The sequence below is a fragment of the Ictidomys tridecemlineatus genome, chromosome 4, assembly GCF_052094955.1.
Source record: "Ictidomys tridecemlineatus isolate mIctTri1 chromosome 4, mIctTri1.hap1, whole genome shotgun sequence".
In the NCBI taxonomy this organism is placed as follows: domain Eukaryota; kingdom Metazoa; phylum Chordata; class Mammalia; order Rodentia; family Sciuridae; genus Ictidomys; species Ictidomys tridecemlineatus.
In genome coordinates this window covers 162,595,978-162,656,925 of record NC_135480.1, presented here as the reverse complement: position 1 = coordinate 162,656,925, position 60,948 = coordinate 162,595,978, and the positions used below count along the sequence as shown (strand labels likewise).

The 60,948-nt window shown below is 38.3% G+C and overlaps 3 protein-coding genes and 1 pseudogene across 3 annotated transcripts; all 4 read right to left on the bottom strand.

Annotated features, from left to right (window-relative positions):
• Positions 1-18,538: 18,538 nt before the first annotated feature.
• Positions 18,539-19,144, bottom strand: LOC101971255 (interferon alpha-5). The gene has a single exon (XM_005335914.2). The coding sequence runs from the start codon at positions 19,142-19,144 to the stop codon at positions 18,539-18,541; it is 606 nt and encodes a 201-aa protein (XP_005335971.2).
• Positions 19,145-24,158: 5,014 nt separating this feature from the next.
• LOC101970958 (interferon alpha-5-like) lies at positions 24,159-24,764 on the bottom strand (annotated as a pseudogene).
• A 3,311-nt stretch (positions 24,765-28,075) lies between these two features.
• Positions 28,076-28,639, bottom strand: LOC101975152 (interferon beta). The gene has a single exon (XM_005335922.2). It carries the CDS (start codon positions 28,637-28,639, stop codon positions 28,076-28,078), a length of 564 nt encoding a protein of 187 aa, XP_005335979.2.
• A 20,911-nt stretch (positions 28,640-49,550) lies between these two features.
• LOC101970683 (interferon alpha-5) lies at positions 49,551-50,123 on the bottom strand. Its single transcript, XM_013363187.1, has one exon. It carries the CDS (start codon positions 50,121-50,123, stop codon positions 49,551-49,553), a length of 573 nt encoding a protein of 190 aa, XP_013218641.1.
• Between the last annotated feature and the right edge of the window lie 10,825 nt (positions 50,124-60,948).

Genomic DNA, 60,948 nt, shown 5'->3' with positions numbered 1-60,948 from the left:
GAGAGAATATACTTTCTTCTCAGCAGCACATGTATACTTCTCTAAAATAGATGATATACTGTGCCACAAAGCAACTCTTAGCAAATATTTTAAAAAGTAGAGATTCTACCCTGCATTCTATCAGACCATAATGGAATGAAATTAGAAATAATTTCATTTAATACCTGGAGACTAAATAATATGCTACTGAGTGAACAATGGGTTACAGAAGACATCAAGGAGGAGATTAAAAAGGTTTTAGAGGTGAAGAGAACACAGATACAACATACCGAAAGCTGTGGGACACTATAAAAGCAGTTCTAAGAGGAAAGTTCATTGCATGAAGTTCACTCCTTAAAAGAAGAAAAGTCAACAAATAAATGACTTAACACTACATCTCAAAGTCCTAGAAAAAAGAACAAATCAACACCAAAAGCAGCAGAAGACAGGAAGCAATTAATATCAGAGCTGAAATCAATGAAATTGAAACAAAAGAAACAATTGTAAAAAATGACAGAACAAAAAGTTGGTTCTTTGAAAAAATAAATAAAATTGACAGTTCTTTAGCCATGCTGAAGAAGAGAAGGAGAGAGGAAACTCAAATCACTAACACATATAATGAAAAAGGAAATATCACAAAAGACACTACAGAAATAAAGAAAATAATTGAAAATTATTTTGAAAACCTGTACTCCAATAAAATAGAAAATATTGAAGGCATTGAAAATTTTCTAGAGTCATATAATTTGCCCAAATTGAATCAGGATGATATACAGAATTTAAACAGATCAATTTCAAGTGATGAAATAGCAGACACCATCAAAAGTCTACCAACCAAGAAAAGCTCAGGAACTGAAAGATACACAGCCACGTTCTACAAGACTTTTAAAAGAAGAACTAATACCAATACTCTACAATTTATTTCATGAAATAGAAAAAGAGGCAGCACTTCCAAATGCATTCTATGAGGCCAATATCACCCTGATTCTAAAACCAGCAAAGACACATCAAAGAAAGAAAACTTCAGATCAATATCTCTAATGAACATAGATGCAAAAATTCTCAATAAAATTCTGGAAAATTGAATACAAAAATATATCAAAATGATTGTGTACCATGACCAAGTGGGATTCATCCCAGGGATGCAAGGTTGGTTCAATATATGGAAATCAATAAATGTAATTCATCACATCAATAGAATTAAAGATAGGAATCATATAATCATCTCAATAGATGTATAAAAAGTATTTGACAAAATACAGCATCCCTTTATGTTTAAAACACTACAAAAACAAGGGATAACAGGAACATATCTCAACATCATAAAGGCTAACTATGCTAAGCCCCAGGCCTACATCATTCTAAATAGAGAAAAATCAAAGGCATTCCATCTAAAAACTAGAACAAGACAGGGATACCCTCTTTCACCTCTTCTATTTAACATAGTTCTTGAAACACTGGCCAGAGCAATTATACAGACAAAAGAAATTAAAGGGATATGTATAGGAAAAGAAGAACTCAAATTGGCACTATTTGCTGATGATATGATTCTATACCTGGAAGAGTTCCACCAGAAAACTTCTAGAACTAGTAAATGAATTCAGCAAAGTAGCAGGGTATAAAATCAACACCCATAAATCAATGACATTTCTGTATATCAGTGACAAATCCTCAGAAAGCGAAATGAGGACAACTACTCGATTTTCAATAGTCTCAAAAAAAAAAAAAAACCTTGGGAATCAACTTAATGAAAGAGGTGAAAGATCTATACAATGAAAACTACAGAACCTTAAAGAAAAAAATTAAAGAAGACCTTAGAAGATGGAAAGATGTATCTTGCTCTTGGATAGTCAGAATTAATATTATCAAAATGATCATACTTCCAAAGCACTATCCAGATTTAATGCAATTCCAATCAAAATTTCAATGGCGTTCCTCATAGAAATAGAAAAAGCAATCATGAAATTCATCTGGAAAAATAAGAGACCCAGAATAGGTAAAGCAATCCTTAGCAGGAGGATTGAAGCAGGTGGCATCACAATACCTGACCTTAAACTATACTACAGAGCAATAGCAACAAAAACAGCATGGTATTGCCACCAAAATAGACTGGTAGACTCATGGTACAAAATAGAGGACACAGAGACTAACCCACAAAACTACAATTACCTTATATTAGACAAAGGTGCCAAGAACATGCATTGGAGAAAAGATAGCCTCTTCAACAAATGGTGCTGGGAAAACTGCAAATCCATATGCAACAAAATGAAATTAAACCCCTTTCTCTCACCTTGCAGAAAACTCAACTCAAAGTGGATCAAGGATCTAGGTATTAAACCAGAGACTTTGCATCTAACAGAAGAAAAAATAGGCCCTAATCTCCATCATGTGGGATTAGGCCCCAACTTCCTTAATAAGAATCCTCTGGCACAAGAATTAAAAATCAAGAATTAATAAATGGGATGGACTCAAACTAAAAGTCTTCTTCTCAGCAAAAGAAACAATCTGTGAGGTTAACAGAGAGCCTACATCTTGGGAGCAAATCTTTACCCCTCACACATCAGATAGAGCATTAATCTCTAGGGTATATAAATAACTCAAAAAGCTAAACACCAAAAAAAAAAAAACTCAAATAACCCAATCAATAAATAGGCTAAGGACCTGAAGAGACACTTCTCAGAAGAGGATATACAATCAATCGACAAATACATGAAAAAGTGTTCATCATCACTAGCAATAAGAGAAATTCAAATCAAAACCACTCTAAGATTTCATCTCACTTCAGTCAAAGTGGCAGCTTTTATGCATACAAAAAACAATAAGTGTTGGTGAAGATGTGGGGGAAAAGGTACATTCATACACTGCTGGTGAGACTGAAAATTGGTGCAGCCAATATGGAAAGCAGTATGGAGATATCTTGGAAAATTGGGAATGAAACCATCATTTAACCCAGCTATACCTCTCCTTGGTCTATACACAAAGGACTTAAAACCATCATACTACAGGGACACAGCCACATCAATGTTTATAGCAGCATAATCATATTAACTAAACTGTGGAACCAACCTATTGTGCAATCAACAATAGATGAATACATTTTAAAAAATGTGGCATGTATACACAATAAAAGGGAACAAATAAAAGAGAATAAAATCATGGCATTTGCATGTAAATGGATGGAGTTAGAGAAGATAATGCTAAGTTAACCAATCCCAATAAACCAAATGCTGAATGTTTTCTTTGGTATAAGGAGGCTGATTCATAGTGGAATAGAGAGAGGGAGCTTGGGAGGAACAGACAAACTCTAGATAGGCAGAGGGGTAGGAGGGGAAGGGAGGGGGAACGGAATAATTAACGACGGTTGAATGTGATTATCATTATTATCCAAGGTACATGTATAAAGACAAGACTTGGTGTGAATACAATATGTATTCAACCAGAGATATGAAAAATTGTGCTCTCTGTATATAATAAGAATTATAATGAATTCCACTATTCATATATATATATATATATATATATATATATATATATACACACATATATATATGTGTGTGTGTGTGTGTGTGTGTGTGTGTGTGTGTGTATACAACACTTTAGACCAATATCCCTGATGAACATTCTGGAAAATTAATGCAGAGAAAGTATTTGACAAAATATAACACCCTTTCATGTGCAAAACACTAGAAAATTTAGGGATAGTAGGAACATATCTCAACATTGTAAATAGTATATATGCTAAACCCAATGCCAACATTATTTTAAATGGAGAAAAAATTGAAAGCATTCCCTCTAAAAACTGGAATAAGATAGGCATGCCCTCTTTCAACACTTCTATTCAACATAGTATTTGAAACTCTATCCAGAGCAACTTGATAGATGAAAGAAATTAAAGATATACAAATAGGAAAAGAAGAACTCAAACTATCATTATTTGCTGATGGCATGATACTATGCTTAAGGGATCCAAAAAATTCCACCAGAAAACTTCTAAAATTAATAAATGAATTCAGCAAAGTAGCAGGATGTAAACTCAATAACCATAAATCAAATGCATTTCTATACATAAGTGATGAACCTTCTGACAGAGAACTTAGGAAAACTGCCCCATTCACAATAGCCTCAAAAAAACCAAAATACTTGGGAATCAGCAAAAGAGGTGAAAGAACTATACAATGAACATTAAAGCAAGAAATTGAAGAAGACCTTAGAAGATAAAAAGATCTCCCATGCTGGTAGATAGGCAAAATCAATATTGCCAAAATGGCCACACTACCCAAAGTGCTCTACAGGTTCAATGAAATTCCAATTAAAATCCCAACATCACTTCTTACAGAAATAGGAAAAGCAATCATGAAATTCATTTGGAAAAATAAAAGACCCAGAATAGCCAAAGCAATCCTTAGCAAGAAGAATAAAGCAGGAGGCATCACAATAGGAGACCTTAAACAATACTACAAAGCCATAGTAACAAAAATGGCATAATAGTCACACCAAAATAGACATGTAGACCAATGGTACACAATAGAAGACACAGAAAAACCCACATAAATACAGTTATCTCATACTAGACAAAGGCATCAAAAACATACATTGGTGAAAAGAAAGCCTCTTCAACAAATGGTCCTGGGAGAACTAAAAATCCATGTGCAGAAAAGTGAAACTAAATCCCTGTCTCTCAATATGCACAAAACTCAACTCAAAGTGGATCAAGGACCTAGGAATTAGATCAGAGACCCTGTACCTAATAGATGAAAAAGTAGGCCCAAATCTACATCACATCAGATTAGGCCCTGATTCCTTAACAAAACTCCTAAAGTGCAAGAAATAAAATCAAGAATTAGTAAATGGGATGGATTCAAACTAATAAGCTTCTTTTCAGCAAAAGACAATCAATGAGGTGAATAGAGCCTACATTTTGGGAGCAAATTTTTTCCACATGCACATTGGATAAAGCACTAATCTCCAGGACATGTAAAGAATTCAAAAAACTTAGCACCAAAAAAAAAAAAAACAACCTAATCAATAAATGGGCTAAGGAGCGGAACAGACATTTCTCAGAAGAAGATATACAATTGATCAACAAATATATGAAAAAATGTTCAACACCTCTAATAATTAGAGACATAAAAATCAAAACTACTCTAAAATTTCATCTCACACCAGTCAGAATGGCAGTAATCAAGAATCCATACAACAATAGTGTTGGAGAGGATGTGGGGAAAAGGCACACTCATACATTGCTGGTGGAACTGCAAATTGGTGCAACCACTTTGGAAAGCAATATGGAAATTCCTTGGAAAACTTGGAATGCAACCACCATTTGACCCAGCTATCCCATTTCTTTATCTATACCTCAAGGACTTAAAATCAGTGTACTATAGTAACTCAGCCACATCAAAGTTTATAGCAGCTCAATTCACAATAGCTAAACTGTAGAAGCAACCTAGATGCCATTCAATAGATGAATGGATAAAGAAACTGTAGTACATATACACAATGCAATATTACTCAGTATTAAAAGAGAATAAAATTATGGAATTTGCAGGAAAATGGATGAAATTGGAGAATATCATATTAAACAAAGTAAGCCAATCCCAAAATACCAAAGGCTGAATGCTCTCTCTGAAAAGTAGATGCTGATTTATAATGGAGATAATGGAGGAGGGGCATGGGGAAATGGAGAAAACATGATTGGCAAAGTGGAGAGTGCGGTGGGAATAGGGAATGGGGGCAGGAAAGATGGTGGAATGAGATTCCTAGTATCCTTAAGTATAGTATATATATGACTACGCATACAGTGCAATGTTACCTTATGTACCATCAGAGAAATGAAAAGCTATGCTGCAATTGTGCACAATGAATCAAAATGAATTCTGCTCTCATATATGCCTAATTAAAATAAATAAATGAATGAACAAAGAAAGAAAGAATAAAAGTAAAAATAAGTGTTGGTGAGTATATGAGGAAAAAATGTTCACTCACACATTGCTGATGGGACTTCAAATTGCTGAAACAACTCTGCAAAGCAGTGTGGAGATTCCTCAAAAATCCTGCAATGGAACTACCATTTGGCCCAGGTATCCTACTCCTCAATATATTTAAGTCCTAAAGGACTTAAAATCAGCATACTTCAGTGACTCAGCCACTTCAATGTTTATATCAGCTCATCTCACAATAGCTAAGCTATGAAACTAACTTATGTGCCCTTCAGTAGATGAATGGATAAAGAAAATGTGGTATATACACACAGTGGAATGTTACTCAGTCATAAAGAAGAATGAATTTATGGCATTTGCCAGTAAATAGATGCAACTGGAGAATAACATGCTAAGTGAAAGAAGCCAATCCTCCAAAATCAATGGCTGAATGTTTTGTCTGATATGCAGATGGCAACTCACAATAAGGGGGGCTATTGGGAAGAATAGAAGTTCATTGGATTAGACAAAGCGAATGAAGAGAAGGAAGGGGGACAAGAATAGTAAAGACAGTAGAATGCATCAAATATCACTTTCTTATTTTCTTATATGAATACATGAAAAATGTAACTCCACATTATGTACAAAAAATGGGAAGTTATATTCCATGTGTGTATGATATGTCCAAATACATTGTACTATCATGTATAACTAGAAGGAACAAATTTAAAAATTTTTTTAAAAAAGAATGAATATCAACTGTAATGGTTACTTTGAATTCTCAATGTGATTGGACTAAGAGATGCTGAAGATTAAGAAGCTTCTGGGAGTGTCAGTGAGGGAAATGTCTAGGAATGATTGGCATGTGGAATAGCGAACCTAAGTGGAGACCCTCCCTAAGCGTGGGCAGCACCAACCAATAGATTGGAGGTTTGGATGAAATAAAAGTTGAAAGAAGAAGGAAGCAAATGAAGATGCAAGCCCTTCTTGCACAGGTTCTTGATTGCAGCTGCAATTGCCATACTCACTTTCTTTCACTCTTCCAAAGCAGTGTCTGCCAGTGATTCTCCAGAGAGTTTCCAGAAGCCTTTGGTCTCAGATTAGGATACCATTATTGATCCCTCTAGTTCTGAGGCTTTAGCATCTTGAACTGAGCACCTACTGGTTTCTCCAGGTCTCAAGCTGCAACCATTGTGGACTATGCAGCTTATGGTTGTGTAAGCCAATCTGATAAATTCCTCTTTTTATAATCATACCTCCCGTTGGTTCTTTTCCTCTAGAGAAACCTGACTAATACACCAACCCTACTTAAATTTTCCTAAATAGTGAAGAGGAGGGAATGCTTCCAAATTCATTTTATGAGACTAATATTACCCTGAGATGAAAACCCTACAACATAGTAAATAAAAACTTATTGGACAATATCCCCCAACGAACACAGGTTAAAAAAAATCCTCAGTGAAAACCTAGCAAACCAAATTCACCAGCATACTAATGGGATCCTAAAAACAATCAAATAAAATTCCCCCATGCTTGCAGGGATGATAAAGCATATATGTACCAATCAATAAATGTGATACCACATTAAGAGAACAAAGGATTAAAAATTATACAACCATTCCAATAAATGCAGAAAAACCATTTGATAAAATTCAACATTCATTCATGACAAAAACTGCCAACAAGGACTAGAGATACAGTTCAGTGGTAGAGCACTTGCCTAGCATGTGCAAAGCCTTGGGTGTGATCCCCACTATTTAAAACAAAAACAAACAAACAGTGCAACAAACAACTGCAACAGAAAACTATCAACACATGAGGTATAGAAGGAATGTACTTCAACATAACAAAGGCCATCGATGACATGGCCATCATACTTAATAGTGCAAAGTAAAATCTTTTCCTGAAGATCAGGAAGAAGACAAGGATGTCCACTTGGGCCACATCTATTCAATATTTGAGTGGAATTTGTAACCAGAGCCATTAGGCAAGAAAACTGAAAAGCCATCCAAATAAGAAACGAAGAAGTAGAATAACGTGTAAATGACATGATCCTATAGAGTACTGAAAACTCTAAACTTCCCACAAGAACACTGCTTGAACAAACAAACTAATGCAGTAAAGTCGTAGGACATGAAATCAGCATAAAAAAAATCAGGAGCATTTCTACATGCTAACAGTGAAATCAAAAGAACAAATTTAACTGAGGAAGCAAAGGCTCTGTACATCAAAAACTAGAAAATACAGATGACAGAATTGGCAGAGGAGATAAATTAATGGAAAGATATCTTACAATAGTAGATTGAAAGAATTAATAATGTTAAAATATTCAAGCGATCCAAAGTCATCTATACATTCTGTGCAATTTCTATCAAAATATGCATGGCATTTTTCACAGAACTAAAACAATATTCCTAACATTCCAATGAAAGCCCAGCAAAGAAGAAAAAAGAAAAACATTTCCCCAGCAATCTTGCCAAGAGGAATGAAGAGGCTGCATCAGTCTACTCATACTGCAAAGTTATCATAGTCTAAACATTCTATAAAATGTAGACACAAACATGCAATATTGACTAAAGTCCTCTTGCTATTATTATTTTGAATAAATTGCATTTTACATCAATTAAAAATAAAAAAATATTTTACCCTCCCTTATTTCTTCCCTAGTATTCTTCATTTTTGAAAAATTCAAATATGAGTTTTTGACATAGACACTATTTTCCTTCTCTTTAAATTTTTTTAACATTTTTTTTACAAAGCAGGTCTACTGGTATTATATTCTTTCAATGTTTATCTGAGAAAGTCACTATTTTCCCTTTTCTTTTTAGAGAATGATGTCACCAGGTAGAGTGTTCTAAGTTAGTGGGGTTTTCTCCCAGTGCTTGACCTTTCAATTCTCTCTGTTCTTGGTTGCACAGCTTTTGGGGAGAAGATAGTTGGATGTTCTTCTCTTTGAACCTCCATAAGGAAGATGTTGATTTTTCTCTGGCTTCTTTCATAATTTTCCCTTCACCTTTGACTTTCTGAAGTTTGAAAAAACATGGAAAGATGTAGCTTTTTCTGGCATTAAACCTGCTTGTACTTGATATTGTGCATCTGAAGAATAATGTCTCACATCAATTTGAGGAAATTATGTCATCATTGTTTCTTGTGTTCCTTTCTTTTTTCTCCTCCTGGGAATTCCAGTGCCTGTATATTATATCTTTTGAAGTTTTCCCTCAGTTCTTGGATATTCTGGTCTGTCCCAAACCGTGTAGTCTGTTAGTCAACTTTATATTGCTGGGACAAAAATACTTAACAAGGAAAATTTAGAGAAGAAAATTTTATTTTGACTCATGGTTTCATAGATTCACTTCATGGTGGGCTGACTCCATTGCTCTGAGCCCAGGTGAGGCAAACATCATGGTGGAAAGGGCTGGTGGAGGAAAACATTTCAGGACAGGGTATCTGGGAAGCAAAGGGAAAGGGGTAACAGCCACAGGGAAGAGGGTCTCTTCTAGGCTGCCGCCCCAGTGACCCTTCTCTAGCCATGCCCCTCCTGACTATAGTTTCCGCCCAGTTTTTCCATTCCAACTAGGATAGATTGAATTGTTTAGAGTTCTCATAATTCCATCACTTTACCTCTGAACAAAACTGTGAGCACTAGAGTAAGGCATGACCTTGCAGAATAGTGTTGACTTAGTTATAGATATTTTGCATTCTTTCTCTGATTTATTCCAATGTATTCCATTATTTACTTTCCAATGTGTTTTTTGGAAATACTGTATTTTATACTTCATTGTTGCTATAGCTATGAATAAAATTATATTTTATTACATTTTCTAATTTTGAAAGTTTTAAATTCATTTCATTTACATGCGTGCTTTATTTTAATGAAAAACGTATTTTAAAAATTGCCATTTAAAATTTTCATATGACTAATATCAACATATAGAAAAACAGAAGCACAACCTATTTGGGTGTCTTCATAATTTTCAAGATGCATCAGTGGGTCCTAAAAACAAAACATCTGAGCACAGTTGATGTTGATAATATTTACAAGTATCTACTTGCAAGTTATGGTTAACTTGTGATGATTAATAAAAACTTATGATATTAACCTAATTTTAATTGATTGTCCTATTCAAATCCAACAAAGATGAATATGGCATTTTTCTAACCAGAAGTAGTGACCATGGGGCAGTTCCAGATTCCACTTAGAGACAAATCCAAGAGAAGCAGCTGGGGATGGGAGGTAAGGAAGGTACAGAAGTGTAGGAAAAACTGGTTGGAAGATAAAACCCTCCACTTGAACACAGGAAGTGAGAATCTCACCAAAACTCTTCATCTCCCTGGAGATTCTTGATCTTCCATAGAGTTTCTATGAAACTTGGGAACCACATGAAAAGCTTATGTATAAGGAAAGGGAGAAGAGCTTGTCTTCCTGTCTCCCCCTACTGCCTCACTCACCCCATTCACTGAGTGACCAAGCTGCTCCTGTCCAGGCTGTGGGTTCTCGGCAACCCCAGGAGCAGCTGGCAGGGCAGAGAATTCTCCATCGGAGCTGTGTGAGGAGGGGGACTGCCAGCCTAGATCTGTGTGCCACTGGGTTCAGACACTTTCTGTTCCTTTGTCCTTTCCCATATTCTGCATGTCTTCTCATAGGCCTTTAGCCAAACTGCTTCTTCAGTTTCAATCTTACTCATCACCAGATCCAGATGTTAATATGCCACTGTTCTGGGGGATGTGCCAAACTGTAACTATTGTCAGGTTCAGAGTATGTTTATCCCCAAATGTGACCCCTTGGAAACTGAGAAAACCACAGAAGTAAGAATGTCATTCTCTTTTGTGTGTGTGCTCTGGCCATAAAGTATTCTCTGAAATTCCTCCCCTAAAGTGGGTCATAAGTCATGCAGTGGGCATCCTGCCCTATGCCCAGAGAACAGGTGTGAAACCCAGAGACTCCCAGAAGAATCTGAGGTCCCCAGTTTTTGACCATTCAATAAGACTCCCATTTGGGCAATCATCCTGTCACAGGGCTGTATCCTCTTCCTCTATCCTAAACGTGAAAGATAGTTTCCCTGGGTCTTCTCAACTTCAATTCTGAAGCCTCCCATGTCTTGTAAACTTTGGCTAAATATATTTGTCCTGTCTCTTGTTGATTTTTTTTTATTACAAGGATGTTAGCCTTGAACCTCACAACTGCTGAGGAAAAGACTTTTCTTCAGACATTCTATATACAAAGATTACCAGAAGGCCCTCCAGTCTGCACCCCCTGCCTCAATGGAAGGCTCCATCAGTGCTCAGTGGCCCTGGGGCCGACAGGGGCTGCCTACCCACATCTCCAACATGTGCCATCAGGGCCCTGCTTCTAGAAACTTCCAAGGAGCCCTCACAGATACAGATGTTGTTTGCCCTGAGCATAGATCTACTTTTCCTTTGAGATTCACCTGTGAATCTCAGATTCAAGCTGGATGAAGTAATACTTAGACAACTAGTAAAGCATTATTTCTGTGTCTATCTGTGAAAGTGTGACTAGAGGAAATCAGCACATGAGTCAGTGAACTGAGTGGGAAGATCATCTAAGCAGCTGGAGGCCCAAACAGAGCAGATGGTAAAGAGAGGGAAACTTCTTCTCTCTCTATCTGTCTCTATCTCCCCTAAAACTAGAACATTCATCTTATCCGGCTTTTGGGGTTTAGAACACAATACTCCTTGGTTCTTTGGACTCCAGTATTTACACTATTATCCTCCCTAGATTCTCAGGCCTTTGGCCTCAGATAGAAATACATCATCAGCTTCTTTGGTTTTGAGGCTGCCATATTTAGATGTAGGCACAATTCTGGCATCTAAGGATCTACAGTTGCAGACAGCCTGTTTTGTGATCTCTTAGCCACAATTACAATATGAATCAATTCTTTAATAAATCCCCTATTTGGCTATCTGATTGTCTATCTATCTATCTACATGAATTGTCTTAAATATTCAGGAGCTCCCGGGGCTGAGAGCATCTAATGACTGGTTTACAAGGTGGTAGAGATGCCCTTCACTCCACCACTGCGAGTTGACACACATAACATGCCTGTGGAGGCAAACTTACCAACTGTGGATGACTGTGGATTCTGAAACAGCCCTGTCATTTGGACTTAGCCTCTCTCAACTGTAGCATATGATCAGTCTCATCTACCCAGAGAATTACTGGGAGACATGCTTTTCTATGTCCGTGAAGGAAAGTCCACCAACCTCAGTCCAGATACAGAACCTAAAGCACAGTGCTCTCAATAATCTGGGGCCAGTCCTGCCCAGGTTCTTGAACCTGCCTAAGTACTAGGAAAAGTCCTTCCCAAGACCCATTGGGAAGTATTTCCATCTATTTAACTGATAAGAGACCCACCTTTTACAGATTCAACTGTGGATCCTAAAGCAAGTCTTGTACCAGTGCCAGCCCTACTGAACAAAGTCCTCGTCTTATCCATCAAATGATCAGGCAGGGCCCATGCCAACTGCCTATCACCTAGAAATGGGCCTGCCAACTTCTTTTCGTAGTACAGATTAAGCAGATGCCCAATGATCTGACTCCATTTCCACCTGACTGTGATGCCTGAAGCAATCCCATCATTCTGGTGAAGCAATGGAGAAGATCTTTACATGATGAAATCAGAGTGGAAAAGCTGCTTGCCCCTTCAAGTGCAGAGCAACCACAGCAAGGTATATGAATCACAAGGTGTTAGTCAAACACATCACTAATAAAGAAATAAAATAAATCACTAGTAACTGAGCCCCCAAGGAAATAGAGAATTACTGGACAAAAGATTTAAAATTAAATATGTTCAAGAAGATTAATGAGGTGCAGAAGAAGACAAGACAGCTATATGAAATCAAGGGAACAATTTATGAACAAAACAAAAAGTTTGATAAAGAAATTGAAGCCCTGAAAAATAACCAAATGGATTCAGGAGCCGAAAAAAATGTATTGACAAAACTAAAAACCTTAATAGTTTCAACAGTAGGCTCAAGCTGTTCAACATCACTCAGAGAAACAAAGAGAGAATTAAAACAAAGGATAAAAGCAGAAGGAAACCAAGATTATACATGGTCAATATAAATATATGATTTAAAGGAATGTGAGAAGTGACACAGAGAGGATTAGACAGCTTATTCAAATAAAAATTATGTGATACCTTACCAAATATGGGGAAAAAATAGTGATATACAATTTAATAAACTGAAAGAACTAATGGCAAGATCAATTCAATTAAGCACAAAACAATGTGCCATACAATGATATTTTGGTCAACATTCAACCACATAATATGATGGTGGTCCTATAAGATTATAATAGAACTGAGAAATTCCGATTCCCTAGAAAAGGAATCCTCTGCAGAAGAAAAAGAAAATTCCCCAGGAAAATACATAATAACTGTTTAGCAGAAGCTTCTCAGCTTCTCTAGCTTCAATATATGGCTTGAAAATTACATTCAGGTCTTTGAATAACTATTGGGAGAGGGACAACCAAGGGGTCATTCTACATGACTTCTCATCTCCTGATACAGGTACCCAGGTATCAAACTCTTGTGATTCTGAGACTAAAGGTTTGTTATGAGTAGGTACCTAGAGGAGTTATCTAATAAAAATCATTTTCATTCAATAGCCAAAGAAGATATTCCTAATTACAGTTTTATTGTTTTATTCTTCTACTTTTTAGAATTCTTGTGTTCCTCAGATTTTCTGAGCTGGGCACAGGGAACTCATGGATGATACTGTCCTTCATGTAAAACTAATCTTACAGAAACACATGGCCTTCAGCTGGTCATAATCAGTGTGGTTCCATTGAGAATCATCACTCCTTGGTCTATGTCTCACACTGACAGTGAAGGGTGGTGAGATCCAGGCTATCATGCCAGGGAGAAAGAGACTTCTTTCCTCTCCTTCTCTTTGTGGTTTTGTCACCTTAATTTTTTGTACAATCTTTTTAATAGCGGTTCACCAGGAAAACTTTGTGTTTCTGCTCATGCATTAGGCTCTTATAATGAAGTCAGACAAATAATGGAAAGTATAAGAAAGGTGAAAGGCTGCACTGCTTTTCTGTATCAGATTTCATTTCTTATTTCAACTTTCCTAAAAAGCAAAATCACACAGTTGGTGGGTAAAAGGGAAAAGAAACGGATGTCATAATTTTCATGAAAGTGAAAGAAGGAAGTGACTCTTCCTTGACTGTTAACAGAGTGTAACTTAGTCTTGTGCAATGCAGCCAAATTGAGCCCCAGGGCCAAGGCGGAGGGGAAGACTGAGGGCCAATGTTCAGGTGCCCAAGGCAGGGAAATGCCTGTTTTCGACAGAGGCTCAAAGACCAGTCAATGGACTGCCTGACTGTTCTCTCATTTAATCCAGATGTGATCAGCCCTTAGGAGAAGAGAGGAGAGTCACACCAACCAACAGCAGCCTTCCCACTAGGCTCCAGGACTAGCATACTCACTGAGTCTGGCAAGACATGGATATTGACCTTGACTGTGCATTCCAACTTGGTCATACTCAAAAAAAAAGTCTACCCTGAGAACCCTAGTGTTGAAAACAGTGTGAAAATCTCAAAAATTTAAGTCTTAGTCTGGAAAATACTCCTAAACTCCTAATAATGATATTAAAAATAATACCATCAAAATGATTTATAGGCTGACTGTAGGAAACCATCATTTTAAGATCTTTGAAAGTAGTATCTCATACTTCCCATTAACACTGTTAGGTCATTTGGAGAGCTCCTTGGAGACAAACATAAATCTCGAGAATGAACTATTCCAAACTCACCAATGATCCAAGGTCAGCACCTAAGGGATAGTTGACATATGGTTTGTCAGGAAAGTCCTATTAAGAACTGAAAGAACAGAAATGGACTTGAACTTATGAACCAAGTAAAGTGTGATATCAAATCCATATAGCAGAGACATTGAGACGCCAGAGGATCTGGCATCTGGTTTTAGTCTATTTTCTGTCTTTCTGGGCTCAGAAAGCCTACCTTGCCCTGTGCGGTGTGAGGCTTGGCAGGCAGGGAAGGCTGAGGTGTGGCCACCTTCACCCTCTTGCTTCTTCCATACACAGAGCCACGCTTCCTCCAGCTGGTGCTTACCAAGGCACCCAGGGCAGACTTGAGTCCTTCTCTAGTCCTGTTTCCAGGCTGAGTCAGAGCCCCTTGCTGTCAGACTCACTACTTTCTCAACTTGGTTTTCAACACTTTCCACTGTATAATAAATTAACATCTGATATGATCAGAAGATGGTTCCAGAGATGTTTCAGTGTGAATTGAGAATAAAGAGCCAAATTTTGTGATTTTTGCACAGGGAGCATGACATGATAAAGAATAAAAAGTAAAACTACATTAAAGAAGTAAACAACACTGAAAAATAAAGAACGGACAGGGCAATAATGTTGAAAGGTGTTAAGCAACAAGAAAGGGAAAGATAGAGACAGAAATGAGGAAAAAGGAAACCCACAAGGTACAGAAATTGCAGTGTTTTTTTTTTTTTGCCTTCTTGTAAATTGAGAGTCCCGCAAGCTTTACAGGAAAAAAAGAAGACAAATAAAAAAAATTAAGTGTAACTTTGAGCGTCTCAAACTGCACCCTTCCTCTCATCTGGAGAAAAGGTTGGGTCTGTGATCTGAGCTAAGGTTTGAGTGATTCCCTCACTCCAAGCCCCTTTCAGCTAGCTCAAAAATTCACAGGCAATTCCTGATCACCCTCATAAGTAACCACATTATTTAAACTTCTTTAAACTTCCCAGTGTCTTCCCCAATGGATTCTTTCACAGGCTGTCAGTTGGCTATTTCTGCACCCTCTGAAATCCCTTTACATTTGCCCTTGCTGAGTCTTACTCCTGAATCAAGGTGGAGCAAACCTTCCAAGTCATTATTCAAAGAGACAGAATTTTCTCTAGGCATAGTGGTGCACACCTGGCTCCGGAGGCTAAAGAAGGAAGAGATGGCAAGTTCAGGGCCAGCCTCTGCAACTTAGTGAGGCCCTACACAACCTAGCAAGTTACAAGTTGTCTCAAAATAAAAAATAAAAGGGCTTGGTTTGGGCTGGAGTTGTGGCTCAGAGGAAGAGCTCTCACCTAGCATGCGTGAGGCACTCACTGGGTTCGATCCTCAGCACCACATAAAAATAAAACAAAGGTATTGTGTCCACCTACAACCAAAAAATAAATGTTAAAAACTTTAAAAAAATTTAAAAGGGCTGTGTTTATGACAAAGTGATAAAGCAACCTGGGTCTAATCCTTCCTTCTCAAAACAGAATTTTCTCTTCACTATAAAGGCATGCTGAGAAATTTACCAAGAGTAAAATTGTAAAAGTAGACACTTAGAGTTTTCCTAATTTTCCTCCAGGTATACTGTCCTGCCTCCTATATACAATAGACATGCTCTCCTGCCTTCTAGCATCATACACTATGCAGAGGGACTGAAGAGCCAGGAGACTCTGGAAGGCTGAGCAGGCTGAAGGGGAGGGTGGGAGCATTCTGACCCTTTCTCCCAAAGAGGACACTACCTGCCTGGGGCTGAGAGTCATTGCTCTTTCTGGGATGGAAAGTGGAGAAGTTGGACTCTTCTAGTATTAGGGTCATTTCCTTCCAGGAGAACAGCCTATTTTAGCTGTGGAAAAATGTCTCTTCCCAGGACATAGAAATTGTGTATAGAACAGAAACTTGATTGCCAGACTTGGACTCTTTCCCTTCTACTTGGGCCAGTAGGCTCTGTCTATTTCTGTCAATATCTTAATGGCTTCCAGAGTGAAATGAATCATGCTTTCTCTTTGTTTATTTGTCACGCTACTGTTATATCACTGTAATAACAACATGCTTTTATTTCCAAAAATATTAACCAGTAGGAACTAAACTTCTCTTGGAGGTTTCTGACAAACATAGAACTCTCATTCATTTATGGCTTTCAGTTGGTGACTGGATACAATTCTAGAGAAAATTTATAGCCGGAAACCATAATAGAACAGGAAGCAGATATGCATGAGCAGGTTAATGAGAAATATAGTTGATTTTGTTTTTGTTGTTTTTCTTTCTGGTTTTGTGTTTTGTTTGTTTGCTTGCTTGGTACCAGGGATTGTACCCAAGGACACATAACCCCTGAACTACATTCTCCCCTACATTGCTGAGGGCCTGGATAGTTTGCTGAGTATGGCTTTGAATTTGCCATCCTCCTGCCTCAGCCTGGAGAGCCTCTGGGATAACAGGCATGCACCACCATGCCAGGCACACTGGAAGTTTCTGAATCAGAGAGGGAGGAAACAACTGTGATAAGGCAGTGGCATGATAGGATCCATGGAATTAGGGAACAAGGAGGAGTGTCACAGGAATCACAACCCGCAAGTGAAATGTTAGTATACACATGTATGTATGTGTGTGTGTGTGTGCGTGTGTGTGTGTGTGTATAATGATAATATTTTTAAATAATTGTATATTATATACTGTAGGATATATTATACAGACACACACGAATGCACTAGCACGAAAAGCTGTGATATGCAGCATGCATGGAACCGGAGAACACATGTAAAGTGATGAACCAGGACAGGAGGACAAGTGCCACCAGATCTCACTCAGATGGGAACTAGAGAGAAGTTGATCTCATAGGAGCTGAGAGTGGAATGGTACTTACCAGAGGCCCCAGAGAGCAGAAGGTGAGCAAAGATGGGAAAGGGTAATCAATGGTTTCCCAATACAGCTGGGAAGGAGCAAGGAGCTGGTGAGCGTATCAGAATGTCGTGACTGTTCAGAGCACGAACCTCCTGTGCATTTGAAAAAGCTGGAGGGAGGGATCTTGAGAGGTTCACAACAGAGACATGAAAAATGTTCAAAGAGATGAATTTGTTGACCTGATTTAAACATTACATTCAACATGGCACTGCACTAGTGTGCACCACTTTTGTGTTTTGACGTATGTTAAAAAAGTTAAACAAGAATATCAGAAAGCAGTTGTGTGCTTTGAAACCATCACTACAGAGGGAAAATAGATGGAATTGGGATAATGAGTGAGACATGAAGAGTATCTAAGCACAAACCCCAATGGAGTAAGCAGAAAGAAGAGTCAGAGAAGTCCCATTATCTTTTTATTCTTTTGGGGGTAATTTTTATGGTTTTCCTTTATCATATCCAGAGTTTATTGATTTTCTATTAATCTCACTTTTTCTACAGGCATAAATAATGATGGCCATGAAGTAAATTCAACCTAGAAATCAGCATTTGGAACTAAAATTTTAGTTGCAATTTAAAATAAAATGGAAAAGAATTAAAAGAAAAATGAATCCAATCCCTCATTCTCCTGCAAGAATGTAAAGAGTTAAAAAAACTTAAAAAGTAATGAAGAACAAAAATATCAATATCTTAAATATAAAGATAATGTTCAGCTTTATTAATCATATTGCAAACATATACATAATATCATATAGACAAAATAAATAAAATTATATAAATAGTTAAATAAATAATTAAATAGATAAATAGACACATCTGCAGGGATGTAAGGGTCTAGTGCCTATAGATTTGAAAGCAATGTTGGGCAAAGGCCTGAACACATCTGAAAAAGTGAATTCATGTCACAATTCCAGCAGGAAGGAGAGTCTTTGAAATGGCAGAACTTGTGGGAGTGTGGTAAGGTGTGTTCATCAGTGAGAGGCATTTCCCTGCTGGACCAGGTCCCATTCCATGCTCCTTAGTCTTCCATACAAGTCGGCTGATGAAGAGAAGGATTTCATGATTTCTGCTCTGACCACCTCCCAGGCACAAGGCAGGTATTTCTTCTCCTTCAGGTAGACAGTGATCCTGTGGAAGTATTTCCTCACAGCCCTCAGGGGAGCCTCTTCCACCCCCACCTGCTGGGTCACACAGTCTTTCAGGTCATCCAGATGCTGATGGAGGCCACTGAGGAAGGTGTCCAGGAGGGTCTTGTTCCAAGCAGCAAAGGCCTCCTGGGTGCTGAAGAGGTTGAAGACCTGCTGGGTCATCTCATGGAGGACAGCAACAGCTTGAGTCTTCTGCACCTGCTCACCTTCCAATTGCTCCTTGGGGAAAGCAAAATCCTTTCTGTAGATCAGGCAGGAGAAAGTGGGAATTCTCCTCATTTTTTCCAGGATCGTCCAGGTCCCCTCCTCATTCATGTCAGGAGTTTCAAGATCCAGATTGTGAATCTTAGGCAGGTCACAGCCCAGAGAGCAGGTGGACTTACAGCTGAGCACCACCAAGGCCAGCAGGAAAGCCAAGGGCAAGGCCATTGGGGATCTTGCAGATGCTGCTGGATTGCTTGAGATGAGTGGTCTTGCACCTTTGCCTCTGGGTTCTCTGAAGCCCTTGACTTGTTCCTATGTCTTAAATAGGAACTGATATGCTCTCAATTTTCTGAATGTCACCAGTACTTTCTACTTCTGTTTTTGCTTTCCTTTATGCTTTCACTACATGTGTTTAGAGTAATGTTTCCAAACCATATTTTCATTATATATTCCCCCTGCCCTGCCCCCAGAACTTGTTTTTAGAATTATTGTCCTAACTGAAACCCCTATTAATTTTTTATGGAGGAGGAGCTTACTAGATATTGAACCCAGAAGCGTTTTATGACTGAGCCACATCCCCAATCCTTTTAATTTTTATTTTGACACAGGGTCTTGTTAAGTCACCATGTCCTCCCTTACTTCCTCAGGCTGACCTCAAACGTGTGATCCTTCTGTCTCAGCCTCTGGAATCACTGGGATTAAAGTGCACACAACTATGTCCAGCCTATTAAGTTTCAATATACATGTGTATGTATTTAGATACCCAATGAATATGACATTATTATAAATGAAAATATTATAAGTAAATATATAAATAAGTAAAATTGTTAAATTTAATCTTTGTATTCAATACTGAATTAAAAATGTCTAAATTTAAACATCCAGTCAAAAGTAAATCTGAAAAGCTATTAGTATCATCAATGTAATTTTCTAAATAAATTTACTCAATGACTTTAATATAACTAATTTTTATGAATCATAATGTATAGTATTCCTCAAAATCTCTCTTCAAAATGATCTATTAGTGAGCTTTCTGCTGAAAACTTTTTAGTTTATTGAGTTTCATTTCTAGTATTAATGTTTTGTATTTTTCAGAATCTGTACATCTTTATTAAATTATCTTTCACTTATTCTAAGTTCATTTCTTATCTTCTTTTAGCTTGTTAAATATTTTCACTATGAACTTTCTCAATTTTATTTAATGTCATTTCTATCAATATGGTAGATATGAGGTCAATTGTTCTGGTTTCTTTGGTGTGGTTTGTTCCCCTCCTTTTTTATACTGCTAGTTTATCCAATCATCTGTTATAATGATTATTGTTTTATTTACATAAGGGACTATTTAATGATCTTCTTTCCCCTCAGAGCCGCAGGCTTGGCAAATACACCTCTGTTGATACTTTCACTGAATGTATGTCGCCTGCAGTTCATTATCACTTTAAGATAAATATTATTATCACTTTGAGAGTAGCTAGTGATCCCTGTTTAGTACAATCACTTTATAGCAAATCCACATACTATTCAACCTTAGGAAAACACCAAAAACATGTTGGAATTTTTCTCCACAGTTTTTCTAACCCAGGTATAAACTTGTAGTACAGTTCTGGAATAGACTAAAAAGATATTATTATCATTATTATCAATTAAATATACCAATATTGTGATAACATCATATAGATACAGAAAAGGAGAGGAAAGAAAATTTGGACAAAAGAAAAGAGAAAACAAGAATGAAAGAAGATAACATAGAAAACTAAAATGCATCTTAAGGCAAGAGAAAAAAATGTATGGGGACAATTGACAGCAGGTAATCTAAGAGAAAAAAGAGGGAGTAAGGGAAGAAAATATAAATCTGAGCTCAAAAAAAAAGAGAATAGTTTCAATAAATGCTTTAAAACATGAGAAGAAATACAGTGAAACCTGTTTGAGGCACAATATCAAATACTATGGTCACAAATATGAAGTCAAAGTGAAGAGTAATTCATATACAGTCAAAGTTGATGGCTGAGCTATTTATAATTAAACATGCCAAGGTGAAGAACATTCTTATTGCATTCTCTTTGTATTTTGTCAGGATTTGGAACTTTTAAAATATGTCCACCTCTCTCAACTTTGGGTCACCCCAGAGGTGCTGAGGCCCAGGAGCCAATGCTTGAGTTGCTGTGGGCCTCCCCACCAGCATGTTCTCATTTATCAGCCCAATGGCATAAAGCTGGATGCTCCAAGGGTGTGGCACGCTGTCTGTTGGCTATTTATCTTGTGTGCAGGAACTCAGAATGCCTGGATCTGAACAGTCACTCTGACTGTCCTGGGTCACCAGTCCTCCCACTCTCCTTCCTAGGGTCCTTTTCAAAGTGACACAGAGCCTGGTGGCTGTCTACAAGCATGGGGCCTGTCATTGTGGGTTCTCCATGGGTGGGGAGTGCTGCAAAAGTGTCCCCCCTGACCTACTCAGATCACTGGGACACTTTTTCTGATACTGAGAAAGTGGCTTAACCAGTTTGCCTGGCTTCGAGATCCCTCTGCCCATAGTCACAAACCACTAGAGCTGCTCCCCTCCTCTAACTGGGACAGACACAGACTTGGTCCAAGCTCCTGCTGGCTGCAGCCAGGAATCATGGGGGCTGTCTCCCTCTGCTGCCTGGGAGTGAGACAGCCATCCCACCCATGTCCAATCTCCGACCTGCTGCAGCTCTAACTTCCAGAGACTATCCCCATCTGCTGCTGGGACACAGACTGCTGTCCTGCCTGGTTCTGCACTTTCATTTCCTGCCACTGGGGGCTTCTGTGCCTTCTCTATCTAGCCTGCCACAAAGGCCATGTGGAGGTAGGCTAGCACTTCCAGGGCAGTCTGCTCCCCTACACCTCTGGTGGCTGCTGATGGGTAGGGGGTTTCAGCAACTTTTGGCTAGGAGGGACTCATGTACAAGGTCCTTCTGCACAGATTATAGTGACATCCCTCTGCAGGGACAGTCTCTTTGGTTTTATTTGTTGCTATCTTGAGGTGAGGAGATGCCATGCTGATTTAATTTTTTCTAGAGCAACAGGCCAGTTGTGGGCTCCACAAAATGAAGGCAACTCTCGGCAGGACTTTGACCCACAATTTGGGCTAAACTGCTTGATCTCTTTCACTGACCTTGTTGTTCCTCTTGCATTTTAATTTGGTCTTCTTTTTTCCCAGCTGTGGGTAAAGGAGTAAGCCTACATGATCTTCCTCTCCCTCTTTCTCTCTCTATTCTCCTCCCTGCTCACAGCACCCTGGTCTGGCTTCAGGTTAGGGAACTCTGCTTTGGTAATAGGACTGAAATCCCTCCAGGTCTCAGTCTGTCAAATATTCAGTTTTAGAACATTTACTCTGTCAGCTCTACAGTCAGCTGTACCCTCAAAGCCTCTTTCTATGCTGATGGGGGTCGCCGCCTAGTTGTACCTACACATTCTTATTCATTTAATATTTTCCTCAACAAAAAGTTGTCCTGATGTTTTTTGAATTACTTTCATTTTCATCTTGAGGTTAGAAATCAAACAGAAAAATAAAAATGCAACAACATTGAGCCAGTATTTCCAAAAATTTTCAACACACCATTTTTACTTCTGTGGTGATATTCCTAGAAAGCTATGATTGCACCAGAAGCCAAAGGAAGACGGAAGTAAGTCTGAATTGGAGGGAAATTCAAATGACTGGCTCCTGAGGTGACGTGCTGCAGGGGAGTTCTTCTCTACTCTTACTCACCTGCCAACTTCTCCAGTGTCATTTCCACTCACTAATTCTAAGATCCACCTCTCACAAGGTCATTAGTTTTATCTAATTTCCCAGTGCGGTGACGGGTTTCAACCCACAGAGCAGCTTACTGACATTTAACATAGTACTTACTAATACAGGAAAAACGACCATTGTAATTAAAGATATCATGATTTAACATTAATACAATAGAAAAGTTATTAATATGACTTGCCAATATATGAAATCCATTTGAACATAAATATATTTCAGAGGTGAAAACTGTATAGAAAAAGTAAACTCTACACTATTTTTCAGATCATATCCCACTTTTGTCCTCTGCCTCAGATTACAACATTTCATTCTTTTTTAAAATTAAAAAAAAAATTATCTCAGCCCTAATTCCTCTTCTCTTATTCGTTACTACCTTGGCTAACATGGTTTCTACTGATCGATTCTTCTCAATCACTAAGATTTTCCCTGCCCTCCACTTTCCCAGTGAACTTTTTCAATCCATATCTACCATAAATCTATTAATTGCTCTTCTTCTAAGCAAGTTGATTTCCTAAAGACACTGTTTTACTGCCATTCCCTCCTCTTCTCCTTCTAATGTCAGCATCTTTCAACTCTGTCTCCTTCCTCGTTTTTCTCTCTCTTCCTTTTAAATGTTGAAGGTCCTCAGGGTTAAGCTTTAATCCTTTTCCTCCTCTACACTCTCTCTCCACAAACCACCTCCATTGCTGGACTTCCAGTTGACAGTTATGACCCATCAGACATTTATTTCTTGTAAATTGCAAACTCATATATCCATCCAATGGGCATTTGAACTTGGTTGTCTAGCAGTCAAATTATAGAAGACGTGCCTGCTTTCACCTTTCTCTCCTAACATGCTGCAATTACCTTCTTTTCAGAGAATTTAATTGGTTTTTTCACACTCCTCCTTATACCATTTAAGACAATTGATATTAAGTAGGATCATTCAGTTTAGGTTTTCTTGTCTCTAAACATGGGACAGAAGAGACCAATAACTGTGTTTGGTGTTTGTCATGTTCACCTCAACATCCTGAGGAAAAAACAAAACCTGGCTTAGATAAAATGAATTATTATGGACAGTGTAAATATAATATTAGTGGTGAGTCAATTCTACCATTCATTTTGTAATAAAATTGCAAAATCAGGATTTACTTGTCTTTTCAAGAATAAGAACAGAAAAGTTATCACTACATCAAATTTAATACACATAGCAAAATAAGAAATATATGTATGTAAAGTATATTTTGTTTTATTAGCTACAATGTAAAGGTACATCTGATGTTATATGAACAAAAATATATCTAATAAATAGTATAAAAATAAATATTTAAATAAACAGACACATCATCATGGTCATGTGTAGAAAAATGATATTGCCTAATATTCCTGAAATCATCTGATAAACTGATGGAATTCATTTCACAAATCCAGCAGGAAGGAGAGTCTTTGAAATGGCAGAACTTGTGGCAGTGTGGTAGGATGTGTTCATCAGTGAGAAGCATTTCCCTGCTGGACCAGGTCCCATTCCATGCTCCTTAGTCTTGCATACAAGTTGGCTGATGAAGAGAAGGATTTCATGATTTCTGCTCTGACCACCTCCCAGGCACAAGGCAGGTATTTCTTCTCCTTCAGGTAGACAGTGATCCTGTGGAAGTATTTCCTCACAGCCCTCAGGGGAGCCTCTTCCACCCCCACCTTCTGGGTCCCACAGTCTTTCAGGTCATCCAGATGTTGATGGAGGCCACTGAGGAAGGTGTCCAGGAGGGTCTTGTCCCAAGCAGCAAAGTCCTCCTGGGTGCTGAGGAGGTTGAAGACCTGCTGGGTCATCTCATGGAGGACAGCACCAGCTTGGGCCTTCTGCACCTGTTCACCCTCCAATTTCTCCTGGGGGAAGGCAAAGTCCTTTCTGTACTTCAGGCAGGAGAAAGTTGGAAGTCTCCTCATTTTTTGCAGGAGTGTCAGGGACTGCTTCTCATTTTTCTAAAGAGGTTCAAGATCCAAGTTTTTTATCTGAGGCAGGTCACAGCCCAGAGAGCAGGTGTTCTTGCAGCTGAGCACCACCAGGGCCAGCAGGAAAGCCAAGGGCAAGGCCATTGGGGATCTTGAAGAAGCTGCTGGGCTACTTGAGATGGGTGATCTTGCACCTTTCTTTACCTACAGGTTCTCTGAAGCCCTTGACTGGTTACTATGCCTTAAATAGGAACCAATATGCTTTCAATTTTCTGAACGTCACCCCAGTATTTTCTACATCTCTTTTTACTTTCCTTTACACATTCACTACATGTGTGAAGAAAAGTGTTTTCCAACCATTTTTTTTCATTATTATTTTCTGCCCTGCCCCCAGACCCCCTTTTAGAAGTATTTTTCCAAATTAAACTTCTGTTAAATTTTTGTTCTTGATAATATTCCTGGGATTGAATACAGAGGTGCTTTAGCACTAATCCACATCCACAGAACTTTTTATATTTATTTTGAGACAGTTCTCACTACATTGCTTCAGACCTTGCTTAGTTACTGAGGCTGGCCTCCTCTGGAGTCACTGTGATTGCAGGTTGCACCATCTCTTGGAGAAGCTGCTGTCTGTATAGGGTGAATGAACATTAACTGTTGTCTCCAACTTCTCTGAAGACCTTGCTCTCTATATATGTCTTTATTAGGGAACACACTGAGTATGTACCTTAATAAAGGCATTTCTGAATGCCCTGACCTTCACTTTACCATCACCACCAAAAAGTTACTAAATATGGCTATGTCACCTTAAAAATCTTGCTGTGTCCCTTTGTAAACTCTGACCATCTCATTTCTAAATACCAGAGGCTCTGTTTCCCCATAAATACTAGTATTCATTCTGTCATTATAGATTAGTTTTCCTTTATATACCAGGAATTTGTTCAAAATGGGATATTAAAGAATTCACTCCTTTTTGGTCCGTCTTCATATCCTCAGTATCATTATCCCTATGCTTGTGTACCACGATTCATAGCTTTCAGTCACTGATTAGTGTTCTGTCATGTGGATATGCTATGATTTCTTCAGTCATTCACTCCTGATGGACATTGAATTGTTTCCAATTTCAGACTCTTCGATAAAGCTCCTAGAACATTCATATGCAAGTCTGTGCATAGATATGTGCTTCCTTTTCTCTTGGGAATGGACTTGCAGACTCATGTGGTAGATATAGGTTTTGCCTTCCTAATCAAGTATAAAATGGTTTTCCAAACTAGTTGAATGATTTCTTAATTTCAGCAGCAGGTTATAAACCTTCCGATGCTTCACAATCTTGCCAAAGTTCCATGACAAGGACTTTTACCTATAGCCAGTTTAATAAATATGTTGTTGTGTCAACTTGTGGTTTATTTGCACTGCCCTGATGCATCATAATGATCATATTTTGTCCTGTCCTACTTGCTATCTGTCTTTCTCTTTGGGTGAAACATTTTTTAAAATATATTTTCTCAGTCTTTGGGGTTACTTGCTTTCTTCTGAGTTTTAAGAATTTATATATATATATTCTTTATCAGCTCTGTGACTTGTAAATATGGGCTTCATTTTCTAAAACTTCCTAAGTTAGTTGTTGAAGGATATCATTTATATTATGCATTTTTGGTTTTTTAAGAGCCTGCAATACAGAGTTATAAAGATAAACAGGATTTTCAGACCAAATTTCAATTGAAGCAAAGTTTCTGATTTGGTAATAAATGTTTGATATGACCAAGTTTCTGGAGTACTCACCATCAAGTCAATGAATAAGTTATGTCATTAACTCGATCCTACTAAATTAGAAGAATGTTCTACTGGCACTTTCAGTAAAATGTTGGAGTTTGTTTTAAACAAAATACTCAAGGAGATTAGAGGCAAACTAATGTTTAAAATCAACAATTAATATTGAGAACAAAATGATTCTTCATTTTAAGCTCAACAAATATCATTATGACAGATTTAGAGAAAATGCTTACAGTGGTTGAGATTTGGGATCTGGACGCCAGAAATCTTCTCACCTGTCACCATGGTCTCCGAATGTCTCACAACCATAACAGCCAAGACAGAAATCCAGATGGATGAGGGTCCTGTCATCTCTGCTGGGCCACCTCCCATGCTTCATCATAGACTCAGCCACCATGCTGGTGGGCTTTCCTCAGAAAGGGTGGTGGATACACAAGGTCCCCATTCTGTCATGGGCTCCTCTGTAATAACATGCCATTTTATATTCATTATCTGTCCTAATGACAGTAATAGCCAAAATAGCCCAAGTTCCAAGAAATCAGTATAAAAACCAAAATCTAGCCATTGGGCATATGCTGGTCAGGTAACCTGGAATTCCTTGGAAAGTTTCATTATCCCAGTGCAAGCACTGGGAAATTGGTGCCTTCAGTTCCTTTGAATTTCCTTTCACCTATGATTCCTGCCTTTTAGCCTGGCTTAATAATTGGATTTAATCTTGTGCACCTGTCGTGGATTGTTGCTTTGGGGAGTGTGCGGCTTCAGAGATACAGAGAACCAGGAAAACTACGTAAGATATTCCCAGAATTCTGTCTGACCAAGCTGGGAGGCCAGGAGCAGACTTGGTTTTTGAGGAACATGGAAACAAAACTAGACAGATGGCTAGAGTAGAAAGAAGGTCCCCCTCCTTCTATTCCCTTTCCTTGGAAACTGACAGAAACCCTCAGATTCCATAATTTTTGACTAGTATGAGGACCAAAATCAAGGTACTTCATAAGTGTCCTGGAAGTAACTCACCCTCAATCTTGAGGGCACACAGGGGCAGAGCATCCCCCAGACAAGGAAGGGCTTAGGTTGACTACAGGAGCTAGCATATTCCTTTGGTTCACCTGAGTGCTAAATTCTAACTTCAGGACCATAGAGCCTGGAGCACAGAGCAGAAGCAGTGGGCACCCCAGGTACCACTCCCAGATCCTTTGCATACCCACTCCCCTCCAAACCAAATGCTTCAACCGCACATTTATTGCCCTAGAAGATTCAGATTCCCTTATTATGTAGTACCTAGTGTATTACATGTGCTTCTTTGGAATATAAATTTCTCAGGGGAATTTAAAAGTCAGGATTTTAAATTCTGGCATAAGCTAGAAACTCTACTACTTTACAGGCACATTTTACAAAGAGCATCTAAGAGGGGCTCTGAATATGTGAACATAGGGGTTTTATAAATCAAGTTGAAATTGAAACTGCCACATGGATTTTTGCATCATAAATAATTTATTTTCCAACATAAATATTTAAATAAAGAATAAAAATAACTAATTCATAAATTAATTTAAAAAGTTAAAAAACATCTATTGTCTTTTCAGAGGCACCCCATTTGCTGTCTGTCACTGAATGAGCCTCTGCTGGTTGAAGAATGCCTGATCTCATTGTCTGGTCCAGACGTGGTGCCTACTGGGCCATCTTCAGTTTTGAAATTTGTCTGTAAGTCTGTTAATGAAGGAGAAGTTCCAGTAGAGTTCATCTCTGACTACTGTCCAGGCACAGCTGCTGTACTCCTTGGCATCCAGGTATGTCCGGATCCTCACATAGTAACTCTTCAGGCGCAGGATAATCATGGAGTATGCCTGTCTTTTGTTTTCCTCCCCCAGTTTCCCTACCACTGTTGTGTTCAGGAGGTCCATCTGATGATTGAGTTTAGCAAGGAGGTCTGTGACAATGGTCTCATTCCAGCCAGGGTTAGTGTAGCCTCTTTCTAATACATGAAAGATGTCCTTGAGCATCTCATAGATGACAAAGGCAGTGTACTCCTTCTGGAACTGCTGTGGATGTTTGATCTCCTTGGGGATTTTGAAGTCCATCCTGTCACTGAGGCAGTCTGCAGGCCTTCCATTCAACTGCTCTAGGAGCTTCTGACATTCCACACTGCTGTTGAACTGTTGGAGTCGAAGCAGGCTGTAACTTAGGGAAAGAGCTGTGGTGGAGAAGCACAACAGGAGAGCCAGTTGGAGGATGCACCTGTTGTTCATGATGACAACCAGAACAGCACTGCCTACAATCTATGCAAGGTTGAACAGACTGTAAAGGTCTGCAATGTGAATGTCCTGGCTCCATGGGGATGGGCTATTTATATGGGATGGTCCTCTCTCTTTCAGAATAATTTCCCACTTTCAGTTCTCCCTTTCATTTTTACTATGTCATTTTCTTCTTATTGCATTCTTAAGAGTTTCTAAAACCCTTTTTATTTAAACCCCTGATTACTCTATATAATGTATATTAGGGAAAAGATATACAAACTGTGAGAATTTCTAATATTATATAGTTTCAGTAATTTCTCAAGAAAAGGGGGAGAAGGGACTTGAGAGGAAACAAAGAAGCCCCCAATAGCTAAGAGTCATTAACTGAAAAGCCACTCATAGAACAGCAGCTGGATTGGGGGTTTTGCCTATTGCAATGGTAGGTTCATGTGCGAGGGTCTGGGGAGTTCTGAGAGACCTTGGAATAGTGCAGGGAAGAGAAAGTTTCAAACCAACTGTGTCTGAAATAGTGACATGTCTTCCATTTTGTTGGCTTACATCCTTGCTCTTGAAATTGTTAGCCACCATGTGAGGGGTCTGACTGCTCTGAGACTACTGTACTGTAGAAAAGCCCAAACTAGCTCAGGGGAGGCCAGGTGGAACTTGGCAAGATAATTTAAATGTTTAAGCAATGGAATTCCTTTAATTTGCAGTATTATGACTAGAAATTTACCTATGGCTGTCCCTGCAGAAGTGTGTGTGAGTGTATAACACACACAATATCTGTAAATGCCCATTGCAGCAATGTCATAATAATAAATACAATTATCTATCAGGAAAGAAGTGGTTAAGCAATACCATAGTACAGACAGAAAGGAATATTATTGAACCATTAAAATGGAAACAGCTGATATAAACTTATGTCACAAATATGTTTAATGAAATATGTATGATTTATGAAATATATAATGTAATATTCATTAATATATAACATAAAACAAATATATGAAACATATAATTAAATCATATAACATCTGTACAATGTAATACATATCATATAGTATAATTTATTGTAATAATTATTATATATTATATATAATATGTTATCTATAAAATAATTGAAATGAGAATATTATTTGTTTTATAAATTAACTGAAAGACACACAAAAACACAAATTTACATGAATACATATGCTGACACATGCATTTCATCTTTTTCAACAGCTACATCCACTCAATTATTAATAGTAGTCACTTGCAGTGACAATGCTCACAGGGGTGAGAATGTGGCTTGAAAGAACAACCTTTCCCTTTTTACTTGTAACTATAGAAATTTTGTAATATTTAGTAGACAAATTTTTATGTACATTGTATTCATGCATGATAGTTGGATTCATTATGCCATATTTATACATGCACACAACATAACTGGATGCATCTCTCATCTCAGGACCTCTTTTTTCCTTCCCTCCTGCCTCCCCTGATCCCAATCACATAGGGTTTTCTCCAGGATAAAAGAGACATGAGGCATCTTAATCACTCAGTACATTTTGTTTGAGAAAGTTAAAAACCCTTTTTCTGTTTAATATATCTCTTATTTTATTCACATTTAATTTTTTCTATAACAAACACACATTATTGGTGTCATTAGGAAACACAGTTATAGAGGAGAGTAAGTCCTAGTGTCTGCAGCACTTACAGGAGGTGACTCTGGCTCATAACAACTTATTAGATATTTTAAAAGAACTGGAAGAGAAGAGTTTGATGATTCCCAACTAAAAACATGACACTGTTTAAGGAAATGGTGGGATAGTCTGACTGTTAAATGTCCCCTCCAGGCCATGTGTTAAAGCTTGATCTCTAGGGAGCTGCCAAAGGGAGGTGGTGGAGTCTTTTGGAGGTGTCCTCTAGTGGGAAGTTTGAAGGTCACTGCTGGTGGGTCCTTGAAGGGCATTTTGGGAACCTGGCCCCTCCTCACTCCCTTTTACTCCCTGGATATGAGGTGGTCGGGTTTGGCCTATGAAGCTCTCCTGTGGTGACACCCTGCACTGTCAGGCACCCAAAGCAATGGACCAATTAGTCATGGACTGCAACCACCAGAACGTTAACAGTTAATTATCAAGGGTGTTTGTTATGGTATCCAAAAACTGACTAATAATGGTGAAAATACTAGTTACTCTGTTTAAATCATTACACATTATAAACATGTATAATGATTATCCCACTGTACAATATAAATGCTTACAATTATAATGCCTATGTCAATTCAAAGCCCAAATTTGTTTGTATTATAAAGTATATAAGGTCCTATGAGAAACAGGTATATAATGATGAAGAGAGAAAATTTATTAAAAAAAAGTATAGCAACATCATAAAACTCATTTATTTTGTTTGATTTTTGACACTAAAGGCTGATTTCCTCCTTTTTTCTTTGTGTGGTTTTCCAGTTTTCCACTGCCAAACATGTGTTCTCTTGTAATAGACCAATCTACACCAAAGAGGAACAATCAACCACCAAGTGTCAAGGCCATTCTGCCTCTTCTGTGGTTTTTATTCTTACATTATGGCATTTTCATGTGAGCTCATAAAAGGCATTTAGCTTTTTCCTAAGTTCTAGGAAAAAGTAGATTCTAAAATAATGAGTTTTTGAAAAAGAAAATGATCTTGCAGCTGTTTCACTTATGAATGTCTTTTTATGTCAGTGACTGAGTAATTTCTTGGGGAAACTCCATTTTGAAAAGCATCTTAGGATAAGTCTGGAATCATCCATGGCTCACAACACAAAGACCAATGCAAGGTGTTTCAGAGATCAATCCTTTCTACTCAGAGGGAGAACAATCCAGGGAGTCTGGTGATTAGGACCTGCCCTTCAGGACAACTTGTGAGCTCATTTAGAGTTGACCTCTCCTGGTGCAGCATGGGCCTCCTCCTTGGGCCACATCTAGTGGTCTCTGATCCTCCCATGCTGAAATGGCCTTCAGAGTTCATCCTAAGGCAAGAGAAAAGCCACAGAAGTGAAAGCTCTAGTAGTAGTAGTAGTTGTAGTATTGTTACTAATTCTTGAATTCTTACTATACACTGTTCTCTGAATAATTCTCATAATAAACATTTATGTGATACATTAGTCCATTTTTATTACTGTCAACTAAATTCTTGAGGTAAGCTACTTTTTAAAGAAAAGAGATCTATTTAGCTGGCAGTTCTAGAGGTTTAAAGTTCAAGATTGGGTGGCTCCATTGATTTGACCAACTCACTCTAAAGATCAGCAGTGTAATTAACCTAATAATGTTATCATGTGTGTAAGTCACTTGTAACTCTGTTATAAAGGGAAAAATTTTAAAGTTTTAATAACTTTAAGTAACTACAGCTACAAATATTTGTTTATGGATACCCATTATATAAAGTATAAAATCGAAAACATACACTGTAACAGGAGGATTAAATATACTTCTTCTATACAAAATTGAATCAAGTTGTCAGTTTTTAACAGACTTCTGCAATTATAAGATATTCTATGTAACTTTTATGTTTACTACAAAGCAAACCATTGTTTTCTGTATACAAAATATCAAGAGAAAGGAATGAAAGCACACCACTTCAAAATCATCAAATCACTAAAGGACATACTAATACAGGAAGAAAGGAATGAAGAAACTAACAAACAAATCAGAAAGAAATTAACACAATGGCAATAGGGAGCCCTTACCTACCAATCATTAGTGTAAAAGCCAATGGACTAAACATTCCAATCAAAAATAGAGAGTGTCTGAACAGATTCTTCTAAAATGCCCAACAGTATGCTGTCTGCAAGAGACTTCAGCTCTAAGGACATATAAGGAATGAAGGCAAAGGGATGGAAAAGATATTCCACACTGACACTGACCAAAAGGGAACATAGGTAGTTGTACTTACATCAGAAACAGTATCATAACACAAGGAAGGTCCTTACACAATGTTAAAGGGGTAAATTCATTAAGAGTATTTAACAATCGAAAAAACATATACATCCAACATCAGAACACCAAAATATACAAAGAAAGTGTGAATGAATCTGAAGAGAAAAACAGGTTGTAATGTAATAGCAATTTCTGTACCACTTTGGATAACAGATAAATCATTCAGATAGAAAATGAGGCAATATTGGAGTGGAGCTACACTTCAGACCAAATGATCTTAACTAACATACATTAACAGAACTTTCCATCCTACAGAAGAAACCCATTCTTCCCAAATGAATATACAACTTACTCTAGAATAGATATGATAGGCTACAAAACAAGTCTGAATAAATTTAAGATTACAATCATATCATATCAGTATTATTTCCAAAATCAATAATATACAACCAGAAAAAAATTGGAAATTAAACGACTCCCTCCTGAATAAGTAGTGAGTCAAAAATAAATCAAAGGGGAAATTAGAAAGTACCTGAAAGCAAACAAAATTGGGAAATGAACATACCAAAACATGGAATGCAGCAAAACCAGTTCTAACACTGATGCTGATGGGATCAATACCTACATAAGGGAAAAAAGAAAGATCTCAAATGATTAAACCTCCTTTTAACCTCAATAAACTAGTAACAGAAAGGCAAAGAAAGCCCCCACAGTGAGTAGAGGAAGAGAGACAATGAAGATAAGAGCAGAAATAAATTAAAAAGAAACTACAAAATCAATAGGAAAGATCAGCACAAAGTGGAGAAACCTTTGATTACAGTAACTAAGAAGATTCAAAATAAATAAAATCTGGAATAAATGAGGATAGGTTACAATGATACAACAGAAATGCAAAGGAACATTAGAAACTACTATGAACAAGAGCATAATAAATTGATACTCAAAAAGAAATGGATACATGACTATTAGTACATAAACTGTGAAGGATAAATCATGAACAATAGAAATAAATAATGAACAATAAATCATGAACAGACAAATAATGAAAAGGGGGATTCTTCTCAATAATCAAAAATCACAGAACAACAAAAAGTCCAGGACTTGAGGGATTCACTTGTAAGTGCTAGCAACAATGAACAAGAATGACAGAAGAAGAAATACAACCTGTTAATAAATCTATGAAAAAATGTTCAGCAACTCTAGCAAGTAGGGAAATGGAAATTAAAACTACACTGAGATTCCATCTCACTCCAGTCACAATAGCAGTTAACAAGAATAAAACTAACAATAAATGTTGGCGAGGATGTGAGAAAAAAGGTCCACACGTACATTTCTGGTGGGACTGCATTTTGGTAAAAACACTCTGCAAAGCAGTATGGAAATTCCTCAGAAAACTATGAATGGAACCACCATTTGACCCGATTATCCCACTCTTTGATATATACCTAAAGGATATAAAATCAGCATACTTCAGTGACTCATCCACATCAATGTTTATAGCAGCTCAATTCACAATAGCTAAGCTATGGAACCAACCTAGATGACCTTCAGCAGATGAATGGATAAAGAAAATGTGGTATATATACATAATGGAATACTAGTCAGCCTTAAAAGAGAATAAAATGATGGCATTTTCTAGTAAATAGATACAACTGGAGAGTATCATGTTAAGTGAAATAAGCCAATCCCCCAAACCATTGGCCAAATGTTCTGTCTGATATGTGGATGCTAACTCACAATAATAAGTGGAGGAGGGTGGAGGGGCAGAAGTTCATTAAATTGGACAAAGGGGAATGAAGATAATGGCCTGGAATGGGAATAGGAAAGAGAGTAAAATGATTTCAACTCCGCCTCATGTACAAACACAAAATTGGAAGTTATACTCCATGTATATATGATATGTGAAAATACATTTTACTGTCATGTGTAACTAAAAAGAACAAATTAAAAAAAATTTATAAAGAAGAATGAATACCAACTGCAATAGTTAATTTGAATTGTCACCTTGATTGGACTAAAAGATGCTGAAGATTAAGGGATTTTTGACTGTGTCGGTGATGGTGACTAGGAATGATTGGCATTAAAGACCCTACCTAAGTGTGGGCAGCACCATCCAATAGATTGGAGGCTTGACTGGAATTAAAGTTGGAAGGAAAAGGAAGCAGATGTAGATGAAAGCTCAATATTTCTTGAACAGGTTCTTGATTGCTGCTGAGATTGTCTAAGGACAGCAGACCATTGCTCCTTCACTTTTCCAAAGAAGACTTTACCAGTGTTCTCCAGGGAGTTTCCAGAAGCCTCCCGGCTCAAACTGGGGTAGCATCTCTGAACTCTCTAGTTCTGAGACTTCAGTATCTTGGACTGCGCTGCTACTGGTTCCTCCAGCTTTCCAGCCTGCAGACAGCTATTATGGTCTATCCAGCTTCTAGTTGTGTAAGCCACTCTAATAAATCCCCTTTTTATAATCATACCTCCTGGTGGTTCTGTTCCTCTAGAGAATTCTGTCTAATACAGCAACCCTACTCAAATTTTCCCAAATAGTGAGGAGGAGGGAACACTTCTAATTCGTTTTATGAAACCACTATTACCCTGAGATGCAAACCCTATAAGATAGTATAAAATAGAAGCTTATTGGTCAATATGCCCAATGAGCATATTTAGAAAATCCTCAATGAAATCCTCACAAAGAAGACTCAATAGTGTATTAACATGATCATAACCACAATCAAGTGAAATTCATCCCTGGCATGCAGGAATGGTTTTTGTGTGTGTGTGTGTGTGTGTGTGTGTGTGTGTGTGTGTGTAAAATACTACATTAAGAGAAAAAGGGATTAAAATGATATCTTTCCAATAAATGCAGAAAAAATTTGACAGAAATTCAACATTTATTCATCACAAAAACTACCAACAAGGACTAGAGATACAATTCAATGGTAGAGCATTCACCTTGCATGTTTAAGGCACTTGGTTTGATCCCCAGTATTGCAAAAAAAACAAACAAACAAGCATGAAAAAAATAGCAAAACAACTACAACAAAAAAAAAGTTTCAACACATTACATATAGCAGGAATGTACCTCAACATAACAAAGGCCATAGACGGCATGGATATCATTTATAATAGTGCAAAGTAAAACCTTTTCCTGTAGATCAGGAAGAGAACAAGAATGCCTGCTCTGGCCACTTCCTATTCAATATTAGAGTAGAATTCCTAACCAGAGCAAGAAAAATGAAAAGCTGTCCAAATAAGAAAGGAAGAAGTGAACTGATTTGTAAATGACATGATCCTATAGAGTATAGAAAACTATAAATTTCCCACCAAAGCAGTGCTTGAACAAGTAGATTTATACAGTAGAGTTGCAGGATATGAAATCTGCATATAAAAACCAGCAGCCTTTCTATGTGCTAGCAGTGAGATCAAAAGAAAAAATTTAATTGTTGAAGCAAAGGATCTGTCCATTGAAAAGTACAAAATACTGGTGAAAGAAATTGAAGAGGAAATAAATTAATGGAAAGAGATCTTATGTTAGTGGATTGAAAGAATTAATAATGTTAAAATATTCAAACTATCCAAAGTCATCTACAAATTCTATGCAATTCCTATTGAAATTCAAAAGACATATACTTCACAGAATTAAAAAAACAATCCTAAAATTTCAATGAAAAACCAGCAAACAAGAAAAAAGAAAAAAATTCCCAAGCAATATTGACCAAGAAGAACAAACATCAGTTTCAAATTGTACGGGAAAGTTATCATAGGCTAAACATCCTGTATAATGTATACATAAACATGCATAATTGATCAAAGTCCTGTTGGTATTATTATTTTGAACAAAATGTAATATTTTAGGCCAATTAAGATTGAGAAATATCAAAATATTTTGCCTTCATTTATTTTTTTCTTTGAAGCTCTTCCATATTAAAAAAAATACAGGTATGAGTTGCTCACATATAATTTTCCTTCTCTTTAAAGAAATTGTAACATTTTTTTTTTTGCAAAGGAGGTCTCCTGGTATCCAATTCTTTCAATGTTTAACTGAGAAAGTCACTCTTTTCCCTTTCTGCTTGAAGAATGATTTCACAAGGTAAGAATTCTAATGATTAGGCCTCAGTTTTTACTGAGTCTATGCTCAGGATTGTGAACTTTACAAGCTGATTTTTAGTACATACCCTACCCCCAAACCTGTTAGGTGGGACAAGATTATCACAGTGGACTGGAGATGAGTATTTTCCTTCTCCTACATGGAAAACTGGAATGAGCTGGAGTTGGTATTTCCCTTCTTCCATATGGAATGCTTGAAATGGCTCAGATTGAGGATTTCCCTTCCATCTCTCAGTTGTCTCTAAAAATATCCAGTGGGTTAGATCCATATAACTAGCTTGTTCTAAGGGCAGAACTGTTCAGGAGAATCAAGTAGAACCAAATGGTTTATTTCCCTCTCCCCCAGCTGGAAGCACTAGGTGACTTCTCATGATATTTTTTTATGAGAACCCCAAAAATCTCTAGTAATGTGGGGCCATCCCATGACTGGGACCTCTGAAGTTTTCACTCCTGATTGTCCACCTTAAGTCATCAGTGATGCATCAATTACTGGTGAAGTTTCCTACTTGGGCACCAGGTCCTGCTACAGTCTCCCACCTGAGTCCCTGCTCCAGCAAGATGAACTTCCTGTATTCCTGTCTCTCCAACCTTGCAGAGATTAACAGATTAGAGAGCATATAGCCCCATGTCTTCACCTCTCATGCATCCCAACAGTGCTAATCTTTCAGTCCCATCAGCATTTTACTGGTTGTCAAGACAGGATAGACATTTCCAAGCTCCTTACATACAGAACAGACTTAAATGAATTTTTAATTTAATTAAGATTGCCAAATACCAGTACAAAGTATCTATACAATATAAAGCAGTTATATAGCCTTTCTCCTTGCATTGAGATTGATTTTTTTTTCAGGTTTGGATACCAATGAGGCTTAAGCAAATTGGTCCTCATGTTTCTTCTTAACTGAGTGATGGATATTTTAGCATATGGTGGGTGGGAAGCCTAGTCAGGAGGGAAATAAGATTGCAGAGCAGGCTGCAAGCAGGGCAAGGCTCTGGCTTCTTCCACTATAGAAATACAAATAATATATTGAGTAAATACTTGTTCATTAACATATTGATCAATATTTATTAAACAACTTCATATAAAATATGTTTACTCAATATTTCATAATACATATTAAATGTAAATATAAATGGTGACTCTGATTCTACTTTATTGAAAATTAAGTGGTGATTCTTGCAATTTAATTGAGCTATTCTAAAAATACTTTTAATGAAGTTTTAGTGTTGGCTTATTTATAGATCTTGTGCATTCTTTTTAAGGTTTCTTCCAATGTATTTTTTTAGTTTCCAATGTGATTTTGGAAACAAATTTTATAAATCATTATTGTTCTAATTATGAATAAAATTAAATTTTATTATATTTTCTTATTTTGAAAGGGATTGACTTCATTTCATTCACATGTGTGCTTTACATTTAATGAGTAAATATTTAAAACTTTCTTATTTTAAATTCTCATATGGTGAATGTAAATATATAAAAATAGAGAAACACAATCTCTTTGGGGGTCTCCATAATTTTCAAGATGCATCAGTGGGTCTAAAAATCAAAACACTTGAGCAGTGTGATGTTGATAATATTTACAAGTGCCTATTTGTATGGTTGATTGAGGAAGAGTATTATGGTTTATAATATTAATCTCTTTCTTTATTCATTGCTGTATTCAAATCAAAGAAAGACAAATGTGGCATTTTCCTGAGCAGAAGCAGTAACCATGGGGCAGTTCCAGATTCTACTTGGAGCCCAGCCCATGAAAACAGTTGGGGATGGGAGGGAGGAGGATACAAAATATAGGAAGAGCCTGGTTGGAAGACAACATCATCCACCTGAACACAGAGAGTGAGAACCTCACCAAGACTCTCATTGGAGAAGCTTGCTCAGCCATAGTTTCTGTGAAACTTGGAAACCACATGAAAAGCTTATGTACAGCGAAAGGGGAAAGACCCTGTTTTCCTCTCCCACCTACTGCCTCATTCACCACACACACTGGGTCACCAAGCTGCTCCTGCCCAGGTTGTGGGTTTTTGGTAACCACAGCAACAGTTACAGGGGCAGAGAATTCTCCATCTGAGCTGTGAGAGGAGGGGGAGTGCCACTGGGTCAGATACTTCCTGTTCCTCTGTCCTTTCCCACATTCTGCATGTCTTGTCACAGGCTTTTAACCAGACTGCTTCTTCAGTTTCAGTCCTACTCACCACCAGATCCAGATGTCAATAGGCCACTGTGCTGGGGACTGTGCCCAACTCTTGCCAAAGTTAGGATTTGGAATAAACTACCCCAAAAGTGACCCCTTAGAAACTGAGAAAACCACAGAAGTAAGAAAGTCATTCTCTTTTGTGTGTGTGCTCTGGCCATAACGTATGCTCTGAAATTCCTCCCCTAAAGTGGGTCATAAGACATGCAATAGGCATCCTGCCCTATGCCCAGAGAACAGGCATGAAACCCAGAGACTCCCAGAAGAATCTGAGTAAATAGACCTTGCACAGTCCCCCAGTTTGTTACCACTGGGTCAGACCCACATTTAGGAAGCCATCCCGCCTCAGGGCTGTGCCATTCATCTACCTTAAGCATGAAAGGCAGTTTCCATCCTCATTTCTGATTCCTTCCATATCTTGTAAACTTTGGCTAAATAAATTTGTCTTGCTTTTCTATTGTTGGTCTCTCTTCTATTAAAAAATGTTAGCCTTGAATCTACAATTGCTGAGGAAAAGACTTCCTTTTCTTCCCCCTTCCTATATACAAAGTAATCTTTTAAAAAAACATTTATATTTTAGTTGTAGGTGGACACAATACGTTTTATTTTATTTTTATGTGGTGCTGAGGGTCAAACCCAGTGCCTCACATATGCTAGGCAGGCACTTTGCCACTAAGCTGCAGCCCCAGCCCCACCCCCTTTCTATTTACAAAAATTACCAGAAGGCCCTCCAGTGTGTACATCCTGCCACATTGGAAGGCTCCCATCAGTGGTCAGTGGACCTGGGGCAGACAAGGGCTGCCCACCCAGCACCTCTAACATGTGCCCTCAGGACCCTGCTTCTAGAAACTCCTGAGGAGCCTTCTCAGAGATGTTGTTCGCCCTGAGCATGAATCTACATTTCCTTTGAGATTCTAGGCAGTTCTCTGTGCCATATTTAATTCTCACAATTCCCCTTAGGGCTATGATGGTTAAATTTAGCTGTCACCTTGACTAGATGACATACTATTTAGAGAATGGTAAAGCGTTATTTATGGGTCTATGTGAAAGTGTGACTAGAGGAAATCAACACGTGATTCAGTGAACTGAGTGGGAAGATCAATGTTGTCAGGTGCCATCAAACAGCTAGAGGCCCAACCAGAACAGAAGGAAAAGAAAGGGACATTTCCTCCCCTCTCCCTCTGCTAAAACTAATACACTCATTTTCTTTTGTACATCAGAACTCCATGCTCCCTGGCTCTATAGAATCCAGTATTTACACTAGCAGTCTCCCTGTATTTTCAGGTCTTGGCCTTAGAGAGAAATATATCACCAACTTCTCTGATTCTGGGGCTGCCAGAATTGGTCAGAGTCATACTACTGTCATCTCAGAGATTCCAGTTGCAGATAGCCTGTTGTGTGATTTCTTAGCCACCATAATCATGAGAGCCAATTTCTTTAATAAACCCCCCATTATCTATCTATATGTCTAACTATCTATCTTTCTTTCTACATCAAATGTCTTAAATATGTTCAGGTATTTCCTGGGGCTGATAGCATGCAATGATTGGTTGACATGTTGGTAGAGATGCCAGACCCTCTTACTCCACCACCGCAATTTCTCATACATCAATGCCCCTGGAGGCAACATTATCAATTGTAGTGTGATTGTGCATCCTGAAATAGTCCTATGACTTGGATCTCCCTTCTTCCAACTGAAGTATGGGAGCATTCCTACCTACCCAGAGAACTGGAGAGAGACATGCTCTTCAATGCCTCTGAAGGTAAGTCCACCAACCTCAGTCCAAGTGCAGATCCTGAAGCACACTGCTCTCTATAATCTGGAGCCAGTACTGCCCATGCAAGAACCTGCCTAGGGACTTAGGAAGATATTCAAAAGACCCATTGGGAAGCATATCCATCTATTTAACTGATAACAAGCCAATCTTTTCAGATTCAACTGTGGATCCTAAAGCAAGTTTTGTCCCAGTGCCAGCCCTACTGACCAAAGTCCTGGTCTTATCCATCCAGACCAGGCAGGATCCATGCCAACCTCCTAGACCCTAGAATCAGGCCTCTAAACTCCCTTCCATACTACAGACTCAACAGCTTCCATATGATCTGACTCCCTTTCCACCTCACATTGATGCCAGAAGGAATCCCATCATCCTGGGGAAGCAATGGAGAAAATCTTTACCTGATGAAATAAGGCTATAAGAATGTTAGAGCTGCTTGCCCCTGCAAATGCACAGATACCAATGCAAGGTACATGGACCATGAGGTATGAGTCAAGCACATCACCAACAAAGGGATAATAAATCACCACCAATAACAGATCCCAAGAAAATAGAGATATAAGAATTACCAGACAAAATATTTAAAATCAAATACGTTAAAGAAGCTTAATGAGGTGAAGGAGAAGACAGAGAGCTAAATGAAATCAAGAGAACAATTTATGAACCAAATATATGTTAGATAATGGAACAGAACCCATGTAAAAGAATCAAATAGATTCTGGAGCTGAAAAGTGTACTGAAAAAACTGAAAAGCTTAATAGAGACTTTCAACAGTAGGCTGAATCATGTAGAAGACAGAGTCAATAAACACAAAGACAGGCTGTTTGAAATAAGTCAATTAGACACACAAAGAGAATTAAAACAAAGGACAAAAGCAAAAGGAAACTATGGTACATATTACCATCAAACATGAATATGTGACTTAAAGAAATGTGAGAGGTGACAACAGAGAGGATCAGAAAGCTTATTCAAGTAAAAAATGTGTGACAACTTCCCAAATCTTGGGGAAAATATTGACTGAAAGAATTTCTGTTAAGATCAGTTCATTAGCTGAAAGAACTTCTGTCAAGATCAGTTGATAAAGAACACAATAATGTGTCACACAATGACATTTTGGTTAAAAATGAATCACATAATATGAAGTTGGTCCCATAAAATTATAACAGAGCTGAGAAACTTCTATTACTTAGAAAAAGAAACCTCTTCAGAAAAAAAAAAATCCCCAGGAAAATTCACAGTGAAGTGCTTTAGCAGAAGCTTCTCTTGGTTCAATATGGCTTGAACATTATAGTTCAGTCCTTGAATCATTGTTGGGAGAGATCCAACCAAGGGATCTTCTGACAGGAATTCCTACACAGAGCTATTGTTGAAAGAAAGATAAATTTGTATTAAGATCCAGTAACTTAATACATATTTTTGTTGTCTGTTCAGAACTTAGCATCAAACTAACTGAAAATTGTCAGTGAAAACAGCACTCTTGATGAATTCTTTTCCATGAGAATATTAAATTTCAAACTTCCTGGAACTGCAAATTGCCTTCAAGAATTTTATTGAAAAAATTAAATTTATAAATAATGACATTATTTCTTCAAAATAAACCATGCTATTCTCTCTAAATATTTTTGGTCAATTTAAAATGCAGGATGTATGACACTAATTTAATATACTCTCATGGTTTAGATTTGAGGTTTTTTTGCAGGTGCAAAACTGATAGATGAGATTGTATTTGGGGATTCAGGAAAAAAACACTCATGTAATTGGGTAGAGGTTGTCATCAGCCTTATTTGATTCTTTCTTTGCTGACTTTTCTTTGATGATTGCTAATAATGAAAAAGGATAATTCAATTTTCCTTCTGACAACCTTCCAAGCACAGGAGCTGTTTTCCTTTTCCTTCAGATAGCAGATGATTCTTTGGAAATACTTACGGGAAGCAAATCCCTAATGGAGACATGATTTTTCTACCTGTGTTAGCTTCAGTTGATCCAGACTGAGACAAAGCCGAGAGAGTAGTTGATCAAGGAGGAACTCATCTCCAACAGCACAGTTATCCACTGTGCTGTTGAAATTGAACATCTGGCTGGATGATCAGATGGTAGAGATAGGTAGCTTCCATCTTCTGGATTTGGGTGATCTTCCCTCTTTACCAAAAAATGTGGAAGTTGGCTCTGTCTTTCAGGCATTTCTAAGACCATCTGATGGTGATCAAACAAGATAACATCAACCTAATTTATTGATTTTACACCAGAAGGTAGTTGTTCAAGTAAGTTTCAGATGTGCCCATCCAAATGGATACTTATCAGTACAATGGGAAGTGTCTTTGACCTAAAGACAAAAGTGTGTATAGAACCAGATGCTGATAGCAAAGGTCTTCTCTTTGTATAGCTAGAGTGACTAGAACAGTCATTTGAACTTCAGAACACAAATAATTTCAGTTTTCTAAATACTATCTTATTACCCACTTCATCTGCTTAAACCTCTGAATTATATCTTTTAAATCTCTGAGCTGGGCACAGGGGATTCATGGATGACATTGACCTCCATTAGAACCCAATTTTACAAAAATTACTGACCTCCAGTATCATACAGGACTATAATTCCAATCTCTCTATCTCACACAAACACACACTCACACAGACACAAAGACACTTTTTTTCATCTATAAATATTACTCTTCTCTCTACCAGAAATAAACTTTTAGTCCTGATGCTAATGTTCATTTTTCCCTCCTTCTTTGGCACAGAAAGTCTGCTCCCTCAGACCTATGAATCCCTGAAGTTGTTCCATGTTTTCCAAGATCATCTTTGGCAGTAAAGTTCCAGAATGGGACTGCACTTTGATTTATTCACAGCAGAAGCTACTGATTACTGGCGAATGAGTTTCTCTCTGTTCCTCTCCTTTTAGGACATACTCCTGCAGGTCTGTGTGGTTGTATTTCACTGAGCCAAAAGATCAGAGTTAATGGAGACATTGTCTTTTCTGTCTACCATTTTCTTACTGAGGTCTACAATGTTCCTCGGTCTACCAATAATCGTAGGAGGAATCCAGGTCTTTCTCAGCTGTTTATGAGTATGGAGATTATAATGTCAATATAATAATATTTCCCCAACACCAACAGGCCCTCAAGGTGATTGTCACAACTAGTAACAAGTTCTGCTGTCAGATGACAAAGTGTCCTCAGTCCACACTCACCAGACTCATCTAGAGAGCAGGTGCACCACCTCTTCATGATGTGAGAACTTTGTTACTGAGACTCATTTCTTTATTGACAAAATAATAAACTCTCCATGATTCTTGCCGCTGACTCTAGAGTTCTTGGCACAAGGACCCTAGCATTCAGTAGTGACTTCTCCTCTCCTGATACATGTACCCAGGTATCAAAAGTATTAGCAGTCTTCTAATTCTGAGATTAAAGGTTTGTTATGATTAGGAAGCTAGAGGACTTATCTAATAAGAATCATTTGCCTTCAATAGCCAAGTAAGATGTATTTTTCTAATTACAATTTTATTGTTAAATTCTTCCACTTTTTAGAATTCTTGTCTTCCTCAGATTTTCTTAGCTAGGCACAAGGCACTCATGGAAGATTCTGTCCCTCATGTGAAGCTAAACTTAGAGAAACACATGGCCTTCAGTTGACCACAGTTAGTGTGGTTCCATTGGGGATCATTGCTCCTTGGTCCCTGTCTCACTCTGACAGTGCAGGGTGGTGAGACCCAGGCTATCATGCCAAGGAGGAAAAGCCCTCTTTCCTCTCCTTCTCTTTGTAATTACCAGGAAATGCATTAGGCTTTTATAATGATGTCAGACAAATAATGGAAAGTAGAAGAACGGAAAAGCCTGCACTGATTTTCTCTATCATATTTCATTTCTCGTTTCAACTTTCCTAAAAAGCAAAACTAGACAGTTTGTGGGTAAAAGGGAAAAGAAACGGATGTCATAATCTCACGAAAGTGAAAGGAGGAAGTTACTCTCCCTTGAGTATTGGCAGAGTGTAAGTTAGCCTCATGCAATGCAGCCAAATTGAGCCCCAGGGCCATGGCAGAGGGGAAGACTGAGGGCCAAAGCTCAGGTGCCCAAGGCAGAGAAATGCCTGCTTCTTTCAGAGGCTCAAAGACCAGTCAATGGACTGCCTGACTGTTCTTCCATTTAATCCAGATTTGATCATCCATTAAAACTAATATTAAATGAGAAAATACTAAAAGCTTACTCATGAAGGATATTATTTGCCATTTTTTGGCTGGGGAAGTGGACTCTAATCCTCAGGTAGGGGTCTGAACTCTTAACATTATGTTTGTACCTACTTAACGCAGATGCACCCACTGGAAAGAAAACAAAAGAACTGATCCATCAGTTTCTTCTTTTCAATCAATCCCATTAAGTAAAGGAACCCTAATAAATATCTTTGCTGCCATCGGAAACTGTGACCTTCCCATATGCACATTACCAATGCCTATCCTGGTGGGAAGGCCCTACTCTATCTTTTGCTAAATGTTGCTCACTTATCTGTGTACATCCTTTCTGCCCAAGTACTACTTCATTTTGTTTTGTTTTTAAAGGAGTCTACATGGTGACAAAAATGTAAGAGATTTCATGGTTCCATGAATGATTTTCCCCATGCTGTGTTCATTTGCTGATCTCCATGGGTATCACTCTTGTCCCCTCTCATACCCTGCATGTGGCAGTGGTCTCAATGTCACCTGTGCTGAGAGCACTGATGTTGTCCACATCTCCATGGGAGAGCTCTGCAACATGTACTTCAGTATTCTCTCCCTTTGAATTGGAATTATTTGAGCCACTCCTCAATGCTGCCCATTCATACTCTGTCATCTCCTGGGGACCCACTGCTGCCTTGGTCAATTATTTAAGCATCTGTGTTCTCTCTCTGCACTCTCCAGCTACTGTTGACCCTTTCAACTTTTCCTGTCTTGATGTGTAGATTGGTTTTCTAAGCAAATGAAACCCTACCTCTGTGCAGGTCTTCCTGGAGGCTTCTAATGGCAGCACAGAGGAGCTATTGGAATCTTTACCAGCTTATCAGGAGCAAGTGTTTGTCTATGGACTATCTTTCTGTGTTCAGTAGGCCAACCTTGGCATGTGAAGTGTGAGGCTTGGCAGGCAGGGAGGGTTGAGTTGCGGCCACCTTCACCTCTTGCTTCTTATAACACTGAGCCAAGCTTTCTCCAGCTGGTGTTTTCCAAGTCACCCAGGGCAGTACCAGGGATCTCCCATTATCCTTCTCTACTCCTGTTTCCAGACTGAGATAGAGCCCCCCGGCTGCCAGCTTCACCACTTCCTCACCTGGTTTCCAAGACTTTCCACTGTATAATAAATTAACATCTGGATATGATCAGAAGATGGTTCCAGAGATGTTTCAGTTTAAGTTGAAAATACAGAGCCAAATATTGCAATTTTGGTACAAGGAGCATGGCATGGGAAAGAATTTAAAGTAAAGTGACATTAAATAGGTGAACAACATTAAAAATAATTAAAGAATGAACAGGGAAATAATGTTGAAAGTTGTTTTCAAGTCAGAGTGCTATGAGAGAGAGAAAGAGAGAGAGACAGAGAGAGAGAGAGAGGAGAGAAACAGAGAAATGAGGAGAAAGGAAGCCGACAGGTGAATAAAGAAATTGCAAATCTTTTTTGCCTCTCCTAAACTGAGTCTCCAACAATTGGTACAGAAAGAAAGAAGACAAAGACAAAATCATTTTAAAATATAATTTTGGGTTTCCCAGTCCCCCCATCCTCTCATCTGGAGAAGAATCTAAAGTTTGGGTCTGTCATCTGAGCTATGGTTTGAGTGATCCCTCCCTCACTCCAAGCCCCTTTCTGCTAGAAGAGCACTTCACAGGCAATTCCTGATCATCCTCATAAGTAACCACACTATTCAAACTTCTTTAAACTTCCCAAAGTCTTCCCCAATGGATTCTTCCACTGGCTGTCAGTTGGCCATTTCTGCATTTTTTGAAACCCCTTTCCATTTGTCTTGTTGTGTCTCACTCCTGAATCAAGGCAGAGTAAATCTTCCAAGTCATTATTCAAAGAGACACTAAGAATTTTCTCTTGTCTAGGCTTGGTGGTGCATAACTTCAATCCCAGTGACTCAGGAGGGTAAGGAAAAAGGAGATGACAAGTTCAAGACCAGCCTCAGCAACTTAGTGAGGCCCTAAGCAACTTGGTAAGTTATAAGTTGTCTCAAAATAAAAAAATTAAAAGGACTCGAGTTGGGGCTCCATGGTAAAGCACCCTGGAGTTCAATCCCTCCTTCCAAAAACAGAATTTTCTCTTCACTATAAAGTCATGCTAGATGATCTACTACAAATAAAATTGCAAAACTAACCACTTAGATTTTTCTTGATTTTACTATAGTTCCATATCCAATAGGTATGCTCTCCTGCCTCCTAACATCACACACCAATGGGACTGAAGGGCCAGGAGACTCTGGAAGGCTGAGCAGGCTGGAGGGAAGGGTAGCATTCTGACCCTTTCTCCCACACACTCCTTCTTTGCCAAAAAGACACTATCTGCATGGGGACAGGAGTCTTTTCCCTCTCTGAGATGGAAAATTAAGGAAATGGACTCTTCCCGTATTGGGGTCACTTCCTCGCAAGAGAACAGCCTATTTTAGCTCTGGGAGAAAAGCTTCTTGCCAGGACACAGAATTGTGCACAGAACAGAAGTTTGATTGCTAGACTTGAACTCTCTCCATCCATCTTGGCCAAGTAGGTGCTGTCTTCTTCTGTCATTATTTTAATAGCTTCCAAAGTGAAATGAATCAAACTTTCTCTTTCTTTTTTGTCACAGTTACTGTTACATCATTATAATGACTACTCTCCTCTAATTCTAAAAGTATTAACCAGGAGGAACTAAAACTTCTCTTGGAAGTTTCTGGCAAACCTAAAACTTTCATACAATCATTGCTTTCAGTTAATGGCTGCATACAATTGTAGAGAAAATTTATAGTCACAAACCATAATAGAACAGGAAGCAGATGTATATACACTGGGGCAGGTTAATGGAAAATGAAGGAGGATATCACAGTAGGTTTTTGTCTTTGTTTTCTTTTTGTGGTTTTGCTTGCTTTTTTGTTTTATACCAGTAATTCAACCCAGGGACACTTAACCACTGAGCCACATCCCAGCTCTTTTACTTTTTGATTTTGAGGCAGTGTATCACTAAGTTGCTTAGGGCCTAGCTAGGTTGCTGAGAATGGCTTTGAATTTGCCATCCTCCTTCCTCAGGCTGGAGAGCCTCTGGGATTACAGGCATGCACCACCACACCAGGCCACACTGGAGATTTCTGAATCAGAGAGGGAAGAAACAATTATGATATGACAGTGACAGGATAGGATCCATGGAAGTAAGGAGAAAGGGAGTGTGTCACAGTACTCACAATCCACAAATGAAATGTTTATAAACACATGTACATATATGTATATTATGATGATATTTTAAAATAATTTTATACTATGTACTGTTTATTATTCATAAACACACACACACACACACACACACGAATGAAAAGCTGTGATCTGCAGCATGGATGGAACTGGAGATCCTCATGTAAAGTGCAATGACTCAGGACAGGAAGACAAGTGCCACAGGATGTTACTCACATGTGAAATAGAGAGAAGCTGATGTCATAGGAGCTGAGAGTGGAATGGTGCTTACCTGAGGCCTGAGAGAGTGGAAGGTGGGGGAAGATGAAAAAGGCTGATCAACACTTGCCACAATACAAGTGGAAAGGGGCAAGGAGCTGGTGGGCAAATGCAGGACATGGTGACTGTAGAGAGCACGAACCTCCTGGGCATTTGAAAAAGCTGGAGGGAGGGATCTTGAGACGTTCACAACAGAGACATGATAAATGTTCAAGAAGATGAATGTGTTTAACCTGATTAAAACATTGCACCAGACATAATATGGTATCCCACTAAAATGCACAACTTTTGTATTTTTATGTACTACCTGTTGTGAGTATTAAAAACATCACTTCAGGGGAAAATAGGTGGGACTGGCATAATTAGTGAGAGATGAAGAATATCTAAACAGGAACCCCACTGGAGTAGGTGGAGAGATGAGTAAGAGAAATCCCATTACCTTTTCCCTCAACTGGGGTATGATTTTCATGCTTCTCTTTAATAATATTCATATTTTGTTGATTTTCTGTTAATCTCAACTTGCCTAAAAGTATCATGGCTAAGCTGATGGGAAAATGCAAAGATAATGATGTGAAGAAAGGAAATCAACATAGAAAACAGCATTTATTTAGAACTAAAATTTTCATTGCTATTTACAATAAAAGGGAAGAAAAAGAAAAAAATATTTACACAACTGCTAGGCACACTGATGCATGCCTGTAGTCTCAGGCACTCAGGAGGCTGAAGCAAGAGAATCACAAGTCCAAAGCCATCCTCAGCAAAACCAAGGTACTAAGCAACTCAGTGAGACCCTGTCTCTAAACAAACAGGACTGGGGATGTTGCTAAAAGTGGCCGAGTAGTGGCCGAGTGCCCCTGATTTAAACCCCCAGTACCAAAAAAATAAATAATAAAAGGAAATATTTACCCAACCCCTCATCCACCTGCAAGAATTTAATTTTAAAATTAAAGAAGTTACAAATGAAGAATGCAAAATAAATTGATTACATATAAAGAAATGTTTTATTAATCATACTTTAAAAGTACACATAATAATACATAAACAAAATAAATTAAATTTTATAAATAGTTAAATAAATAAATATTTAAATAAATAAATAGATAACATCTGCAAAGATGTAAGGGACTAGTGCTTGTAGATTTGAAAGCAATATTGCCTAAACTGCTGAAAACATCTGACAGATTGCTTGAATTCTTGTCACAGTTACAGCAAGAATGAGAGTCTTTGAAGTGGCAGTAATAGTGGGAGTGTGGTAAGGTGTGCTCATCAGTGAGAAGCATTTCCCTGCTGGTCCAGGTCTCATTCCATGCTCCTTAGTCTTCCATACAAGTCGGCTGATGAAGAGAAGGATTTCATGATTTCTGCTCTGACCACCTCCCAGGCACAAGGCAGGTATTTCTTCTCCTTCAGGTAGACAGTGATCCTGTGGAAGTACTTCCTCACAGCCCTCAGGGAAGCCTCTTCTACTTGTGCCTGCTTGGACCCACAGGCTTTCAGGTCATCCAGCTGCTGATGGAGACCAGTGAGAAAAGTATCCAGGAGGGTCTTGTCCCAAGCAGCAAAGGCCTCCTGGGTACTGAGGAGGTTGAAGATCTGCTGCGTCATCTGGTGGAGAACAGCAACAGCTTGAGCCTTCTGCACCTGCTCACCCTCCAACAGCTTCTGGGGGAAGGCAAAGTCCTTTCTGTAGTTCATGCAGGAGAAAGTGGGAATTCTCCTCATTTTTTGTAGGAGTATCAGAGCCCCCTCTTCATTTTTCTCAGGAGTTTCAAGACTCAGGTTGTGTATCTGAGGCAGCTCACAGCCCAGAGAGCAGGTGTTCTTGCAGCTGAGCACCACCAGGGCCAGCAGGAAAGCCAAGGGCAAGGCCATTGGGGATCTTGAAGATGCTGCTGGGCTGCTTGAGATGGGTGGTCTTGCACCTTTGCCTCTAGGTCCTCTGAAGCCCTTGACTTGTTCTTATGTCTTAAATAGGAACCAATATGATTTCAGTTTTCTGAATGTCACCAGTACTTTCTACTTCTGTTTTTGCTTTCCTTTATGCATTCACTACATATGCTTAGAGCAAAGTTTCCCAATCATTTTTTCATTATTGATTCCCCTTCTCTGTCCCTAGACCCTTTTTTAGAATTATTTTCTCAGCTGAAACTCCTATTTTTTATTGGGGGGTAGGGTTACTGGGGATTGAACCCTGAGGCACTTTTACACTGAGTCACATCCCCAGCCCTTTTTATTTTTATTTTAAAACAGGACTTTTTAAGTTGCTATGGCTTCCTTTAGTTTCTGAGGCTGTCCTCAAACTTGAGATCCTCTTGTCTCTGCCTGGGGAAGTCACTGGGATTAAAGGTGTGCACATTCATGCTCAGCCTATTAAATTTTAATAACAGACATACTGTGTATGTATTTATATACACAATGGATATGTCTACTTTGTAAGTAAAAGTGTTAAATTTAAATATTATATTCAATACAGAGTTTAAAATGTCTAAAACAAACTCAGTAAAAAATTAGGCTGAAAATCTATTGGCATTGAACTTAACTGTCCAAATAAATTTACTTAGTGACTTTAATGAAACTAACTTACTTATAGAAATCATATGTATCAAATTCATGTTTGATAAAAACTTGGCCAGTTTTGAACATTAACCTGACTTTGAGAAGCAACTTCTTTCACAGAGTCATTGATAGTAGGAACCTTAACGAATGTCATCTTTTCTCGTGATGTTCAATTTTGTGGAATGACACTTTGGAACAGAATTATTTTTCTAAAGTGCATACTTCAAAGAAATGTTTTTTTTTACTTAAAATTAGTTTAGTACACACAGTGTAAAATGAAGACCAGACTATAAAAGAACTTGTCTTCTTTTTCCACAAGTTATCCAGCTATGATGCCTTATCCACCATCTTTGCATGTAGGTATCACATATGCATAAACTCACACCAAGTACATATGGATGGAAATGATCTTTTCCAGCTTGGTTTTGGTCTGTGAAATCATCGTCATGTGATTCACCACACTTTCCCCCTTTCTAGTGCAGTGGAATATATTCCAGCACCCCAGTAACATTTTGGAGTTACATGTTGATCTTGGGCAAAGCCACCAATGGGATGACACCCAGGTCCTTTAATCACTGTTGGAAATGGTCCAATCACATTGTCACCTGACTGGAATTCCTACACCCAGCTCTTTTATGAAAGCAAGGTAACTTTGTATTATGATCTAGTTACTGACAGTTCTTGCTTATCTGTTAAGAAACTAGCATCAACTTACCTGAGGAATGTAGCTCAAAAATACCATCTCAAGGAATCTTTCCTTTGAAAAAAAACAAATTTCAAACTTTGGAAACTGCAAATTGTCCTCAAGAATTTCAACAGAAAAACACAAGTTTAAAATCTTAACATTATTTATTTAAGAAAATAAACCATGTGTTTCTTTCTAAAAGTTTTTGGTCAATTTTAAATGCCTCATGCACAACAGATTTTTAAAATAATCTCATTATTTTGGTTTTATATATTTTTCATCTGTTGCATAATTGAGGCGAGATAGTGTTTAGGGACTCATAAAACACTGTGTGATTGTTTAGAGGGAGCAGTAAGTATAAATTTTCTTTTTATTTGTTGACTTGACTTTGATGATTGCTAATGAGGGAAAAGGACAATTCAGTTTCCCCTCAGACAACCTCCTAGGCACAGGAGTTGTATTTCTTTCCCTTCAGATAGCAAGTGATTCTCTGGAAATACTTTTGGACTACGAATCCCTAATGGAGACACAAAGCTTTTCCCATGTGTGTCAGCTTCAGTTAATTCAGACGGAGATGAAGCCTAGAGAGTAGCTGATGGAGAAGGACCTTATCTCCAGCAGCACGGTTGAGCATCCTGCTGAAGAGAAGGAACATCTGCTGGAGCATCATATGGTAGAGATAGGTGGCTTCTGTCTTCTGGATTTGGGTAATCTTCCCTGTTTTCGAAGGAAAATGAAAGTCAGCTCTGTTGGTCAGGCATTTCTCAGAGGGAGTGCTTTTCAGCCATTTTAATCAAAAAGATTCCTTGTTTTCCAGGTCACAGTTCAAAGACATGACCCAGCCAAGAGAGCAGGCAGTGTGGAAGCAGCACATCATCACTCCTGCTATTAGCTGAAAGATCTGGACCACTCTGAGATTCAATGATTCAGTCTGCATCTGAGGGGCCAGCAGACACTGCCACACTGTGAGTCTGCTCAAGAGGTGGCCTCAGGCTCTTCAGAAGATGAAAGAAATCACGAAAGTTTTAAAAAGCAAAGACCAAAACTTTGACCTTTTGCATAATCATTTAAGTAGAAAGTCTTTGACAAAAAGAATTTAAGCCAAGAACCCCACAGTTGGGCTCTGCAGTTGGAGACATCCTAGCTGGTTATGTCAACTTTGAACAACAGTGAACCTCCTTATCCTTGGTGAGGTAGAAACTGCCTGAGCTTTTCTTGGTTAGCCACTACACAATCTAAACTACTTTTCTTTTTTGTGAAGAATTCGTTTATTCAACGAGTGGAGGACGCGAGATGGTATAGGTTTTAATCACACAGATTGTGTGTTTAGAGTACCGTGTGGGCACTATGGGGAGAAGCAGAAAAGTGTAGACAGTCAAGGGGTACCGGAAGTGACCAGAGTTGAGACCCTTTTAGGAGAGTTGGAGACATGGTCTTCTTTGGAGCCAGAGCAAGGAGTGTTCAGTGCCCCTCTATGGATGTTTTTAGTGTATTCCAGCACTTAAGTTTTCAAAATGATGGCACTGAAGAAGTTGGAGGCATGTTATCACTCACAACATTATTTTGAGTTAAAAGCTTTTTATTTATACTATATAAGAATTTCATATAATTTTACTTTCCTAAAGTTATAAGAGGCAAAGTCAATGATATTTCAAGATGATCATTTTTTCAATTGAGATAATGAAGTTTAATATATGATAGAAGGGTATATCATACATTTGATATTATATTTTGTTTATTCTTAAAATATATTAATATATCCCTATAATATACAGTATGAGCTTAAATAACATAAATTTATACAACTGAATGTATATCGTATATTACATATATGAAATAACATGTATATTATATTTTTATGTTATAAAAACATACATAGTTTGTATGTAAAATATGTATAGTATATGTTATTCATATATATGTGAAACACTCATTTAATACATATATTTATATCATATAAGTATATATTTTAATATATTACGTGTATTATATATGAATACTATATTATTTATCTAATTATGAAGCATAATATACAGTATGCTTTAAATAAAATAAGCATCTAAATTATAACAATTTATGTTCATATAATATATATATATTATTAAATGTATATCAATAAATATAAAATATAAGTCTATATATATATATATATATTAGCAAGACTGAGGTACCAACCTAGATGCCCTTCAATAGACGAATGGATAAAAAAAAATGTGGCATTTATACACAATAAAGTATTACTCTGCATTAAAAAATGACAAAATCATAGAATTTGGAGGGAAATGGATAGCATTAGAGCAGATTATGCTAAGTGAAGCTAGCCAAGCCCTAAAAAACAAATGCCAAATGTCTTCTTTGATATAAAGAGGGTAACTAAGAACAGACTAGGCAAGAAGAGCATGAGAAGAAGACCAACATTAAACAAGGATGAGAAGTGGGAGGGAAAGGGAGAGAGAAGGGAAATTGCATGGAAATGGAAGGAGACCCTCAGGGTTATACAAAATTACATACATGAGGAAGTGAGGGGAAAGGGAAAAAATAATACAAGGGGGAGGAATGAATTACAGTAGAGGGGGTAGAGAGAGAAGAGGGGAGGGGAGGGGAGGGGAGGGGGGATAATAGAGGATAGGAAAGGCAGCAGAATACAACAGACATGAGTATGTCAATATGTAAATCAATGGAAGTGTAACTTATGTGATTCTGCAAGCTGTATACAGGGTAAAAATGGGAGTTCATAACCCACTTGAATCAAAATGTGAAATATGATATATCAAAAACTATGTAATGTTTTGAACAACCAACAATAAATAAATAAATAAAATAGGGAAAAAAAAGAAAATATGTATTCATATCATTTTATATATGTTAATAGCGTATTTTATAAAATACAAATATGTATTTCATACATTACAAATTATGGGTGCTTGAATATATGTCCTTATATAATAATCTAATAAATATATGTAATAATTTATAAATATTTGTAAATGAACTATATAGTATATATTTATCATTTAATTTATATTGATATTATTTAATATATGTGTTAATATTCATTTATATAATGTATATTAGAATTATATGTCCATGTTATAAATGACATATAATGTATACATTATTTAAATTTTTATTTTAGTTCTACAGTCCAAGTTGAACCAAATTAAGCAAAGAGAATTTTCAACTGCAGCTCCAATACATTCTCAGGAGCCTACACTTTGTCTCCCTTGAAATGCAAACTCTAGGACAAGGGATTGTCTGCTGGACTGAAAGGAGCAGAGAAAAGTTGCCACTTCTAAGGAATGCCTGGCTCAGAGGGAGGGAGACTACAGTACACTGGTGGTCCTTTCCTGGAACCAACATCAACAAGTTGAAACTGGCTATTCTTATCAATAGCAAGATAAATGAAACAATGGCATCCCTCATGGTCAGTTAGTATCAAACCAGATTTGGTGACTTGTTTTAAAGATATGAGTAAAAAACAGAATCATTAAGAAAACAAAAGGTTTATTCTCTTTATATATAAAGATAGTTAGATATTGATATACAGATATATGGAAAAATAAATATACAAAATAATATGAATACATATTAATTAATTAAATATATATGATATACATACATCTCTACATTACATATATGAGATACATAAAATACATATTTACACTAAAAATCCATACATCTATATAAAAATAAATGTATGTTCATATAAAATATATAATGTATTCACATTATATATATATGTGTGTGTGTGTGTGTGTGTGTGTGTGTGTGTGTGTGTGTGTGTCTCCCATTTACAAAAGAAAAAGAGAAACACAGGGAGTCCATAAGTAACAAAACCACTGTTGCAACATAGACCAGCCTACTCAGAGTCTGCAGCTCTTACAAGCTGTATGGGGAGCGGATTTCTAAACTCATCAATGATTTCCCAGTGATCCTGTCTAAGTAATGGTAAAGTATTTCTCTTCATCTTCCATTTGACTCCTTCAGTGAATAGCCCCACTTGCTAAAGCCAAAGGTTACCTTAGTACTAAAGTAGGCCCAGTTTACTTACACATCAGTCTTATTTTCTTTTTTACACTGAGTCTTCACAGGCTTAATGATCTTTGTAAAACTCTTTGATTAGTCCAGCAATATATTCATATATCCCCCATTTAAAAAGAAAAATAGAAACACAGGGAGTCCATAAATAGCAAAACCATGTTGGAACATAGATCAACCATATTCATATATGACTGAAATCCTACTTACTCCCATCCACTTATTCAAATATATTTAAAACCTTAGGGACTAAGGCCTTAATTTTCACAAAGTGCAGGCCTGAGTTGTGGTCAGGCTAGAAGCATGAGCCAAATCAGAACTATACCAGTGACCTCAGGCTCAGAGCTCAGGGAGCTCACATCTGGAAGGGCCCTCTGAAGGCACTGGAAGTGTGGCCTGAGATGACTAAAGCCTCTGAGTCATCTGACTTGCCAGCTGGTGGGTGCCTGTTAGTTTTAGCCTTCTGGGTTACCTGACTGACAAGTGAAGAAAAATTATGGTGATACTAGGTAAAACACCAAGGAAGACTTTATTCAGACATATTGGGACAGGCATCAAGACTGTCACAACAGAGGAGAGAGACAGGGTCTCAATTCCCAATGCATCAAAGACAGCCTGACATTTGTAGCCAACCAGTAGAATGGGTGCAGTGAATGGAAAATTGCTAACAGAAGACATCAGGGGTGAGGGCATCTTTACCAAACCAACTTAACAGAACTCTTATAAAGGCAGGCCTCTTTACCAGATATGAGGTATGGGACACAGACATTGGATCAGATATCAAGGGTGACCAATACCAAGAGATAGGAGATTCTCATAAACCCAAATTACCAGGATTCTTATGACATCTGGACTAGGCAGAGCAAACACTGGGCCACAAAACCTCCAAAGAGTACTCAGGTCACCTGACTGAAGTTTGCTCAAAGAGAATCTTTGACAGAACATTAAGAGTTAAGGAATAAGAGTCACAACTCTCTGCTGAACCATTTAATGGGATTTAGAATTTTACTTTGAAAGTGAGAATTTAGCAAACTGTTTTAATAAGATATAGTTTTAAAATTCAATCAGTACTGCTATGAATCTTGGAAGCTTTTTCTTTAAACTTTTATTTTGAAACAGTGTTAGACTTATGGAGATTCAAAGTTCCTCTCTTCTCTTTTGCCTAGCTTCTCCTAATGTCAACAAATTACATTACCATGGTACAGCCACTAGCAACTAAGACAATGACATTGGAGCAAGACATTAACCAAACTTCACTCAGAGTTTCTCAAGTTTCCCCACTGATGTCTTGTAATGTCCCAAGAATCAATCCAGCATCCCACACTACATTCTGTCTGTCTCTGTACTGCCCTGCAGTCCCTAATACATAATAAGTCTTTCCTGACTTTTATGACCTTGAGACTTGGAAGGATTCTGGTCACTTATTTGGTAGAAATCACCAGTTCCGATGAGTACAGTGCTTTCTTGTAATTAAACTGTTTGCTTAGGGGAGGAGCACCTAGCAGTGATGTGCTCTCACACTAAGGGATTACTTGGGGATAAGTGCTATCAGTGTCTCATTACTGCTGATGTTAAACTTAATCACTTAGTTAAGGTGGTCTCTGCCAGGTTCCTCCATTCTCCACACTGTGGTTGCTAGATTTCCTTTTCTATGTGTCACCAGTATCAGCTCACATTCAAAGGGAGGGAAATTAAAGTCCACCCTTAGAGAGAGGAACATCCAAGACCATGTGCATTCTCACGTCATCATCATTAGACTGGCAGAAAGAAATCCTAAATTCCTATCTTCTCCCCTGGTATTGGTTATCCCCTAGACCACGATGACCATCTGCCTGCAGGCTTATACACCATCCTGTCTCCCAGGCTCCATAGAAATGTCATCTACTAGCTTTTCCTCCTCGTAATTGTTTGTACTTAAAGCCTCCTGTTGAAAGAAAACCTGTTCTCCTTACATTACTTTATAGCATTTCAAGTACATCAAATTAGTATAGCTTTTATTTTTCCTTTCTTGTAAGACTAACACCTCCAAAGCAGCACGTTTTCTCCAGGTTGTATCATCACATTGTACTGTGTTCTAGTCCCTGCACCTCTTACAAACTCCTTATATTTTTGGTGCTCCTTATTACCTGGACTAGATGTAGTTGCAGGTAGGTGAATCACATCCTCTCTCTGCTTTGGAAATGTGGGTGGGCTGGACAGCTCAGTGTTCACTGGGTCCCAAATACACCCCATAACTCGAATCTTGCCTCCAGGCTCCCAAATGCTTTTGAATATATAGCAAGTTAACTAATCTAGGATTTAAAGCAATATATGGTTACAAAGATTTTCAGGGAAGGGTTACATTATGAAGGTAATGGTATAACTCTTTCATATTATATAAACATAAAATAGAATGTGAATATAAAGAAAAATTACATGAACTAAGCAGTAAGCAAGGAAAGGTAGAGGTCATCATGTTTGAAAGATGTTCAGCACTCAAAGACAGCCAGGTTTATTAAAAAAAAAAAAGTCAAGGTGACTGTACTCCTGAACAAATTGGCTTGTCACAAATGGTGGAGAAGGAAAGAAAATGAAGGGACTGAAATTACTTCACAATTAAACCAAAACCTCCAGCTTATCAACAGGAAAGAAGCAATGGAAAGTTGTAGTTTCATCTTACAGGGAAACTCCAGAGATCCCAACTGAAACAATGCCCCTTCCTTCCACCTGAGCTGTTCACAATCAGTTCAGGATTCACTTATCCATCAGTGCCATGCAGATTGCCTGAATCCTTCCTGGTCCTACCAAAACAGAGCCCACAGGGTGAGCTGGCAGCTGTGTCCTCTGAAGTCCTTTACTCTACTCTGTGCTCTGATAGCCAATTCAAAGTAGGACTAACAGAAGCTCAAGCCTTACTCAGAGTGAGAGTGAGAATTTTCTGCTGGTTGTAAAGTCAAGGAAAGGACCTGATTGTAGAAAGGAATTTGTAAAATGGGCAAATTACTCTTAAGAAATCTGGGAATAGAACCAACATTTGACCCAGCTATCCCTCTCCTTGGTCTATACCCAAAGGATTTAAAATCAGCATACTACAGGGTCAAAGCAACATTAATGTTTATAGCAGCACAATTCACAATAGCTAAACTGTGGAGCCAACCTACATGCCCTTCAGTGGATGAATGGATAAAAAATTGTGGCATATATACACAATGGAATTTTACTCAGCAATAAAAGAGAATAAAATCATGGCATTTGCAGGTAAATGGATGGCATTGGAGAAGATAATGCTAAGTGAAGTTAGCGAATCCCCCCAAAAAACAAATGCCAAATGTTTTCTCTGATATAAGGGGACTAACTCATAGTGTGGTAGGAAGGGGGAGCATGGGAGGAATAGATGGATTCTAGATAGGGCCGATGGGTGGCAGGGAAAAGGAGGGGGCAGGGGATTAGCAAGGATGGTGGAATGTGATGGACATCATTATCCAAAGTACAGGTATGAAGACACAAATTGATGCCAACATACTTTTTATACAACCAGAGATATGAAAAGTTGCACTGTATATGTGTACTAAGAATTGTAATGCATCCTGTCATTTATTTTAAAAAAACAATTTAAAAAAAGAAGAAGGAGCTAAGACACCAGCCAACAGATTTTCCTTGAAATTCCTTGCAGCTCCATACCAGATGGGTAGCTCTCTTACCTCCAGCTTGCAGATGCTGGAGGTAGTGATGGATCAGGAGGGTCTGGACCACTGAGCAGGCTGGAAGGAAGGGACACATTATGACCCTTTCTCCCCATGGACCTGTCCATTTCTCAAGGAACACCAATTGCCTAAAAAATGGGAGTATTTTCCCTCTCTACGAGACAAACTCTAGGATTGTAGTTTCATTCCTGTACCAGAGTCAGTTCTTTCCAGGATAGAGTTGTTTGTTTGTTGTTTAGCTCTTGGAAAACAAACAATGTCAGTGGAGACAGACTGCTTAAAACCAACCAAGCCAGCTCTCTAGAATGTTGATATCCTCATCCCTTAAAAGAAAGAAAGAAAGAAAGAAAGAAAGAAAGAAAGAAAGAAAGAAAGAAAGAAAGAAAGAAAGAAAGAAAGAAAGAAAGAAAGAAAGAAAGAAAGAAAGAAAAATTCAGTATGAGGCTGGGGAATATAGCTCAGTTGGTAGAGACATTGCCACACATGCACAAGGCCCTGGTTCAATCGCCAGCAACAAAAAGTAAAAATTAAAAAATAATAATAATAATAATACAGAATGATATCTTCCTCCCTAGTGGCCAGCAGATGGCGATCGTCCTCTCTGTTTCCTTTCAAATACAGCTACTATGACATCATTATAACAGGAATCTTTCCTCCTTTCCAAAAATATTATAACAAGTGAACTAGAACTACTCATAGGAGTTTCTGACAAACAACTTTCACTCAACTTTTGCTCTCAAATGGGGTATGTGTTCTTTTTTTCCACATTTTTATTGGTGCATTATACTTGCACATATTTATGGGATTTGTTGTTGCATATTCACACATGCACACAGGAAGAGTTTGGGAAATACCAACTCCAGGAAGAGGGGGAGGAGGAGGTATTCCCATGCCAGGAAGAGGAGGGGGAGGGGGTATTCCCATTCCAGGAAGGGGTGGGGGAGGAGGTATACCAGGAAGAGGAGGGGGAGGAGGTATTCCCATTTCAGGAAGGGGTGGGGGAGGAGGTATACCAGGAAGAGGAGGGGGAGGGGGTATTACCATTCCAGGAAGGGGTGGGGGAGGAGGTATACCAGGAAGAGGAGGGGGAGGGGGTATTCCCATTCCAGGAAGGGGTGGGGGAGGAGGTATACCAGGAAGAGGAGGGGGAGGAGGTATTCCCACTCCAGGGAGGGGAGGAGATGGAGGTATTCCAGAAAGAGAAGGGGGAAGAGGTATTCCCATTCCAGGAAGAGGAGGAGGGAGAGGTATTCCTACTCCAGGAAGAGGAGGAGGGGATGGTATTCCCACTCCAGGAAGAGGAGGAGGGAGTGGTATTCCCACTCCAGGAAGAGGAGGAGGGGGTGGTATTCCCACTCCAGGGAGAGGAGGAGGAGGGGGAATTCCCACTCCAGAAAGAGGGGGAGGAAGAGGTATTCCAGGAAGAGGAGGGGGAGGGGGTATTCCCACTCAGGGGAGAGGGGGAGGAGGAGGTATTCCCATATCAGGCAGAGGAGGGGGGGAGATATTCCCACTCCAGGAAGAGAAGGAGCAGGAGTGGGTGGCAGCATTTCAGTACCAGGCAGAGGGGGAGGTAGGGGAACTGCTACACTGGGCAGAGGAGGCACTGTCACATCAGGGAGAGGGGAAGGTGATGGATTGCCATGCCCAGGCTAGGCATGGAGGTGGAGGATTCTGTGCAAGGCAGAGGTGGTGGGGGTGGAATATTACAACTCTTTCCAAAGGAGGAGAAAAC

Excerpts from the sequence above, each read along its gene's own strand:
- LOC101971255 (XM_005335914.2), bottom strand. The coding sequence starts at position 19,144 with ATGGCCTTGCCCTTGGCTTTCCTGCTGGCCTTGGTGGTGCTCAGCTGT.
- LOC101975152 (XM_005335922.2), bottom strand. The coding sequence starts at position 28,639 with ATGAACAACAGGTGCATCCTCCAACTGGCTCTCCTGTTGTGCTTCTCC.
- LOC101970683 (XM_013363187.1), bottom strand. The coding sequence starts at position 50,123 with ATGGCCTTGCCCTTGGCTTTCCTGCTGGCCCTGGTGGTGCTCAGCTGC.